Source organism: Populus nigra, chromosome 17 (assembly GCF_951802175.1).
Source record: "Populus nigra chromosome 17, ddPopNigr1.1, whole genome shotgun sequence".
Lineage (NCBI taxonomy): Eukaryota > Viridiplantae > Streptophyta > Magnoliopsida > Malpighiales > Salicaceae > Populus > Populus nigra.
Genome location: NC_084868.1, coordinates 1,136,685 through 1,205,926, shown reverse-complemented (window position 1 = coordinate 1,205,926; position 69,242 = coordinate 1,136,685). Strand labels below are relative to the sequence as shown.

Sequence of the window (69,242 nt, the reverse complement as noted above, 5' to 3'; positions counted from 1 at the left end):
AAAAGGTGGAGAGTAGGGTCAATCGTCATGTCATAAGTTAAATATTATTGACAGAATTACTTACGGATAACTCTGTCGGTAAAAATATCATGTCATCGTATGATTTGTCTTTTTTAATCTCACTGTAATACCCTTCGTAATTCCCTTAGTATATATCAAGAAATTGTTTCCATCGGCATATTTACAACATACTTAACCGTTGTGTTAATTTCATCGATAATATTGTCTGTAAAAGTTATATGTCATTGTACTGATTTGTTTTTTTTTTCATTCCTTATTTTTCCATTACAATTCTTTCGGTATATACCGAGAGAATTTTTTTGTCAGTGTTTACTGATGGATACAAAGATAAAAAATTCTATCGGTAAAGATCATCGCAATAAACCAACAAAAAAATTCTGCTAGTGTTTCCATTTGTAATTGATAATTTTCCAGTAGTGAAATTTATATATCTTTCTTGCTTTTTTTTACCAAGTTATCTTTATATTCTTGACTCAAAACCTGGTTATTAATCTGCACTTGAGCTAACATCGTGTTTAATCTTTCTCTTTATTTTGTGAGTTGTAGGCGTGCCTATAAACATCATTCTAAGCATGGGTCTATTGCTCACCAATGAGTATTATGGGATGTGATGGAAGAATATAACTTGAAGAGATCAATGTAGGGCTTATTAAGAACTACAACATTTCAAGTTCTTAACGTTTTGTTGATAAAATAAAATAAAATAATAAACGAGTTTCTTCATAGAACACTCGACATAACTCAAACACCACATCTAAAACATGTGTCACAACAGTGACATTACTGATTGTAACACCTCATTCCACAACCAGTTTTTTTTTTTACTGTTAAATGTCACAATTACATTGATAATTACACCCCATTCTCTTCTATAAATAACCCTCGTCTTGCCTCATAGGGTTAAACTAACAATATGATACCAATATAAACTTGAGAGTTTTCCTTTAACAAGCCTATCTCACATTAATAATCCCTCAATCCATACTTCATCATCCAACTAGTTGTGCCTAGTACTACCTGTCTAAGTGCTCTTTGCTGAATATTGCTTGCATTCCTTTCTTAACATCCCTCTCAACAATTTAGTTGTTACTGATTTTTTTTATGTATAAATCATTTACTTAAGAATAAAAAATAATGTTACTAATATTGCTAATAAAAGATTGCAATTAATGATATTAATTTTTTGAATCTATTATGATGTTGAATGGAGGAATATAAAGACCAATTTTACTACTCAAAAGCCTAGGAGCTAGCCGCTAAGCAAGCTTAGCTTCAACCAAAATTAGATTACTCGTTTGAATTCTATAAGTTCATCCAATACCCTACTGCATAGGATGACCTTCAAAGCGTGCACATGCTATTTTGAGGTCAAAACCAATCTCTAAGATCTACTTCGAAGCCACTGTGAGGTGTTTTGTGAGGTGTTTTGCAATTTTAGTTTTTACTGGATCGTTTACATGAGACATGCCTCAAGCAGAAAAACCTAATACTCAAGTTATTAATTTGATTGAATTCAATAACATTAGGTAGTTTAAGAATTTTATTTAAATTAGAGGTAATAATAATAGATGAGCCATCATAAAAAAAAATATCTGGAAATAATCAACAAAAAAAAAGCCATCAATATTATACCTAGAAAAAAAAAAGAAAAAATCGTTGAAAACTCACTGTCACTGCATTGTGGACATCACCCATAAAAAAAATAGCTTGTTGAGATGGTTCAAACCCGACTACAACATTTTGGACGATGACATAAGAAGAAGTCATTGCTAGAGCAACATCCCAAAAAAGCAAATTGAACAAAACAAAATGAAGTGAGCATCCGCTTATATTTAATAAATCAATTCTATTTAATTCAAGAATAAAATTTATTTGAAAAACTAAATTTAACAAACAATGAAAAATAAAAGACCTGAGGTAACCTAATTAAATAAAAAAAATGATAAAACCATGGTCATAGAAGGAATGGAAAAAAAAAAACAAAGTTCAATATCTTATTAAATAAATATTAAAGGATGAAATTGAAAAAATATCAATTTAAAAAAATGATTAAAAAAACCTAAGCAATCTTAGGAAAACCTCATAAAGCCGTGTTAATTTTCAAAGCTTACAACCCGTGAAGTCTTAAACACGTGCTTAACCAAAAAGTTTAAATTCAAACCAATTAAACGCTGAAGAATTAAATCGAGTAAAAAAGATATTAGTTTTGAAAATTTTACAAAGAAAAAAAAAACAATTAAAATAATGAGGTTGAAGTATATTAGGAATAAGATTTATGGAGGGTGAAATTGCAAAAAAATACAACTCCAAAAATTATCTTAGATTACAAAAAATAACAATTAAAAGAATAGAGACTAAATTTGACAAAGTAAAAAATTGAATAAGGATGAAATCAAAACAAAAATATAATTCAATGAGTTCTTTTAAAAAAATCATAGCCAAAAGAACAGGCTAAATAAAAAAGAAACAAAAGTTTAGGGGCTAACTTGAAAAATCAGGTGGTAGGGCGCAAAGACCGAGGAATAGAGAGGAACGGAAAAAAAAATGATCATCATTGACAAACCAGAGTTCTTATTAGTGTATGGGCCACATATCCATGGAAGAGATACCGAAATGAAGCTGAAGCAACCCTTGAATGGCCTTTTTTGTTGTTGGAATCAATTGCACGCGCTATTCATAGATGATGGAGCGACTAACATGCTAACTCGTTCTCAACATACATCAACCTTTTTTTTATTATTTCTTTTGATTTCTTAAAAGAGCACAATGCCCTTACCCCACCTCAAAAACAACAAAAAAACTACTTACAAAATAAGTAAAATACTCTTTGACCCTAGGCTTTAAAAAATAAGCTCAAAAGGTAAGTTGGTCTTTAACTATACTTATAAAAATGAAATTACAAAAGAAGCCCCTAGTATTAGTTAAGTTTTTTCCTAACTCTAAGGGTTGTATAATAATTTAATTGTACACAATAAAATAAAAAGATAGAAATATCCCTTCATAGCAAACAAACAAATTCTCTCTTCTAAAAGCATCAATGTAATTTATTTGTGCAAAAAACAAAGAGAAAATTTTTTGTCTTGTCCTGAACAATTTTAAAATTCCAAAATGCTCTCATTAAAAAGACTATTCTACCCCTAATTATTAGCCTATACTCTTTGTTTTGTAAGGGTGAGATGGTAAATTCATTGTTATCGTTCATAATGAACTGTGTCTAGGTAAACAGTGAATTCACAATCCTCTTTAGTTTTTTTTTTCATCCATTTTATTTATTATCACACATTGATTATAGTAATTATATGTCTTATACTGCAGGTCAAATTATTTTTTTTTTTATGTTAAAAAAAGTTTAACATGTTTTGTAGGAGAAAAAAGTTGATTATGATAAATTAAAAACATAATGCATATTGAATGATATTTAAAAAAAAAAATTGAAATGATAACATACTGGACAACATTTAAAAAAAAACACTAAGAGTACAACATACTAAATCAATTTGAGTCAATCCAAACTAATATGTTAAACTCACGATTTGGATTATAAGACCATGATAAACTCATAAAAATAAACTGAAATAAATTATGAAACATAATTCTCAATCAACCTAATATGGATAGAATAAATTGAAAAACAAATATGAAATTAAAAAAAAATAAAAATGAACAAAGTAAACCCTGGTTTACTTAGCAAACTCGTAACCTAGATCATACACCTCACTGGTTTAATAACTTTTGATTTTTGAATTTGTTTTCCAATTATATGACAACATGCATTTCTCTCCTTTCAATTCAAATAATAATATTTTTTTTTAAAAAAAAACCAAGATTACATCGGGAAAGGTTCCACTCTCAATAACAAGTTAATTAGGTCATCTGAATTATAATATTAATAAAAAAATTAATAAACCATGAATTGTAATAAAATACAGCTTTTGAGAAAAATCATAAATACAAGTTTGTGTAGAATTAAAATTCATATAACTTGAAAAACATCTTAATTTAGTAAGATGCATAATCTAGCTTTAATCTTATAAACATAATGGAACACATGAATAGAAAAGCATACTTAGTATTAAAATTCAGTTTTCCATGGAATTCCAAGCACTTCACCTTCTAGTAAATTTTTTAGAAACGAATTTGCCTCAAGATTTAAGACAAATACATCATTTTCAAGTTAATTATGACACATGAATGAATGGCATGTTCTGTGGCGAGCAGCCATGTAGGAATATGCTCACGATAGAAACAAGTCTAGATGACCTTCTGGCAAGGATAAGTCCACTCATTGCGATTTAAACGGTCCATTTCTTCTTGGTTAGGGCATTCAGTATGTTCCCTTTTTAAGGAATATTTCATTGGTCGATAAACAAACTGTAATTCATGTGATATTAATTTTTTTTTTCTCATAAAAAGTTTTAAGTTCGAACCTCTCATTGGAAAAAAAAAAAAACCTGAAGCCTTTCTGGCCAATTATCAATTATACAAAGTAGCACAGAAAATCGAATCTTGATACAACAGGCTGGAGTATTTGATTGAAATTCTTCTTTATGCATGTATCCAACACATTACTTCTCGTGTATCTATAAATAAAGAAAATGAAATGTTATTTGCATTGTAAACACTTCCATATTCTTCCAACGAGTCACTGTTCCAATTTAAATGGAAGATCATGGTAGGACAAACAGGATCTCTGAACTGAATGTGACTTAAGGTTTGGTTTTATGTCCACATCCAACTAAAGGGGTGGGGTCGGGGTTGAGAGACTGAAGTAGGGCATGCATTGACAATTCATTATGGAACAAGATGCCTGTGATGAGCTCAGATATCTTGCCAAGCCAGTTATGATATTCGTTGTCCATGGACCATTGGGAGTTCAAATAATGAATATGCAGTCATAAATGGATCCATGGGAGCCATAACTTGACCATGCTACCTACTGATGCTCAATTTAAGTATAAATTTGAAGAAAACTAATCAAAGGAATAGAATTTTATTCTTAATATGTTAGAATCGTAATTAATTACATGTGCAGAATACAAATTTTAAATATAGAGAGAATACTAACAATCTTACTCCTACAATCTTGCCATGTCAATTCTTATCCTTATCATATCTATAATCATGTTATCCACAACACCTAATTTACATAACAAATAGCAATAATATCACAATAATTTATCTTTCCTATAGTACTCCCCTTATTAAGGGGATTAATTGATCCAAGCTTAAGGGGATTAATTGATCCAAGCTTAGACAACAAACGATGGAAGTGAGTAGAGGAAAAGTCCTTGGTGAACACATTAGCGAGTTGATCATGGTTGCAAGTGTAATGTGTTTTGATAATTTAGGGTTGAACTTGTTGATGAATAAAATGACAATCAATCTCAATGTATTTTTTTTTATGAAAAACGAGATTAACAACAAAATGCATGGCAGCTTGGTTATCACAAAACAAAGTTGATGTTACTCACTTTTAACCCCATAAAAAAGTCAACAAAAAAAAATCCAAAATACAAGAGGATATATATGAAGAAAGCTTAGAAGATTGTCCAAGTTGGTGGTGAAAGACCAAAATGACAAGTGGAAAAGTTGGATGACCACCATGTATAAAATTAGCAAAATTAACAACCTAATTCTGATTGACAAATGACTTATTTAGTGAAAATATTTTTAGAGAAAGTAATAAATTTAAAAAAGAAAGAACCAAAAGGCAACAACCATTGTTTGAGCTTAGAAGTTATAAAACATTCATTTATCCTAGTAGATGATGTCCATGAGACACATCTCTAGCTTGTTCTTTCATGTTTTATGGTGTTTTTGAACATTTGTTGCATTATATGGCTATTAGATTTGAATTTGATTAATACACATAATTTTTTTTTCTTTGTCTGATCTTGATTAGAGTTATCTATTAGTGTTGTTAGATGTTTAGAATATGCTTGAATGTTTAGATTAAATGGAATATGGTGATTTGGAAATCTAGCAGTAGGATTATTATTTTTTTCTGGTTTGTTAGTGTGTTTTTTGTTCATGGGCATGGTTTAGGTTCCAAGTATTTAAAGAGTCAGTTTTGAATCGAAATTTGATGTTTTGGTTGGCTATTTTAAGTTAGTAGTTTTGAGATTTGGAACCCCTTGTATGATTTTGATATTTTAATGTTATTTGTTAGTTGTTTTTATTCAAACATGTTTGGTTATGGTTGTGTAACTTGCTAAAATAAAGAAAGCATGTTTTAGAAGTAAAAAATGCTAGTTTTGGAGGCTTGATAGTGTGTTGAGTTTTTGGGTTGTTGGGCAATGTTCTTCTTATTCTTGGAAATAACATTGTCTTAATTCCATGATTTGAACCAATTTTGGTCCAATTCTTTACATAGAATCCTTTAAACAACTTTATTAGTCAATAATCTATGATTTTTTTGCATCAATAACATGTTTACAGTGGGTTTTAATTCCAAGGTTTCATTTTTGAACCAAAACTTATTCTGATAAAATCATAGTTTTTGAGTGATATTTGAAGTATATGAATGCTAGATTATTGATCCTTACACAATTTCAAACATATCTGTGTCCTTAGTTTTTCCATATCTGGTCTGATTTGATATCTATGTTGCTAGGTTCATGTTGAATGTTATTTGGTGTTCTCCATGTTCTTTGTTTTTCTAGGTTTGATCCATTTTGATAAAAAGTTTTTAAGTTTTTGTGTTTTTTTAAAGTTTGATTTCGTTTTGGATTCTAGGTTAGGTTTTGGTTTGTTTTCGGGTTGAACCAAAAGTTTCGGGTCAACCCGGTAGGGTCAGAATTGGGCCAAAGGTTAAGACCCTGTTTAGATGACAATGTTTTTGTTAAAGGTTTTCCTTGGCTTAAGGGTGTGTTTGGAAAACACCACCTAAGCCTATTTTAATAGTTTTGGCTTTAGAGAAAAATAGGTTTTTTTCAAATATAATTTTTTTAAAAAAAATTATGCTTTTTGCATATAACCTAATCCTTATAAAAAAGAGAGAATAAAAATTTAAGCATTGTTTTAAAAATTGTTTCATATTTTTTGCATTTTTTTGTGGAATTTACAACAAATTTGTAAAATTCCTTCAGGATTTGACCAATATTTCAATAATCCTAAGTTTTTTTTTCCTTCTCTAAAAATTAATGGTCAATATTCTATTATAAATTTTGGGCCTACATGTAGGCTGATATTTAAATATTAGAAGTTAACTAGGAAATTCTCAAAAAAAATTTAATATTCACCAATTTTAATTGAAAGTATTTCTTACCACAATATACAAGTTATGGAAAACATTTTTACCTTTCAAGATAGGTGAACCCTATCAGGATACCTACATGGATTCTTCTTATAAGAATTTATATGGGTATATGAGCCCATATTAAATTCGAAATGTTAGTTTTGTTCATGAGCATAAAACTTTGTTCTAAGTCATTGACGTACCACCGACTAGGAACTCATCAACACTTTTAAACCACATCCATACCACACAATGCATCTTACCTTATGTAAGGTGCGCTAGGGGTGTTAATACATTTTCTAACCACAACCAGTCCCCTATCTTGAAATTTTTAATAAGATCAGTCCACTCTGGTCTCTTAGTGACCCTAAACCAAACAATTAGTGACGATTCCTTGACCTCGATATCCCGCTACGCTGCGCGCGCACTTGCAACAAGAGTCATAGGAACACTACTTGAAAATCCCAGCTTAGAAAGAAGAACTTTAAGCTAAATTAATTCACAAGCAACTAATGTCATTACACGATATTCAACTTTAACATTATAACATTTTTTTTGCTATGTCAGGAGACAACATTACCACCAACAAACATACAATAACCAATGGTTGACTTGTGATCAATAGAATTTGTAACTTAATCTAAATAATTGTATCTAGTTATTTCAATGTGAAAATTATTAGGCATGACAATTCCATATTCAAAAGAACCTTTGAGATAACACAGGATTCGCTTGACAATACTCAAATGAAAAACAATAAGTGCATGCATGAATTGACTAACAAGATTAATTGCATAAGTTATGTTAAGCCATTTAATAGTAAGGTAAATAAGTTTACACACAAAATGTTGGTAGTGATTGATAGACCGGAGAGGCTCATTGGTTGTTTTAAGCTTCAATTTACTATCAAATGGAGTAGGGGCAGGCTTAGCATCCATCATCTCAACATCTTTAAGTAAGTCAAAAACATACTTATGTTAGTTAAGGAATAACCCTTTATAAGAAACCATCATTTCAATTAAAAAAAAATACTTCAAGTGGTCGGGATTTTTAATAGGAAATCAGTGTTGCAAAGTGGACTTGAGATGAGAAATGGAATCAATATTATTTCTTGTAATAATAAGATCATCAACATAGATAAGAACCACCAATGTGTCATTGGGTCAAGATAAACGAACAAAGATGAGTCGACATTACTCCTTTTAAAATCAATTTCTTCAAGAACAACACTTAACTTATAAATTGATTTGTGAAGCTGACACACTAAGATAGGATCTAAGCTTTGAGGATGATTAGGGGGTAATTTCATGTAGACCTCTTCCTCAAGATTCTTATGCAATAAGGCATTTTTTATATCCATTTGAGACATTAACCACTCATTGTTCACAACAATTGATAATAGAACACAAACACTGTTCAGTTTAGCAACAAGAGCAAATGTTTCCTTGTAGTTTACTCAAAAAGTCTAAGTAAATCCCTAAAGCATAAGATGCAGCTTGTGTTTGTTAGTAGATCCATCTGAATTAAACTTTGTTTTATATACCTACTGACTGCCGACAACTTGTTTTCCTTTGGGAAGTTTGCAATATTCTAGGTTTGATTCTAAGCAAGAGCTAGAAGCCCATCATTTATAACATGTTTTTGTACATCTTGAGAATTAGCTTCCTGAAAATTTCATGGCCCATAAACACTAGGAATAACATTATAAGCATATGAGAGGTGACAATATATAAAGGAAGTAAAGATAAGATGGTTGGTTGTATAAACACTAGGAATAATAGTAAGAAAAACATCTTAATTGAAGGAGCACGATTACCAACTGGATTCCTACAAGGTTGTGGTAGAGGAATAACATGAGCATCAGATTCAGAATGTCCATAAAAAATATTATGCTCATAATAAGCTATAATAGGACTGACAACCCTTGAGCTAGAAAATAGGTTTGTAGTTGATGTAGAAATATTGCTACTAGAAGTATTGCTGACATCAGATTTAGTATGTCCATAACTACCATCAGCAATAATAAGACAAAAGGTCCCTTTACCAGTAGATATATCTGCAGTTGAAGAAGGGACATTGCTAGCAGTAGGAGGTAAAACTGAGGGAGAAGCTACGTCTATAGGAGCTAAACATGGTAGAGGAAAGAAATCTTTGAAGGATGCTTACTGACTTAAGTTATCATAGTATAGAGTGGCTTCTTCAAACCAAACATCTCTTGATACAAAAGATTTTCTAGAATAAGGATGATAACATATATATCCTTTCTTGACTAATGAATATCCTAAGAAAATATACTTAACAACCTTTAGATGAAGCTTATAATACTTTAAAGTTTATATATGCACAAAATAAGTGCAACTAAATACTTTTAAATGAGATAAGTCAAGTGATTATCTCTGTAAAACATCAAGAGGGGATTAAAAAAGCAACATTTGGTTTGGTAGCCGATTAATAATATATACAACAAATAACACCTCTTGAGACCAAAAGGACCTAGGAACATGCATTTGTATCATCAAGGCTCGAGTTTTCTCCAATAGATCTCTATTTCGGTATTCAGCTACCCTATTTTGTTAAAGTGTACCAACACAAATAGACTGATGCAAGATGCCATGAGAAGTTAGATATTGTGTCATTTTTTTTAGACATGTATTCAGTACCATTGTTAGATCGAAGGATTTCATTTTTCATAGAAAATTGATTCATGACCAGCATATGAAAGTTTTTTAAAACTTCCACAACCTCACTCTTGATTTTTAAAAGATATAGTTAAGTAACACGAGAGAAATCATCAATGAAAGTAACAAAATACTTAAAACCATTAAATGATTCAATAGTAGTCCCCAAACATTAGAATGTACAAGTTTAAACATCTCATTAGCTCTAAAAAAAGAAGACATAAATGGTAGTCTAGTAAATTTAGATAAATGGCATAAATCACAAGTGATGATTTTTGTATCCAAATTAGGCATTAATTTGGTGAGAACAATTTTAGAGGGATTTGCTAAATATTGATGCCATAAAACTTGATCTTGACAAAAAAAAGAAAAAAACATAAACTTTAATAAACTTATTTCTTCGAGGATTGCTTGAAAAATAATAAAGTCATTGAAAAAAAAAACCTTCTCCAATCATCTTCTTGGTGATGAGGTCCTGAAAAATAACCCGGTGTGAATCAAATATAACTAGACAACTTAAAGTCTGAGTGAGTTTTCCAATGGAGAGCAATTGGAAAGGAAAATAAAGAACATATAGAACCTAAGATTCTACATCTTCAGAAAGCAATTTAATCTTTATTTTACTCTTAACAAAAACATGTTTTATATTTGCAATAGATACATGAGTTGGAATAGAAATGTTTTTCAAAATTATATAAACTGGTCACTTTGTTTGTTATATGATTAGTGGCACCCAAATCACCGACAAAAACTATACTCAATACTAGCAACCAAAGTAGTTTTAAATGCAGTTAAAACTCATTTTATATTTTTTAATGATAGATGAGTAGAGTTTTTCAAGAAACAAACAATCTTACTAAAAAGAGTTGTGGAATCATAATTTCCAGAAATTGACAAAACATGATTACCCTTCTTTGAAGACATGCAACAAAATCATTAAAAAAAGACAGTTAGATTGGTAGAAAAATTTACCACATCACTAAGAGAAGAATCAATGGAGTGAGCAGCAACATAAACTCTATGTTCATAGCCTTTTTAAAGTCCCTTCTTTTTTTCAAACTTAGGTTTCAGCTCCGGATGAAGGATCTAGCATCGCCCAATTGAATGACCAAGATTATGACAGTGCCGACACTTCAAATCTTATCATTTCCCTCTATAAGTCTTATCATTCCTCGTTTATCTATTAACAACATAAGCATAGGTCTCTAACAGAGTGGGTTTTTCTCTAGATTCATGACTTTCTTGCTTGTTTCTTCTCTTTGAATTGTAGCACATACACTTGCAAAAGATGGAAGATCAGGATTCATAAGAAATCGACTGTGGAGATCTTTATAATCTGGATCAAGGCTAGATAAAAGCTGGAATATCTTGTCTTCCTCCTCTTATTTCCTTAATACTACAACATCAACACTATAAGGGTGATATAATGCGAGTTCACTCCACATACCCTTTAGTATTCCAAGCAATTACACATAAGCTTTGTTATCTTGCTGAAGGTTAGTAAGATCTTTTTTATTTAAGAAACATGATTTGTATTATTCTAATTTCCATACATTTCTTTCACAGCCTCCTAGAGATCAAATAAAGATTCTGAATGGCTAATTATTCGCATTATCAAGCTTCATAGGTTTATGAGGAAGGATCAACAGGTTTAATATAGCCATTAACATAGCCAAGTTTGGACCTTCTACCAAGACCAATTGTCACAACCCTTAACCAAAGAAGATAGTTAAGTTCATTCAACAATATAGAGCCCAGATGCTAATTAGAATTTGGTTCTCCTTCTAAAATGTTAGAAGGTTTGTTTCCAGCATCAACACCATTAGATTTAGAAGTTACTTCCATAAGAATCTTAAACAAAAAATAGAACAATAAGAACATACTCTAATACCATGAAGATCTTATTCTATTACTGTCATAATTAATTACATGTACATAATACAAGTTTTAAATAGAAAGGACACTAAAAATCTTACTCCTACAATCTTGGCATATCAATTCGTATTCTTATCATTTCTACAATCATATGAATCCACAATAACTAATTTACATAACAAATAGCAATAATATGGGCAAAAATTTAGCTTTTCTTCAATACAATTATTATAGTGAACTAGAATATTAATGCATATCACTAATAACATATAAGGTTTTCTTTTCTTTTTATTATAGATGGAGATTGACCTAGAAGTTCTACTTTCTTAATCTCTCTTAAATCTCATTAATTAAGTGCAGGCATATTATGCATAAATAGTTATTGTTGCTAGAGAAATTATTACGCATGATCTTGGATCAAATAACTAGACTGAGTTTAATAACTTTAGTATAAAGTTTTTAAAATGATTTTTTTTCTTCTAAATCTCTTGTTGAAAATCCAAACTTAATTATCTAATTCAAACTTCTAGATGATTCAATACTTTTTAAGTGGGATAAACAAGATGAGTGAGACATAATGTTTATTTTCACCTTTTTTTTTTTTTATGTAGACGAGAGACGGTGATACATTTATCTCTCTAAATTTATCAATACATAAAAAGTTGAATCATTTAAAATTGCTTAGCATGTGAGCACTTCACATTGGACTCCTAATCAGTATGGGATCTAAAGCTAATGAATTGATAATATCTATTAATAAATTTGTTTAACTATTGTAGCTTTCTTGCCTTGGAGACCAAATAAAGTATAAACTTAAGATTAGAACATTTGAATAAACAATAGTGACATGCCATTTTGAAATGCACTTCGAACTATTGTTCAGGTGCCACCAACAAAATAATGGGATTAATCTTTTTAGTTCTCTTGAATTAAGAATTGCAAGCCATAGCTAGGGCATAGAAGTAAATCTATTTTGCGTTAGTGATGCTGTGGTCCAATGCTATTCATGATGGTTGTGACAAGCTGTGCTTCGAGGTAAATTGCTTTGCAAACTCACTAGGTCCCACATCCAACTAAGCCTTTTCATTTCTTGCCTCACAACCACCTTGGAACACACATTCATTTACCTCCTGTTATAAATTAGTGGACACCGCGTACTGAAAATTGCAGATAGGTGTCCCAAATTCACCATTTTAAGAAAACTCCACTCCACCTCTCCCACCCCCTTTCTTTCTCACTCATTTTCTTATGTGAGAGAGGAGGTAGCTAGGCTGAGTTTCTAGCTAGAGCTATATCAGCGATATCAAGTGAAGAGAAGGTGTGTGTGAGCAAGATGGAGAAGCAGGGCACGTGCATTACTAACTCATGCACACAGAGTGAGAGAGACATTTCTTGCTGGAGTTATGACTCTTACCTACTATAGATTTTGTTGGCTTCAGCGAGTTAGTTCTTCATGTGCCTGTCTTCCCCATCATGATCACTACCACACCTATATTATTAGCTCATCTGGGCACTTCATATAGGATCGAGAGAATCTCCTCTTCAGGGACTGAATTCATGCATGCAGGTGAGTCATATTTAAACCCATGTTAGGTAATTAGCATAATTCTTGTTCTGTATTTTTTGTGGAGAGAAGTTATGGCTCCATAGGCATTGCATACCTAACCATTTCTCCTTTTGTTCTCTTATGGTCAAAATACTATGCGTAAAAAGCACTCCTCATATCATATGTTAAACGAAGATACACATACAAACAAAAAGAAAATATGTGTGTATAATTAAATATAATATTTGTGAAGATCAAGAAAAACAATTCTTTGAATGTGAGAATAAAGATCAAGAAAAGATCTATCCTCTACGTCTTGTTTTATTGGATATATTGTCATATTGCGAGTTCAAAGTCAGTGAGCGATATATTTCTTCAAAATCGTCATGGTGGATAAAGATAAGCTTTGACTCAATTATTAGTATCATGATCAGAGTCGATTCAAGCTTATTATGATGCCGACAGTTTGATTTCCATATCCAGCTGTGAAGTTTGAGCTAACCATCGACAGAGGTAACTCTATAATCATGATTGATGTTATTTCACAACCAAAAAATAAAATAAAATAAAATAAAAAATAGATCACAAAAGTATCTGGCACTATCAGCAATTAAGTTAATCCCAGGTTTTAAAAGTTATAATTTGTTCCTAATCTATTCTTCTCAATTTTTTTTCTAGCAACTTTTATTCTCTCTATCTTCTCACTTTGCTAGCTCAGTAATCTTGATCCATGTTATTTGCAAAGGAAAAAAAAAAAGCAGTAGGACCAATTAATGGGCCTATATTAGTCCCATGATTGCAAAAATGTCTTTACAAGCCCTTATTGTCAAATTTTCTCCCGAATTTCATGATGATATTTGATCTTTGAATGCTATCTTGTTGCGAAACCAACATTTGGGAAACCTAAAAACGAGAAATAATAAACACGATATTGTAGAAGCAAAAATGTCTTTATAAGGCATGCCATCCACTATTATTGCTAAATTTTGTATTGAAAATTTATTTTTTTCGTATAATTATAGTGATTTAGAGCTAGCAGACAACTTGATGTCATAGACAATAGTTTTTGCTTAAGAATAAGTTAATAATATTGTTTTGATATTAAAAAAAATTATTTTTTTTCCATGTTTAGAAGAATAATTAGGGTTTTCTTAATCCATTAGTTATATGACAGAACAGCCTATCCTTGACTAACAAAACCATTGAATTTGAGGTTTTCTTTTCCAAAGGCTCCACACATTTTTCGTTCGGTCTAATCATTGAATTGACACATTTATTATCTGTTTTTGTTCTATATCACACACGTAAACGCTGAGAGGCTTCGTACCTCTCTTTTGTAAATTTTGGAAGAAAAAAAAAAAGTCAAGAAAAAAGGCTCGTTGAATTTGAGCCCGAGGTGGTGAAGGAAAGAAAAACGAGTTAATTACTAGCAAGTTCAACCTAAACTTCCAATGTATTATTGTTTACGAACAGTAGAACCAATCAATGAGCCTTCTTAGTCCCATAATTTGAGTGTTTATGATTATAATTATAATTATAATTATAATTTTTTGTTTCTTATGAAATAACATCTCATTTATTTCTCTCCTTCTGTCAGATTAATCCGGCAAGGAAAACATTTATAATAATTATCTTTCATTGGATTCTATAATTGAACGTAAAAATCATAAATCAATCAATTAAGTAGATTTTTTCTTCACGTGCATTTCTCATGATGATTCAAAATCTAATATGAAGGTTTTTTTTAATACTAGAGAATGATTATATGTTAATGTTAATATATTTTTTTTTTTTTAGAATTCATGTAATTGATAGTTGGTGATAAAAAACCTATACCTGTAAAACAATTTTTTTTTTGTAGAATTTAGGGATCCTTCAATAATAAAATTAGTAATTTTTAATAAGAAATTGCAATAAATGAGAGAATGATTTTTTTTAATTCCAAGAACAAAAATATTTGTTCTTAATTATGTATAATAAATACTTTGAAAATAAACGTATAAATACTTAGAGAATAGAAAAAAAATATGAATTATTTACGTAGATGGTTTAGAAAGTATATATATAGCCATGTTACTTGAATAGAGGTGTTGGAATATTATTTCCTTCACATAAATATCTTTTACACAGAATTAATGAGGGATATATATCTTTTACACAATATTAATGTTGATGGAAATACAGTAAGATATTAGAAGAATTTTATGTATCTAAAAATGTAGAGAGATTATCATTTTTTACTTTTAATATTTTATGTTAAAAAACATTAAAAAAAAAAACAAATCTTCATGACCCAAGATGGGGCTTAAAAAAATTATCAACACCATATGTATTTGGAGCTGGAAAAATTCCAAGCTCAATGGTGTTGTGTCTAATATTTCTCTAGACCCACATACACTTGAGCTCAACATATAATTGAACTCAAGAATGATAGGTCTGACACCTTGTCAAATCCACATGTAATTGAGCTCAGCATGTAGCTGAATTCAAATGTGTTAAGTCTGGTATTTTATCAAACTCACATATAATTGGGCTTAACATGTAACTGAACCAAAAATGTTTAGTCTAGTATTTTGTCAAACCCATATATATTTGGGCTCAACACATAGTTAAAGTTAAAAATATTGGATTTGGCACCTTACTAGACCCACATGTTATTAGAATCAATTTGTAGTTGAACCCAATGATATTGGGTTTGGCACCTCATCAAACTCATATAAGGAATTGAGCTCAGCGTGTAGTTAAATTCAATAATATTGAGTCTGACATCTCACCAGACTCATATGAACTTGGTCTCAACATGTGACTAAACTTAAAGATATTAGAATTGAAAGTAAATTAAATCTATGTTATCTAAGCTTGATATTCTGCTAAGTCCTATCTCTAGCTTTTTTAATCATGGATTTTTAAATAAATATATATAATGCATGATACATCAACTTTAAATTGATGCATGTGGAATTTGATAATAATATTGTTCTGATATTTTTTTTTAAATATTGTTTTAATGCTTGGAAGGATTAGTGTTGTCTTATTCCATTATTTATATGAACACAATTGTATAACGATAAAAACAAATCATCCTTGATTAATAAAATAATTAAATTCGAGGCTTTTGTTCCAAATACTTAACATATTTACCCTTCAGTCTACATGTATTATTATCTGTTTTTATTCTATATCATATATACAAAAATGGTGATAGGGTTCGTACCTCTTCTGTAATCCAAACAAAATAATAAAAAAAAGAGTCAAGAAAAAGGGCTTGTTGAATTAGAACCCAAAGTGGTGAAGAAAAAAAAAAGATGTTAATTAGAAGAAAAACCAACCTCAAGTTCCAAAATATTATTATTTATCCATCTCATGAATAATTTTCAATAATAAAAACTTTGAGTTATTTATAACTTGACCTTTGTAATTTAGCAAAAATAATTAAAGTAGTCTATAAGAACAGAAAAAAATTCATTTAGTTTAATTTTATCCATGCATTGAATTTTTTAATTATTTTTTATTTTTTTATTTTAATAAATAGAAAAGGTAAAAAAAAATAGATTGGATGGAAAGTTGATGAGAAAAGAAAGCTTTTTTCAAAAACATACATTTAAATTAAGCATGGTTAAATGATTATTTAATTATTGTTGATACTACAAGGAGTAATTAGTTTTTTTATAAACTATAAGGACTAAATTGTATTTAACACTAAAAATTTAGGGTAAATTTTAGTATGCTTTAGATGGTGTCTCAAATTCATCTCGAAAGTTTGGTTTGTATAATTCAATCTCCTTGGTTGTGATAATAAGTAGTTTCAGCTTCCCTCAATTTATTTTGTTCATTTCTGTTTGTAGTAACAAGGGATCATAAATTTTAATTTTAATTTTATTCTTAAAATTTATAAAATATCTCATTATCATCTAAAAAATATTATAAACTAAAGAAATAATTGAATTAAGATAAAAAAATCAATAAAAAAGTTGTTTTTTCAGAAAAACAAAATTGATATCTAAAACTTGAGTTAGTTGTTTCTCAAGTAATCTCCATACCCTATCAAATTCAATTTTCATCCACCGATAACAATATCATCCCTTTTTCATAATTTGTCAATACTAAATGTTAAATGAAAATAAAGATTTAAATGAGTCTATGTCTGTTTTGTTTTGTTTTCTTTCAGAATATTTTGAGTTATATCGAGATATTTCATCATAAATCCTAGAAGAAAAAATAAAATTTACACATATTTTCTAGTATAAAATTGAGGCATTCCTATGAGGAGAAATTAAAATTTACCGTAAAATTTATTCCACGGAATTTCAATGGTATGCATGCCCCCTCCTCAAAGATTTCGAGTTTTTTCTTTTCTAGAAAATATGAAGTGGGCCGGGGTCTTGTCTTCCATGATGCTTTCTGTTGAGACTTCATATACAGAAAAGTTGAGAAACAGTACACAATATGAATAATGGGAAAAAAGGTGGTGTTTCTTCTCCACCGATCGAGTCTTGGCGGAAATCATGTGATAGCAGATATATATATACAAGCAAGTAGTCTGGCAACTAAAAGACGTGAGATCTCTTGCTGATCGTCAGTTTTCTTCTTTATCTCTGCTCCTTTCCATTAACAGGTAGTGGGTGTCTATCAATGTTGCTCTCAGTCTTCACCAATACAACCGATTAGAGATGAGTGGAGCAAAACCATCGAGGCATGAGTTCCCAAGAAAAGTGATGTCTTATTATCATGGATATATAGCATTTTGGCCACCATCCAGGGGACAGTACAAGATAGCAATGGCCACCGCAGATATTGCCTCTAATCCATCCAATTTAGCTCTTTTGTTTTCCCCTCTCAACCACGTTTGAATGACAGTGAAATGCCATTCACAGCATCTTGCCTTCTTATCAAATACCTTTCGTTTACCCGAGTTTTTAGAGTGATCGAGATTGCAAGCAACCTTAGAAAATGATGGCTTTTACATGTAAATCTTTCATTTTCTTCAAGTTGCTCAAGTTATCTTTTTTCCCTCCTTGTTAATGATGGTTTTTATATCTAAAGCAACTCTTTCATTTTATTTTTTGCTGCATATATTACCGTTTTATATTATTTAGAAAGAAAGCATGGCTTCCATACACGGTAGCATTATCATGCATAAAAAATTAATATGTTCTCTCGGATCGGATTTGAAATGGATCTAATATGAGTTTACTCAGTTTTTACTCACAACGGCTAGAAAATTTGTGAAGCGTGTATCCCACTAATGACAGGCTTCAAGCTTTGTAGGCCTGGCTTGACCTTGGTGAAAACGGAAAAAATTGACAATTATGTAATCATAGCAAGAGCACTTGCTCAACGTGGATCAGAATAAAGAAATTAACATAAGCTTTTTTAAGTATATTCTAGCATTTACATGGATATGTATCCGGTGGCTGGATGAACTTCCATTAAGAGATTACAGAGTGCTAGGGTGGATTCGATCTCTTGGATGGATATATCACCATCATTGAAGGTAGCATTGGTTGCAGTGGAAATAGTTATTAACTAGATTTTTTACTTAGCTACTTCAGGTTGTATCAATTTCTTTTTTTAAAAAAAATATTCAGTTTTGTTAGCATGTTTTTAAAAAGAAAAAAAATTAAATTAGGTAAAAATTGATCCAATAAAACATGATTAACTTAACGAATCCAAAGACAATATGAATAACTGAAAAAAAAAAACATAGTTTAACTAAAAATATTTCAAGACAACATATTTATAAAAAAAATATTGAAACAACATATTAAATTGACCCAAATCAATTCAGGTTAACATTTAAAATCCACAAACTGGGTTAAGAAACCGTAATAACCTCATAGAAAGTAAATCAAAAAACATATTGAATGTCAATTCTCAATCAACCCGATATTCAAAAATAAAATTAAAAAAAAAACCTCGAGTCAATCTGAGTTAATCCGTCAAACCTTGATCATGTGATTAGGATAAATGAATAGAAAATGAATCAAAACAAATCATAAAATTTAATTCTCAATCAATCCAATATCAAAAAATAAAATTAAAAAAATTCAATTAAAAAAATAAAGTGAAGATCTGAGTCAACATAATTTAACATGTCAAGCCCTTAACTTGAATCATGAAATTGTAATAATATCATTGAAAGCAAATCGATTACGAAACTTAATTTTCAATCAACCTAAATGATGAATGATAAAATTAAAAAAAAAACCCAAAAAAACTAAAATCCACCTAGTTATCTTACAAAATTCATGATTCAGGTAATGAGATTAAGATAACCTCAAAAAAACAAACCAAAATAAATTATAAAATTTAATCCCAATAAATATAAAAATAAAATAAAATAAAATAAAATAAATATATATATTACTCCACTAAACAGTACTTTATTAATAGAGGAATAGAGATTTCCCCTACTCAATTAGTTCTCATTAATAATAATAATAACATTATTATTATTATTATTATTATTATTATTATGATGTTTAAAATCTCATTCTTATGTACTCTCATTTCTTGATCAAACACCACTCAACAAGAACAAAAAAATAATAATTCATTCTCGTTTCCAGTATTCTTTCATTATCACCAAGCGACACCTCAATACATAAAGGACGCTAATTTGCTAACTTTACATATTCTTAAGAATCATCATTTCTTAAATCAAATACTCATATTTGTAAAGTAAAATGTAGTTATAAAGCAATTATAACATGCTCATATTACTTTTTATAGTGTTTGTAATAACCATATACAATTAAAAAAATTCTAAAAAGGAAATTTATTATCTCTCTAGTAAAATCTAGACCTGAAGTAAAAGTTGGGTGTGTAACTGTGTGTGTGTGTATATATATATTTGGGTGGGAGAACCCATCATCCAATCTACTTCGAGCCCTCACAATCCCAGTCAAATCGGACATAAACTTGATCACCTTTAAAAAAAAAAAAAAAGGAGTGATCCAGCTGTAATGCTAAACAAGAGCATTGCCCACCTTCTACTCCAATAAAAAAAAGAAAGAAAGAAAAAAGTTGATAGAAACACCATTTGTGCTGTGTTGCATCTTTCAGAAATAGACATCAAGCTTTCGCCCGTTGACAGGGAAGTCTTTATAACGCCTAAAGTCCATTTCAAGAAAGGCAATCCAGAATGGACACATAATGCTCATAGGCAGTCCAACGATTTCACCAAGAAAGTAGAAAGTGAATCAACTACTTTTATTTTCAGTTTCCTTTTTAATTTATTCATGGTGGTGGCTTACATGTACTTCTCCCACCGGAAATGAAAGCTACTGAACTGCTAAACTATTCTTTGCCAAATACATAAATGGAGTTTAACTTGAGACCCTCTTTCTTTGTGGATCAATGCTTCTCTACCAACTCGTGAGGGAAGTCTTTCTTGCTTGAAATTTATAGCCTGCGCCACAGAAGATTTTGATGGCATGAGTGGAAAAAACAGGGGGCGATAGGGAAGTCTTTCTTCTTCTTCTTTTTTATTATTTAAAAAGTCTTAAATTGAATAAATAATTTCTAGTTTTTGTAGAGTAAATAATTTTAATAAATTTGGTTAACTATATGTAACCAAAGACATTATTGTGATGTTGTTGTAATAAAACACATTAATTTGTATGGTGATGAATTGATGTATTGTGTTACTGATAAAATCACTTAAATTAAAATTACCGTTTGAGGATATAACTTAAATTAAACAATTTATTTAATAAATTAAACATTTTCTTTAAAAAATTAATGAATTACTTAAAAAAAAAAATTTTCTTTGGAAAACATACAAATATCATAAAAAAGCAGAAGCAAAAAAAAAAAACAATAATCAAAATATTACTTCGTGTTTTTAGTAAATAGAACTACTAAGTAATTTAATCAAGATGAGATCAATACAAAATTAGAGTTTCTGATATAATGGCAAAATTGTAATTATAAAGTGTCATTATATATACTGTATAGATATAACATGCATGTGTTTCGGATCGGGTATGGTTTATAAAATATATATTTCTGGATTTTATCCAAATACTAACCAAAACCAATTTTTTCCCAAAAAAAAAAATACCTACCTCGTACCATTGCCATCTCTAACTACACTACTATAATTCGAAACACAGCAAATGGCTTACTATGAGATTGGAGTGTACTGGTAAAGCTAACACGAAACATGATAATTTTGTTGTTGACAGTATTTCAGGTGCCAGATTAATAGAGTGTCCTTGATCAGTGTTCATATACTACAATGCAACTCTACAAGCTTGGAAAGAAATAAAGCAAATTTCGTTTCATTTAGACTCTTCCCTGCATCTATGGCAGACTTGCAAGAGATTTGTGAACAATAAACAGTTGGTGGTGAGGACAGAGTCTGACCCCAGTTGCTTAATATGTTCTTCTATCTTGGAGATCCTCTAATCAAATTCTATTGCGATGACAGTTCAAGAGTTTTGGCCACTTTCAGAAAGAAGGAAAAGCAGCCGTTGTAGGGTTATAGACTCGTTTAACTTCATAATATTTGATGAAGAAAGTACATGAGGAGTGGACACTTAGTGAAATAAGAAATCAACAAACCTAACTCATCTACATAGTCTATAATCCAAATCAAAATTCAGTCAATGAAAACCAAGAGTTTGGCATGCATTCACTATCCAGATTCAGCAAGTAAATTTAATAATAACAAATACCTTATAAACCTAAACCATAAAAGACTTAGATTTGATCATGCAAAATACCCCAATGAAGAATATTGCAGGCACTGGGTGCTGGTTTACCAATTACTCTAGCAAATCATTCGCTGGCCTGCCGTTGGAAACAATGACATGTAAAGAAATGAGAGGACAACAAAAGCACCCATCCATAATTGTGTCATTTCACCACCATTAATCAAATCCTAGCGTTAATTCCATGGAAAAGAGGATTAGAAAGACCCATTTCAAAAGAAACAGCATTTTTGGTTTCTAGGATGAAGTCATACCTTGGTCTGATCAACCTTGTAGATCGGAAAAGATTCCACTTTTAAGGCTACAATTTCTATTGTAAACAAGTGTTGATGAAGCGTGGCTTTGCACGAATTCTGGAGCTAAAAAAGTTGTACAGGTAAAAGAAGCTGATCCAACCAAAAACTGTTGATCCAAACCAGTTGGAACTATTCCAATTTTTAGTATCATGACATGATACAAATAACAAAAAGTCATGTACGAGTTACCACCAACAGCTCTCTGCTAAGCTTCTGAGCAACTCAACTCAAGCATTTTGTTGGAGTTATATATTCTATCTATTAAAGTTCTTGTCTACAATAATTCACCTTAAAGACAAAATGTACACGGTGGTAAATTTGAGACACTGCAAGAGATAAATCAAAAGAAATCAACGAACACATTGTAAGAACAGACCATAGGGTTGAATTTGAAAATTAATAATCAACATTAGTGAAAAAATAGAAAACAAAACACAAAGTATAGAAGCAAGTTGTTGCTTGTTTTAAAGTAGTTGGCCAATCAATGCCAGTGACTCAAGTACTTAGGTTCCATGCAGAACAGTGAAGTTATCGAGAAAAAAAGGCAAAACAGACTTGGCCAGAACACGCCACAATAGTATGAACATACCCATCTTATGCAATGAACACATAAATTGAGAGAATACCTGGAGTTGGATGTTGTTCCTTTAATATTTAGTGCATTTCTTGTAATTTGTAAAACCAGGTAAGGGCCAGGAAAGCATACTGGGTAGGCATGATTTCGTGTTCAGAACAGACTAGTTGCATGTGCCCCCACTGAAGGATACAATCAAATAATGGCCTCGTTGGTGCTCAAAATACACATGCATCCATCCACGACAGCAACTTAGCTTCTGAATAGAAAAATTGAAGTTGCAACTTGATGCTTCATCCATACCATGTCAATTGTATTTTTAAATTGTTTGAGAATTCATAATTTGCTAGCTAATTAAAAGTTAATAACATCACAGCACACCACTGAGGCAACATTTACTGAAAATTCAACAAACACAAACTCTATTCTTGGATCCACCACCCAAGAAGATAAACTCTCCTTAGCCTCAAAATTTTATTCATGGGTTCATCACTGACTTCAACCATTTCTGGGGGATACAATAGTAAAAGAGGGTTAATCACTCAACATTAACTGAGTTTGAATTGTGTCTACCAAACTAAACAATGTAGTCTCTATAAAACCAAGTTCGATTCCAGAGTTAAGGAGAAGCGCTTTCCAATCTCTAACACCAGGAGACATTCTTACTAACCATTTTCTCAAGTAATTCAAGTGTTTTACAACTGAGGTCTCTATGGCATAAACCACAAATTATCTCATAAAATGTGAAACTCTGAGTGCATAAACCCTTATCCAAGCTTAATTTTATCTTATTTCATCTGATTCACAACATGCAAAGCATCCAAACCCATTTTTCCTTTCACTAAAAACCTAATAACATTACTATAATCCACCATTCTAGGACAAAATCCTAACTTTCTCAATTCCTCTAAAAAACCCATAACCTCGAATTTGGTTGCTTCTTTCTGTTCACAAAGACATGACAATAACATAAAAGATATTTCTGCGTTTACAACAAACCCACCATTCACCATACAACTCAAGATCTCAATAGCAAAACCCAACTTTCTAATCCTACAGAGAGCAGCAATAAATACCTGAAAAGTCGATTCTTCCATTCGAGTATTCATAACTTGACTCTTCAACAAAATTTCAGGCACCAAGTTTAGACCTTTACTGCTTCTACAAACAACTGGCATCTAATCTTAGGAATTCTACAGAACAACTCAATTGCTTCTTGGTTTTTATCAGCAATTCCATAAAATTCTATAAGATAAGCAAAAATAGATTCAGGTGGTTCAAAGTTTTCAACTTTTTCAAGATGGTCAAGAACTGAAGGAATGTGATGGAATTGAAAGGTTTAAAAAAGGTTTTGAGAATAAAGTCATAGACTTTAGGGGTTGGTTCAACATTATAGATGCTAAAGGAGTAATTAAGAGAATAAAGAAGATGGGATTTACCGGGTTTTTCTAGTAGTGGTGGTTTTGTAGCTGACTGTTTAAGAGATTGCATGGCTTCTCGTTGGTTGAAAACTCTTTGCCATCTTGCCTTGTAAGGTGTGAATGGTCATTTCCTGTGTTTTCTTAGGAAGAAACCAGTACTCTTTTTAGTTTTTAGAAGTGTATCTAACCATTCTTGTTGGGATTCTGAAAGAAGATCATCAGTTTGGGAGATGTAGTTACAGATTTTCTGTTTATGGTATGGTATGGTAACTTCATCTTTGTTTTTAAGTACTTCAGTTCAGTCAGATTCAAGGCTGCTTTCTCGTCGGAAAAACCATTCTACAGCCAGGTAAAAGAAGGCAATGGGCCATGACACATTGCCCTGTTCATTTCCACAAAAAGGTCTGTTGGTGGTTAAATCTATATTTTATTTTAATTATATTTTTAAAAAATTTGATTAATTAATATATATTATAATTTTACATTAATCTCATTAAAAATATTTTCTTTAAACTTTAATTATAAAAATATATGATTAAATGACCCAGTTTATCTGCTGCTGTGAATTAACAGTAGACCCAATATATATGATTAATGTTTAGGTACTGTAGTGGTTTTTTTATTAAATATTTTTTATTTTAAAATGTATTAAAATAATATTTATTTTTATTTTTAAAAAATTATTTTTAATATCAATATATTAAAATGATTTAAAAAGATTAAAAAAATTTAAAATTTAATAAAACGTTATTTAGAACGTAGTTGTTATTAGAATTGTATTTTAACTTTGATATAAGGACTAAAGATAATAATCGTTATGGGGTCCTAATTTCGATTTGGGCTTAGGAATTTTTATCTTTTATGATATTTTGGTATGGTTTGAAATTTAAACTTTCTTCATCTTATTTTATCTAAAATCAAACAATTCAATTTAGACCAAAAACATTCATCCCGACCAAAAAGCAAGCCAAACTCATTAAGCATTAGGGTAACCTAATAAAAAACAAATCAAAAAAATTTATAAAATTTAATCCTCAATCAAACACAATATTAAATGATAAAGTTGAGAAAAATATCAATTAAGAAAATTAAATCAATTGGGTTAACTCGTCAAACCCATGAACTGGGGTCCTGAGATGTGGACAACTCAATAAAAAGCAAACTCAATGTTGAAAGACTCGTGACTCAAGTTATAAAACTGAGATAATTTCTTACAAACAAAAAATAACCTGATTTAGCTAAGGTTAAAATGTAAAAACTCGCAACTCTAATCATAAGACCAAGATATTACCATAGAAAACAAATCAAAATAAATTATGAAGTTTAATTTTCAATTGACCCAATGTTTAATGATAATATTGAAAAAAAAATCAATTAAAAAAACACAAAAAACAACTTGAGTCAACTCGAGTTAACCTATTAAGCATTATTCATGGATCATGAAGTTGAAATAATCTAATAGAAAAAAACAAAACAAATCATGAAATATAATTCTTAATCAACTTAAAATTAAAAAATAAAAAATAAAAACCTGAATGAATTGAATTAACTTAACTTACAATTTGTGTCATGAAAATAAGATAATATAATAAAAAATAAATTTAATATTAAAAAATGAATTAAAAAAAGGCATTTATTAAATTTTTTTTTAAAAAAACAAAGTATTATTTCAATAAAAAAAGTGCTTTGAGTAGAGTGGGACAGTAAAATCTCCTCTCGTTTGGGTTTTTTTTATTAATATTTAAAAAATATTTAGTAACTTCTTTAAATAATAATTTATTTTTGTAGGAAACACACACAATGAACCCCCCAAAATTATGTATAATTATCACCATGTTTTTCTTCACTATTTTATTCCAAGTTTGCTTCTTTTTTTCTTACATATTGGTCCCCCATCCTAAAATTCTGGTTCCCCTCACTATCATCCTCTCTCTTGATCAAAGTTTTGGCCTAGCTGCTGTGGTCAGCCGTGTGACTTGTTCCGTCCCCGTTCCGGGTTCGATCCTCTATGTGCACGCCTGTCACCTCCGCGGTGCCTAACCTGCTCCTGGGCTTGCAGGATATCCAGTGAGCCGTGGGGAATAGTCGTGGTGCGCGCAAGCTGACCCGGACACCCCACGTAAATCAAAAAAAAAAAAAAAAGTTTTGGTACGCATTACCAGTTTAATTTGATTGCCACAAGCTATATTTGAAAAGTACTCAATTTTTGAAAATTAGAAACAGTCTCAATGCGTATCGCTCATGTATCTTGTCAATTTACTATTCAAGTTTCTTGCAATTATTCTTTAAAAAAAAAGTCTATTGTAAATTTTGATGATTTTATAATTTTTTAAAATATTTTTTCAAAAACATGTATAAAAATAATATTTTTATTCTAAAAAAATTATTTTTAACATCAAAACAATCTAAAAATATAAAAATAAAAAAAATTTAAATAAAAAAAATTAAATTTTCATGAAGAAACGCATTTCCTGACTACCCAAATATCTACGAGTGGCTTGTCTTTTGACAAAAAGACGTAGCTTTATTCTATGTCATTCCATCTATCTTCGTTCCTCGTTTTTTTGTTTTGAAAATAACAAATTGTTTTTGTCTTCATCCATTAGTTGAATAACTAATTCCATCACCCACGTGATGTGGTGCTTTTTTTTTCCATAAAAAATATATAAAAAAATTAAGATTTAAAAGTGTTAAGTTTTTCTGTAAAACTATACCCAAGAGTTTTAAATTTGATTGTAACGCCTGACCTAAAAGTAATATTTATAATATTAATAATAACATTAAACTTGCATGACTCTAGTTTAAGTAAGTCTAGCTGCAACACTGGACTCAAGAATATTGGATGTGGGTCTGGCTATAAGGTCGTGTTATAAAAGTGTGATAATTAAATAGATTAATTAAAAAGAAGAAACAAAGAAAAAAACTAATGAAGAAAAAGAAAAAAAATATGAATTAATTAGGTTAACCCTTCAAATCAGGTTAACCTGTAAAACCTGGGATTCACGTCATGAAAGTTTAATAACTAAATAGAAAAAAAATTAACAGGTTTACCCAGAATTAACTGGGTTAACCCATTAAACCAAGTTAACTCATCAAACCCAAGATACGTGTCATGAAAGTATGATAATTAAATAAAAAGAAATTTAATATTAACAAACTAAACTAAACAAAAAAAATTAATTAAAAAGAAAAAAAATTCGGATTAACTCGTCAAACCAGGTTAACCCATCAAACTCGTGATCCGTATTATGAAAATCTGATAACTAAATAAAAAAATTTAATATTAACAAACTAAATCCAATAAAAAAATTATTAAAAAAACAAAAAAAATTAAAAACAAAAAAAAAGTTATATAATATAATATAATATAATAATTATAATAATATAATATATTAATAAGTGAAAGACGTGGGAAACTACAGTAATTTCCCACACATCTTTTAGAATATTACTCAATTTACAAAAGTAAGAGAGAAATCATTCAAGTCATATTCATAAGCTACTTTCTATCTTCCTCGTACAACTTTATTAGAGGATCCTCTCGCGGACAACTTTTTTTTTATAAATTGTTTTATATCTATCTATTACAAAACATTATCCAATAGCTATGACATGAACATTTACTCAGTCGATTTCCTCATTTCCAATTAGAATTGTTTTCAAGATCTATATATTGAAAAGTGAAGCTCAAAGTTTGGAGAGGAGCTTAAGAGTTACAATCATATTGTTTCGAATATTGTTATAAAATTGAGCTTGGTTAAGGCTAGAATTATGAGTTAAATAAGTTAATTTCAAATATTTGTAATTTCATAGATTATTCAAAATAAAAAATAATAATCAAACTGACAGGAACCAAATATGAAAGGAAAAAAAAATTAAAGAGGCTGATCTAAAAGTTTAAAAGGTCTAGCATGTAATTCAAGGAGAATAGAGAGAGAATAAAAAAAATGGTGATTAACACTAAATCAGGAGAGTGTTAGGCACACGCATCGCCCCATCATGAAGGGGTTGTCGAGACCTTTCAAATGTAACCACAACAAACGGTGTTTGATGACCTAACAATCTCGCACACACTGCATGAATGACGCAAGGGTCGCCCACTCGATTGTGCGTGCTACTCACGCACCAACAAGTTTTTTAATAATATTTATTATATGATAAAATACAATAATGCCCTTGAGTAACTTTCACATTAGCAATAAAATCAGTATAAAATGACAAAAAACCTTTGTGAAAGAGTTATATTGATTTTGTCTTTACGGTTTACTATTTAAAAAAAATAAAAAGACCATAATGCTCTTAATTGAAAGACATTTTATTTTTTTTATTCTAGGATTAAATTAGTAATTTCTCTATACAAAGATAAAATAAAATTACTAACCCAACCTTGCACAAATTGTTAAAGACAATTACATCATGGTGAAAATATTATCTTGCCTCCAATGTCTAATTTAAAGGTTTTTTGGATTATGGGTAATTTTATTAAATCACTATTGTAATGAATAGTGATCTGGGATATAGAAAAACCTCTTTCTTTTTTAGTATTTTCTTAGAATTTAATTTATTGATATGTGTATGCTTGAAACCTCTTATGAAGTGTGTTTGGTATTATAATGCAAGATATTTTTCAATTGAAAATACATAAAAATATTTTTTATATATATATTTGATATCATCACATCAAAATCATCTAAAAAAAATCTTAAAAACATTAATTTAATGTTTTTTCAAGCAAAAAAATAATTTGTATAGTAAGTTATAATGCAATAACAAACATTTTCTTCTAACCTTTATGTTTTTTATTTATAAAAAAAATACATAATATCAAGAAAAGAAAAAATATTGTTGAAATCTTATACTTAGATGACCGACATTTAGACTTAAAATAAATAAAATACTAAATGAAGAAAATAAAACAAATCAATTAAAGAATCAAGTGAAAAGAAAATCAATACAATAAATATAATTTAACAGACATATCTGGTTAATTATAATTTAAAAAAAAAAAAATTGATAGACTTCAAGGTATTCTCATGTGACCACAAAGGTACCTCGTAGAAAGAGTAGTTTGGACATTACAAAAAAACCTAATTCAAGGTAAAAGTGTCTTAGCTAATTTCATAGGTATTAAACCCAATTAGAAGCTGACTCAGCAAAGAAGTCAGGTCCCAAATCATACATGTTGATTCAGATCAACTTGAGAAAATAGAAAAAAAATGTATAGGAGTATAGATTATATAAAAAAAATGAGATATGAAATATAATTTAATTATCCTATATTAAAAAGTTAAAAAACAATCTATATAAATATAAATTATATATAGTTATCTCCCATGACATTGAAAAATTAAGAAGAAAGGTTTCTACAGCTCCCCCAAAAATTCAAACATTTTTATGGTTAGCTGTGCAAAATAGATTATGTAGAAGATCCTTTCTTTTTAGCCTACGATTACTTCCAGTTGATCAATCTTGTAGTCCTTTTTGTGCGGATGATTTAGAGACTTCGGACCATTTGTTACTTCAATGCAAGTTTGCTTGGAATTTTTGGTTAAAATTCATTTCTTGGTTGGGGTATCTCTTGGTGTGTCCCGAAGACTTTCAATGAGCTACTTTTCCAAAGACATACAATGGCTAAGTGCAAATTTAAAAGGAAAACGTGGAATCTTCTCTCTTTTGGTGTTGCTGGGACTAATTTGATTTTCAAGGAAATTCAACTAGACTGGAAAGCGTAGTATTTTAAAACCCGACTCGGCTTTGCAGGTTGACCCGGGATCTGGCTGATCCGGGGTTGAAATGGATCGAATTGATGAAAAGACCTGTTAGGAAATTGGCCCGTCAAAACCTGGTCAACTTGGTGGATCGATCTGGGACCCGGTTAACCCGGCTAAACCCAGCTGAGACCGGCTGCTGTTTGTGTTATATATGTTCAACGACGTCGTTTTTAGCTTTAGCTTTTTCTTAAGCCTTGTTAATTTTTGGCAAGCCTTCTGCCTCTCTCCCCCTCTCTCTCTCTCTCTCGCACTCTCTCACTTAGGCAGCCAAGACTGCAAAAATGGGAAGAAACAGTTTCTCAATCTTAACAATTCTATCTGTTACACTCCTTTCCATTCTCTCCCTCTCTTTCTCCACATATTCCCCAACAGATCGTTGCCTGTTAGTCCTCCTCAACGACTTGTCACTCAAATCTTCCCACTCAATCTTTTTCAATTCTCTCAAATCTCGTGGTTTCGATCTTGATTTCAAGCTTGCTGATGACCCAAAACTCACCCTTCAACGTTATGGCCAATACTTAATGATGACTTAATTCTCTTTTTTCCTTCAATCGAAAGTAAGTTGTTGAATCCAAACAAATTGTTGTTTGTTGTTATCAAGTTGTGATTTTTATGATTCAGTTTTCATTTTGAGAAAATAGGTTTTGTTATGATTTTGTTTTTTTGATTTTCTTGGAATAATTTGTAATTTGGGATTTTTTTTAGGATTTGGTGGTGCATTGGATTTAGCTCTAGCTACTGAATGTGGGGTTGATTTTGATGAGGTTGGTGTAGAATTTATGATGCATTGAATGTTTTTATAAGAGTCTACCATTGACGATTTGGTTTGAAAAAAAAAGAAAGCAGGTCCAGGCTTGAAAGCTCGCTGGAATGAGTTTATATAAAGCAGAGAATAGAATTATTTTGTTTATCGAGTTTACGTTATATTGTTGGATCCATTGCCTTGTTATTGATCAATGATCATAAAATTTATTTTTTTTGGGTTAACCCGGGTTGGCCCGGGTTAACCCATCTGACCCGTGACCCGGTCATTATACCGGGTCAACCATCATGTCAGGTTTTAAAACCATAGGAAAGCGTGTTTTACTTTAACATTGCATTGATTGTCTACCTGTTTGAAAAAAACTATGACTCAAACTTTAGCTACACATGTAATGACCTTACCAGAAGTTGAGACGATATCCAGAGGTGGACGAACAACATTAGTAAGTGGATAGGAGGCATACAGATTGATAATATTTAGATTCTTAGTGACGGACTATTTAACAATTACTTGAGTATTTTTTATGTTTTTTTTTCCCAACTTTTACTTTGTTTTTAGCAATCTCCAGGTTCTGTAACAAATAACTTCTTATTGTTCTACTTTGGTCATCCTCTAAATGACTATTTTAATATATTCCTTGATTATCGTAAAAACAGAATTTATATGTGTGTAGAATATAAAAAAAATATGAGCGATGAAGATTAGGATATTCCACGTTAAAAGATAAGAAGCTACACTCATGTAGATGTATAATATATAAATAGTTATTTCACATCGAAAAATTAAAAAACAATCTATATAAATATAAACTATAAAAATAAATGTAAAGTTCAGTATTTATAAATTAATTTTATATTTTTTAAATTTATTAAAATATTAAAAAAAATTCACTTTTATCTAGGTTTTGGGTTGACTTGACGAGTTATTCAGGTTTGATCAGACCAATTGTACCAATTGTATTTTTAAGTTTTTTATGGTTTAAGACCAAGCCAAGGTCTTGGATCATTTGAGATTTGTATTAACCTATCAGAAATTTCATAACTATATTTAATTTGATGCTTTAATTTTAACAAAAGAATTGATTTAAGACTAAGGATGCATTTAGCATTAGAATAAAAATCTAAAAAAAGAAAACGTTAAAGAGATAATATTTAAAGAAGTTTTAAGGTTGTAAAAAGTCTTAAGAATTAAATTGTTGAAGATGTTTGGTAATAGTTAAGAAAACTATGGATTATAATGAGAACCCACTTCGTAATTTAGATTTATAAATAATACTAATGAGTCTCTCATTTTAAAATGGATAAATTAAAAATTAAGAATATAATAATAAATGATGAAAGATGGGCCCATGCATAGATAAATAATAATAAAAAGTGAGATCCCTATTGCATTTAAAAAAGTGAGATCACTTTAAAATTATTTTTTTTGTATTTGAATATTTAACTTTTTTTTTTAACACAACTCAAAAATAAATGATCAAGTCTAATAAAGGTATTAAGATTAAGCTTATCTAGCATTTTCCCGTAAACTATATTATAAAACATTTTTGTTATAGAGAAAATATATAAAACTTTTAATGCATTGTATAACCAGCAATTTCAATAAATTTATAGCATTGAAATGGTAAATTGTAACATTTATGATACACTGACTAAAACAATAAATTAAGTTAAGGAGTTTATCATTTTCTATCAAAATTAACACTAAATTAATACAAAAATCACAGCAAGACCCAATTTGGATAAGAAGAAAAAAGGGATATACTCATCAATACTTAGAAAACTTTTTTGTATATTTAGGACGGAACAGCACCTGTTACCAGCTGTGATACAAATAGATTTTGCTGTCAATCCCTCACTATAAGACCTTGTCCACCACATTTATATATAGGCATCCATAATTATCTCCTAATTTACAAACACTACAAATATAAAAAACCACACGATTCACCATACTGCTTATACCATCTTGTTTGAGTGCATGATCATGGCTACCGGGCAACATCCCGAGCCAGATCCAGGGGAAATGGCAGCTAATGCCACACTTGAGAGCCCAGTGATGGTTATAGGGCAAGAGTTCGTGACACAGCACCCCGTAGACCTAGAAATGATGCAGAAAACACTTGGTCTTGGAATGAATGATTGTAAGGTTACTGATGAAGATGGAAATCTCATTTTCCAAGTCAAAAGCAAGATCGCAACAGTTCGTGATATACGATATTTGCAAGACGCAGATGGTAACATTCTTGTTTCTCTTAAACATAAGGTAGGCTTGTCTGTTCTCTCGATCGGTTCTGTTATTTGATTTTTAGATTGTTTGTTGTTTATGGGTGCTTTATATATATAGGATGTGGGGTTTTCTCGTTCAATATTCTTTGTTTCCATTAATGTTGTTGATAATTTCATTTACTATCCATATTAGGGGATTAATTATGCATTTCGTCTTATATTTCTAGCTAATGACTGCACATGGGAGGTGGGAGGTTTTCAGAGGAGAAAGCATAGAGCAGAAAGATTTACTTTTCTCAGTCAAGCAGTCATCACTATTCCAGTTAGTCTCGAGCAAGTTACATGTATTCCTACCTTCTAACACGACTGAAAGCGTTCCTGATTTTAGGATCGAAGGAGCTTTTATCGATAGTTCATGCACTATATATCTTGGAAATTCCAACACCATTGTTGCACAAGTAAGCTCGAAACCAATTTTGATTTTGGAGCACTTAAGTGCTTAATTTAACAATATTCTTGAAATGCTTTTCCCCCCCTCTCTTGTCAGAATGAGATAGGAAGATGTATTCGAACATAGTTCTAATGTGTTGCTTATTAAATGCAGATGCATCAGCAACACAATCTTAAATCCACGATAAGGTGGAAAGACGATTTTCAAGTAACGGTGTGCCCAAATGTTGATTATGCTTTTATAATAGTTCTTGTGGTAATTCTTGATGCGACCGAGGATAATGATGACAAAATTTAAATTCAAATTTCAATTTACATCAATGTTCTTATACAGGATGATGATAAGATGTTTTGTTATTGCTCTAGAAACAATGATCTATATGATTTTTTTTATTATTATATGTTTTTTAGGCGTGTCTTTCAATATTCTCGATTTAACTGATAATTTAAAATAAATTTTTTGATATATAGAGCTATTTTTTTTAAAAAATCTTAATCATTATAAACCAATTTCTATATTACAAGAGAGTGGGTAAGAGAGAAAAAAAGTAAAATAAAATATTCTTATTCCCAGATGGAAGTGATAAAATCACTTTTAATTGATTCCAAAATAATATTTCAATATATATATATATACATAAAACATCAAAATAGTTGTTTTTAAGTTCTAAACTATAAAAATTAGAAGTATATATTGTTTATTTTTATTATTTTCAATTTAAGCAAGATAAGTTTTTTTTTCTATTTAAAGAAATTATATCTAGTAAACGTATTTAATTAATTTTTCACTGAGAAATATATCATGAATAAATAAAAATGCTAGAGATGGAAAAGGAGTTCATACAAACTTTGAGTTCCTGTCCGTACTTTCAAAACACAACCAATTAAGTATTTTTGTTAATACTTGTTAGTAAAACTTTGGCTTGGTTTTTTAAGTATATGTTTTGCATAAATAGATGTGGACTTTAGTCGGACACATCATTAATTTTTTTTAAAAAAACGTTTATCTATAGAATAAATTTCAGTATTGATTAGCATGTTAATTAAAGTGCTTTGAAGAAAGCTTCGTTTGTAACTTGACTAAAATTATATTTGTTAACCATTACGTTATTTCTTTCATATTTTATTAGAATTTGAACTAAGTATAAAATCTAATATTTCCAAGTTAGTGAAAAATTAATGAAAATTATGTGCATTTAATATTTTTATTAAATTTAAATTTTCCAATGAACATATTTCAAAATATGTTAAAAAAGGGAAAAAGGCATGCTACATTTTCTTACAACGTAATCCACGTCAACTTCAAATAAATATGAGATTAAATTAGAAATATATATTGGGATTGAATTTATTTTAATTAAATAAATTATAGGTGAATAAGAAATTAATCTAAAAAAATCCTTGGTTTTTCTAGATTTAATTCTTAATTTATAATAGTTAATTAAAGATTGATAATGGTGAGAATTAATTCTTATTTAAGAGAAAAATCAAACCATAAAACGGAGAAGAAAAACACTAAAAATAAGGTGAGAAATAGAGTGTAAAATATGAAAAATTCAAGTTAAAAATTCTTCCTTCATCCCCCTTATAGTGAATTTTAAAAGTTAAAAAGTTCAAGAAACTCATTATCGGTATTATAGGAAGCTTTAGATAAAAAGTATGAAGTTAAAGATATTGGTATGATGAAACTCATAGCTGATAAATTTCTAGATTGTTGTGAAAGGTAAAAGAATTGCCAAAAATATCAATGACAAGTGCTTTATTTGCAACAAGATTGGGCATGTAACCAAATATGGTATAAACAAGGATAAACAAGGAATCCTTATAAAAAGAATTGCTCAAGCCAATATCACTGAGGTTGATCACCTCACTAATAAAGTTTCAAAAATTAACTTATCTTGTGTTGTTTCCAAAGCCAACCTCACTAACAATCTTGATTAGTGATGGGTTGACACTAGTTCTACAAGATATGTATGTGGTGAGAAGAAAATGTTCTCCACTTACAAAAAAAGTGGACGGAGAAAACATATACATGAGAAACTCATCAACCTCTAAGATACTAAGTGTTGGATAGGTTATATAGAAGATGATCTCTGGAAAGCTTCTCACCCTCAACAATGTATTGCATATTGCTGATATTAGGAAGATTTTAATGCATGGCTCATTGTTATGCAAAAATGATTTTAAGATGGCTTTTTAAAGTGATAAATTTATACTCTTTAAGAGTAATATGTTTGTAGAAAAGCAGTATATGTGGATCTTTAAAAGAAAGATGAAAGTTGATTGGACTATTGATAAATATAAAGTTAGACTTGTTGTTAAAGATTTTAGAAAACAAGCAGGTATGAATTATTTCGACACATTTTCACTTGTGTCAAAAATAACTTTCATACGAATGTTAATAGTCATTTCAACTATTAATAAGCTTGAAATACATCAAATGAATGTAAAAATAGCTTTTTAAAATGATGACCGGGAAGGTTTACATAGAATATAAGCCATGAGGTTTGTCGTCAATGAATAAGAAAAGAAAGTATGTAAGCTTGTTAAATTATTATATGATTTGAATCAAGCACTTATACAATGTCAAGAAACGTTTGATAATGTTATGTTGTCAAATGAATTCAAAATCAATGAAGTAGATAAATGCATTTATCTGAGAAACATAGATAAAAATTATATCATTGTATGTTTATATGTGGATGATATGCTAATTTTAGACAACAATGATTACATGATTAAGTCTACTAGAAAAATATTAACTAAGAAGCTTGACATAAAAGACTTAAGTGTTGCAAATATCATATTAAGAATAAAAACTTCTAAGAAATATAATGGATTTATATTGTCTCAATTTTATTATGTTGAGAAAATTCTCAAAAAATTCTTTAAAGATGACAATAGCACTGTAAATATACTAATTGATATAAATATATATCTGTTCAAAAATAGAGATAAGGGAATAAATCAATTGAAATATTCTCGAATAATTAAAAATCAAATTTATGTTATGAATTATATAATGCTTGATATCACTTGCTCAATTAATAAATTGAGTAGATTTAATTTTTTTTATCCTTATTTTTTAAGGTTTATTTTGTTCACATTTCAGTTTTTAAATTTTTTTAAAAAGAAGGTCGCCAAGAAATGAGGGATGAGAGACGAAGTGGATCAATTACCTATAATTCCACCACCTAAATAGCTGTTACTGGTTTCTTGGTTTCCATTTACCAAGATGAGTTCCATTATAGTGTTCTTGACCTTTATCTTGGTAGAAAAATGTTGGTCAAGCCTCTAGAATGTTTCTTGGTTTTTTTCTTCTTTTTTAGAAGATTGAAGGCTACTTTGAAGTTATTAATGGATTGATTGAAGTTGTTAGGATGTTTTTTAGGTTTTGTTTTGTAAGAAAATGACTGAAAATCAGGTTTTGTTTGTGCTAGATGGGTCAAAGGTTGCCACAAGGCTTCACATGATACATGTCTTATTGAATTCAATCGGGTCCTCAATTAAGGTTATGAATTTTTTCTTATTTCTTGTTTCTAGAAAACACATTAACAATGCATGGACATTCTATTTTTTATTAATTTTTTTTTTATGTTGGCCCACGTGAACCAACTTTCTAGTTAAGAAAAACTAAAAGAGTGTAAATTCATCGTTTACCTTCTCTCATAGCATTAAAATAGTAAAATAATGAATTCATCTTTTATTTCCAACATTAATTTTATAAAGAATTAAGTTTATGCCAATATATGTTGAAGTGGAGAGTGGATTATCGAGACATATCATCAAACCAACACAGAATACAGCCATGCCAATATATCCTTGTGGGTCTCTATTTGTCTGCTTACAAAGTTGTCTCTTCATAATAATAATAATAATAATAAGAAAAAAATATCATTAATTTCAAAATAATTAAGTTATTAATTATTGGGTTTTGCATCTTGAAAATATTCCAAACAAAATTGAAGTTCATCGAAAGATCATTTATTTCAAATTTATATACTAATTTTTGAGTTTGATTAGAATTCAAAATATATCCTATAAATGATTATAAAACTTAACAAACACAATATATTTTACACTTTATTTCATCCACAACATACATTTTACATTAGAAAAAAGCCATAAGACATACATATATTGTATTTATTTGGACATTTCTCTCGTAATAAAATAAAAGCTGTATTTAATCTTCGCCACTGCGATCTGCATTGATCTCATCGAGAATCACCACAAGAGCTGTTATAAAGGCATAATCAACATTAGGATACACAGTCACCCCAAAACTGTCTGTATCCAAAATAGTACTTGCGAGAGAATGTTTTCTATGCATCTGCAGTTACATGATAAAAACAATATTAGTATGAGCTCTTATGAAGATAAATTTCTTGATTAAAATAGGATATATTAACCAATTAGAAGCCTTTCAATTTGCAATAAATAAAGGGTTGAGCAACAAGTTCCAAATTAACCAAAATATAAAACTCGAATATTATAAGTGCGGGTGTGAATAAAACAAATTCTCAAACAATATTATTGTTCTTATTAATCGTTTAACTATGTTATGAAAGTATGAAATTTTTTTTTTGAATTCGAGGAAACCCCACCCCCCGGAAAGCGTACTTTGTGGGCTCAGATGAGTGAGTAAAACCCCGGTTGTCCCAAGCTCTTACAAGAGGTGCACGCCCTGACTCGAACTCGAGACCTGCTGTGCAGATCTCAAGCTCTTTTATGAAAGTATGAAAAGGTAAATTGAAAAACATAAAATAGTATATCTAATATGAAAATATTTTAAAAAACTTGGATGGTGCACTATTTTAAAACTTCACTCGTTAGGTTAATTCTTGGAGCTTAGGTTTCAATAAAAATAAAAAAATAATTAATCTAGTGTAATTTTTTCAAAAACCAAGTAAAACCCGCGACCATGTCGCTTCAAGTAAAACTCGGTCAAAACTTGTTGATCTTTTTTCTTTTTAGTTTTTTTTAAAATAACATCATTTTTTTAAGAAAAAAATAAAAGAATTTAATTGACCTAGAGATCTATGACTTGTCCCAAGTGAGTTTAAAAACTATAACATCATAAAATAAATAAAAGAACAATAATTAAAATTAAAAGTTTATTACATGCTAACCACTACATTTAATGTTTCTTAGCAATGGTCTTTTGATACTATTTAAAGCTATAATTATTGAATTAAAAAAAATATTTCTCCTTTAAAAGTTAAGGATCACTAAGACTCAAAACACTATTTATTATATATTATAAGTATAAAATTACCCTTGATAAAAAAAAAACATTGAATTAAGCATTAGGGGTTATGTAGTCTTTTCACAATGACACAATTGTCTTTTATAAATTTTATGAAGTTAGACAAGTCATTTCTATTTTGTGTATATTAAAATTACTAATTTAACTCTATAATAAAAAAAATATAATGCCTATTATTAAGGGGCTTTTTATCTTTTTAATTTTTTTAAAATAGTATAATTATTTTAATGTCCTTAATAACAAAATCAGCATATCTCTCTTATAAGGATGTTTTTTGTTTTTTGGTTATTTCATATTAGTTTTATTATAAATTCCAATGCTATTAAAGGGCATTATTGTCATTTACATTAATTAAATGTAATTAAAAACATTTGTTAGCACATGTGAACAACCCTACCTTGTTTGGGCAATGTGCATGGGGTTGTCTGGCCACCAAACACTGTATTCTGGAGTGGCGTTTAAAATGTCTTAACGTTCTCGATGTATTTTTTCTTTTTCTCTCTCCCTACTTTGAATTTCACATCTGTGATTTATTTTCTCTTCACATTTGGTCCTTGTCTTTTTAATTACTATCTTTTTTTATTTATTTTAAATAGGCCATGGAATTACAAATGTTTTTTTTTCATTTCACCCTCATTTTATTTTATTTTTTATCTTTCAAATTTGTTCCTTATTCTTTTATTACAATTTTTATTTTATTTTTAATAAGCTATAAAATTACAGGTTTTCCCAATTTCATCCTATTATTTTTTTTCTTTCAAATTTGATCCTTATTCTTTTGATTCCTATTTAATTTGATTAGGATCATGTTTTAGGTTTTTTTTTTACAATTTAATTCTCCATTGGTTTCTTTTCTATTAAATTTGATTCCTATTATTTTTATTGCTATATTTTTTTCTTTGTTAAGTTTTTTAAATTGATAATTATTTCACGATTTCATCCTTCAAAATTAAATTGATTGGAGATTAAACTTCTTAATTGAACCCGAATCAAGGATTTCATGGATTGTAAGTTTTAGATATTAAATAAGGTTTAAAAGGTTTGCTCATGCTAGCTTGGTTTGTTTGTTTCTTTTTTTAAAATATAATGTTTTTTATTTTTATTTTAAAACTATTTTTTTAAAATTTTACTTTATTATTTTTTATGGTATGCCTTCTATGAGATTAGTTTTAGGTCATTACCAAAGTTACTAATTTAAAAGGTTAACGTGAGTTAATTTTTCTTTTTCTAGATTCTTTTTTCAAATCAATTTATTTCAATTTCATCCTTTAATATTTAATTTATTTGAAATTTACTTTCTACCCCTTTTTTGTTTCCTTTACTTTCAGTGAGTTATCTTGATCCTAATCAAATGATCGCGGGATTTTGAGGTTAGCCCGAGTTAACTTATATATTTTTTTTTATTGCTATGAGGTTAGTCTCGAGTTCACAACTAGAGTCACCAGTTTCAAAGATTAACATGAATTAATGTTTTTTTTATCGTTCAATATTTGATTTATTAAAAATTATTTTTTGTAATTTTTTCCCTTTCATTTATATTAGGTTCCTATCATTTTTTGGGTTGTTTTTTTTCTAAACAATTATACTTCATGGTTTTTTTCCTATGAAATTTAATCCTTATTTTTTTTTATTGCTATGTTTTTTTTTGGCAAGTTTTTAAAATTGATGTATTTTTCATGATTTCATCATTCAAAATTAAATTGATTAGAAATTAAGCTCTTCTTGATTGAACTCGGTTAAAGGATGTCACAATTTTCATGATTGTGATTTTATGGGTTAACTTAGGTTGTCTCATTTTTTTTTTTCATTGTTTTGTTAAATTACTTTATTTATTTTCATTCTTCACTATTAAGTTATTTGATAATTGAGTTTAATGATTTTATTTAATTTGTTTTGAACATGGTCACCCTAATATCACCACTAGATTAGAGATTTTGTAACTTGATCTGGATGGGCTCCGAATAGTATTTTTCCAACCTTTTTCAATTTTTTTTTTAATTTTCATCTTTCATTATTTTTTATAATGGATATTGAACTTCATCTTTTTTCTTTTAGAATTATCATGTTCTCATTTAATTTATTAAGAATTAATTTTTATTTTTATTTTTTTATTTTTTCTATGAAATTATATCATCTCATATAAATCTCATCTCATATGAATGTTCATAAAATTTACAAGTTATTCTAGTTTAACTAAGAAATTTTTGTTGTTTCTTAATTTTTTTTTAATTTTACTTTTAGCATTGGCTTGTTTCATCATCCAAGTTGGCTTAAAACTATTTTTATTAACTTTTTTCATTATTATTTTTTCGTTTGTTTATTTATTATTGTTATATTTTTTTAATTAAATTATTAATTTAACCAATAACTCGTATCTTGAATTTCTTTTCTTGTCATTATATTTTTTTTATATTGAATTTGTTTTTGTTCCACCAGCCACAAATCTAGTTAAATAATAATTACCTATTAAATAGTTGTTGACTTATATAGGACTCAAAACTGAATGAGAGCGTCAAACTTACTTGTGCAAGCATGGTATTGGAATCTCCAAGAAGTACAGAGCAGGAACTCTCGCTGTAGCCTCCTTTCACCTTGAAATCAGGGACCTCTCCTTTGTTATTACCCAAGAATACGTCTAACTCAGTCTTGAATTGGAACAGCTTTGCTTTCTTGGCTGTGAAAAGCAAGTCTTTCTCCTCCTTGCTTTCTCCTCTAAAAGCTTCCCACCTTCGATGCATGGTCATTATCTGGAGAAAAGGATAACACGCAGCAAGCCATATCATTGAAGAAGAAGAAAACAAATGAAATGATCAATTAAGCATACCTTCTGCCTGAGATTGACAAGGATGTTACCAGCTTCATCTTTCAGAAAACGACGATCATGCAAGCTTAAGAGTTTACTCTTGACTTGGAAGATGAGGGTGCCATTAATGTCAGACACCTTAAAATCATTTTCTCCAAGACTCCATAGCTTTGTGGAGATGGCGAGTTCAACAGGGTACTGTGCCAGGTACTGTGGCCCTATTACCACCACTGGACGCTCCACTGGCGGGTATGTTCTCATAGCAGGAACGGGGTTGCTTGGTGCTTGCCCAGTAGCCATAATCACAAAAACACAATATTACTTGAAGAATTAAACAGAGAAAAATAGCTAAATTTCTATATTATGCAGGTCTTGCTGGTTTTAGAAGTAGTCTTTGAGGGGAACGCTGGATGTCTTTTATAGTGCCAATTAACAGGTGGCATGTCATGTCTTTAAATAAATAAAAAGGGCAGTCTTTCTTTCAAAATTACAACGGTGAGAAAGGCATCTTCTTTTAGCAGTGGAGCTGGCAGGGACGGTTTTTTGAGTTTTTTTTTCGTTGTGAACAAATGATGGCACCTGGGACAGTTTGTTTTTTTCATCCCTATTTTGTGGTTTCTTACAATTTCAATCCTTAAATATTTCTTCATTTCTATTTCATCCTTTAATGCTCCATATTGTCTTTTTAAATTTATTTAATAGGGGGGTTTTTTCTCTTTAAATTTATGTGCTTCGCCTCTCATATCCAGTTTTCTGGGAACTACAATTACATCCCACAAAATATTAAAAAGAAAGGACCAATATTACCGTGTGAAACAATGAAATGATGAATTTAGATTTTATTTGACACGGAGATAAGGTAATCCCAAAAGCCAATGTATCGTCGCCATGTCTGCAACCTTATCTCTACAAAAAAAAGAAGACAGTAAAGAGGGGGGAGAGTCATGGATTGAAAGGACGTGCATTAGTGCAAGGTGCATTAGCGAATATGGTGTGGAGTAGACATGGTCACATTGGGTTTTCTGGGTGGAGCATTTCATGATCCTTCTCTTCTTGCTTTTCGATTTTTTCTTTTTCATTTATTTTTTATTTTGGAAAAATGAATTGTGCTTTTCAATTTAGGTGTAGGGAAATCATACCTGCTCTTGAAATTCACTGGTAAAAGATTCCATCCCGTTCATGAACTCACCATCGGTGTTGAATTCGGAGCTCGCATGGTCACCATCCATGGCGTATGTACTTTCCTCTTGTTTTCTTTTTTCTTTTTTCATTCCCATACTCTCATTTTTTTCATTCCATCAGAGGAAGCGTTAGAAGCCAAATATGGTTAAAACAGGGAGGGCCCTTTTGCAAAGAAAAGCCTCACATGATTTGCAATGCAGCTGGTAGCTATCATTTCTTGGTAATGTCCATGGATGCTTTTTGTGCAAAACGTGGCCTTTGAAAAAACAACGGTCGTGAGGTATGCGTCAGAGGACAGTCATCGTGATTAATTGAAATTTACAATAAGAATCAACTATGAAATTTAAAATATACCTGAAAAAAACTTAAAAAAGAAAATTTATTAAAATGATTGTATTTTTATATATTTTTTAATACCAGTATTTTAAGATTATTGAAAAAATATAAAAGGTTGGGAATATCCCTTAGAAAGTCATTTCCTATAATAGTATGAGGTTTGAAAATCATGTGCCGATTTGAGATCCTACCGGAGAAAAGAAGGCTTTATGACAATGAGTAGGGCTTGGAAACCTTCAGAGTGGTTGTATTAGAGTGTGTGTGTGGGAGGGGGGTATTTGTCATCTTTATAAATGGAATGAGAGCCCCCCACTAAAAATGATCAATGGAGTGTGAAACCTCACCAACATTGTGATAGCAGCTTGCGAGCTCCTTATTAGAGAATTATTAGTTTTAGAGAGTGGCCTCCCGGCGATGGTATGGGGCATGAAACCTCACACCCCACTAGAGAGTGATCCGAGATTATCCCTGGAAATTGTATGAGGCCTGGAAGTCTCACTAAAGAGTCATGTTAGTTTTAACTGCACTAGAGAGGTGGGAGGTCTGAGATTAATCCCTAGAGATTTCATGAGGCTCGAGATCCCTACTGGAGAGTCATACCAGTCCAAGATTACACTAGAAAGGTGGGAGATTCGAGATAAATCTCTTGTGAGGCTTAGGAGTCCCACTGGAGAGTCATGTCAGTTCAAGACTACAGTGTTAGTCCAAAATACTCTTTTGAAGGTCATTTTTCCTAGACTCCTCTAGGTAGTGCAAATTTCTATGGGCGTTAGGAGCGACCAATGGTGATGGTGCTGAGCTCAAGTGTGCTACTATAGGTGTCAAGACTTTTTGAAGTGGCAAGGTCTGATTTTGCTCCAGGGTTGCAAACATGACTTAAGTAAGGACTTTTACCTGGTTGATGAGTTACTGGAAGGTTCAATTGGGCAAGAGTGCCTGTAGTAACGGGTAGATCACGTCCCGATCCATGTGTGTCATGGTTACATGCCATATAATGACGTGGTAATGTCAAAAACAAGATTTGAAAAAAAAAACTCTAACGACTTTTTGATCAGTTTTCCAAAGACAATGTCAATGATGATGTTCTAAGAAATCCTTTTTAAACTAGTTTAATAAGAATTATAAACATAAATCCTTTTAGACTAGGAAATGTTTTCCAAACTTAATTAGGAGTCCTTCTTTTATCTCCACAATCTCCCTTTTAAACTCATGTTCTTAAACACTTAGCTTAAAAAATGAGGGATTCTCTTTTAAATAAGATATTCTTAAGTGCAAACATCAAGTAAATGTTTGTGCTTCACAAACAACTCTAATTTGAGAGCCTTAATGAATTTATCATTAACATGTTGTTTACTTTTACAATGGATGATCTCAATCATTCCATTCTTGTCAAATCACTTGAGGAAGTGAAACTTAGAAAGAATAAAAGGCTTTGGTGATTTCTTTATATTCATTATTCTTTTTCTTATTTAATTTCTTGAATATTTATTATTTATTGATTTGATTATCTATCTTCTTTTGATATCAATCTCAATGTCGTTCAAGAATAGAAAGATAAAGAGATGGAACAACCTTCTTTCTATATCAATCTCATTGTTATTCTTGTTGGTTTCACTTTCGAAGCCTATGCCGCCTCCCCCTAAAAAAATTGAAATTCAATAAGTATTCATTTTGCTCTCATACTTTTATGATGTTTATTTGGTATGTTTGTTTTGTTTTAATAAGGAAAATATAGGGAAGCTCGAGATTGATTTTTATATAGATTGTAAGAGTGTGTTTTTAGTGTTTATATTAAAAATAAAATTAAAAAAATAAAATAAATATTATTTTAATATATTTTTAAACGAAAAGTACTTTGAAAAAAAATCTTGTCATAGTCTCAAACATTGTCTTACTTTGTTACGATCCATTTTGTCACATCCGGACATCATAGCGACCGATTAAAAATCATCTCGATTGAAAAAGAAACAGATATGTGGCATCTTGTTTTTTTAAGGGAAAAGATCTTGTTCAAGGAGTCGCCACCTAGTATTATGGTCACTGAGAACCCTAACTGGTCAATAGAGATTCTATGGTACGAAATTGGTTACGTAAAAGAAAAGATGTTATCACCCCTTAAGCGTCTTACCTAAGGCAGGCTGCATTGCTGGTTTTGTCTAAAATTGCTAAGAATTTGTTCTTTTTTTTCCTTTTTTTTATTCTTCCTTTCATGTTCCTGACTCTGGCATTAGTGAACAATTCCTACGAATATTTCCAACTTTGACATTAGTAAATATCACACAAATCCAAAAAATATGATACTCCTAACTCTGGCGTCAGTGAATATTTTTGCAAAAAATGAATTTGAAGAAGAAATTTTTATGTCATTTTTTTCTTGTTTATCCTTTATTATTATTTGCCCTTTTTAGATGGAAGTAAAAAAAAATATTGCACTACATATTTGTATTTAACAGTAATAGTCCACAGATTGAGCACATCTACAAAAATACAAACACAAAGAAAAAAATAAAACAAAGTGCGAGAGGCCTACAAATAAATCAATGAAGACCCCAAATATTTTTGAATTTTTCTGCTATTGAAAAGGGATTCGTTTGGTCAAATATCAAATTAGAATTGGCATAAAAATTATGGCTAAGGCATAAGGGTGTGTTTTGCCAAACACACCCCTAGCAAACACAATTTGGGTTGGCTAGGCCTAAAGCCCAGACCCGGCCCACTCTTTTTTTTTTTCTTTTTGGGCTGGATCTAGCCTAGCCATGCATGAAAAGTCCACGCATGCATGCAATAGTAACCAGTTAATTATTTTAGCAAGGAAGGATGGAAACTTACCTAGGCGTGAGACTGCTTGAGGTGAAGTCGAGGGAGACTGGGCTAAAAAAAAGGGTTGAGGGGGGCGGTGGCTAGTATAGGGTTCACCGCCCTCTTTTTTTTATGTTTCTCTCTTTTAGGGTTTCTGGTAATGACCTTCTCTTGGGGTCTCTTCTTTTAGGGTTTCTCTCTAATCATCCTCCTTCTTTCTGCATACACTAAGATTAGTATTTATAGTGTAAGAGTCCCATTGTTTGCGAGAAGTAAAGTCTCAATCAAACTCATTCTCTTTTTTTGAAGTTTGAATTAGAATCGAATTTCAAAGTAGACAACTATCATTATCTTGAAGGTAAGGATATAATGACAAAATCACATTGTAGTCCCTAGTTTCCGTACAAGTTGACAAAGCACCTTTTTTTTGAATTTTACATTTTAATCCATGTAAAAATTAAATTAAAAACCAATGGGTCAAAATTAGGTTACAACACATTTTACCTAATTATGCTATGTTTGAACTTTTTTTTTTATTAGTTATAAGGAAAGATGGATTTCATTTCCCTTGTAATTTTTTCGAAAAGTTGTGATTTGTGCTTCCTAGATGGCAGCGATAGCATATGTTGATGCAGTTTAACCTGGTTTTGTTCATGCGTCCGAGAACCCTAAGCTTTCAAATGCACTGAGTGCAAAAGGAATTGTATATCTTGCCCCCCAACTACATAAATGGTAGCGTTGTGGGATAAGATTGGCTCATCTTTGATTGCTTAAGCAGCAAATGTTCCTGCCCTATTTTGAAGTGGATCTCATTGAATTATCTTTCTTAAGGCATTCTATAATTTTTGTTTTTAACATCTTTTAATGTCTAAAATACTAAAATTTTGTCTTTCAAGTGATATATACAAGGAAGCATGTTTACATACTGCATGTAACAGAGCAAACAATTGCTGCTAGTTGTAGCTTGTTGATTACCCTGCAATGGCAATGGTGCTTGGTTGGTGGTGGTAAGGGCCTAAGAAAGATGTGTTTCATTCATGACTATGTTGCAATATTTGCTTTGAGATTCACTATGGGCAATGGTGTCTTGGTTGGTGGTGGTAAAAGCTTTTCTAATTTTTTTTTATTTGAGGGTAAATTAATTATTTTATTGTTCTTAAAAGTAAAAAGACACTTGTACCCTTGACAATTCTTTAATGACTAGTCAACCAATGGAAATAATTGTATTAGCTCCCAAAGCAGATCTTTACTTTTTAGTGACAACCACTAGTTATAATAGATTGTTTGACAGTGTGGTTGCGGTTACTTTTCAAATAGCTTTTCGTGTCAAAATACCTGCCAATGATTTTTTTTATTTTTAAAAAATCATTTTTAACATCAGCACATCAAAATGATTTGAAAAAACTAAAAACATATTAATTTGTAGTTAATAAAAAAATAAAAAATTTTCAAATTTTATCACAAGCGCTTTTGAAACGCAGAAACAAACAGGCTCTAAATTGTTCATCCTTCGACGTCAGGTGCCATACCAAGAGGAAAAATATGCAATGTCGCTTATGAAAGGGTAGGTATGTTTAATGGGAGGCATTTCAAGCACCACATTTTTCTTTAAAGAGCCAAATCATAATGTTACTATAGCAATGAATGGTTTTTTTATGTTTGAGGCACGCTTTAATTAATGTTAGTTATTTTGAAACTAAATAGGTCAGTTGCCTTGTTTGAAACTATAGAGATTGGCTGCTATATAGAAAAACCCATCTCCTTGGTCAGGTCAACATGGAAAGGGGTATCTTAATAATTAATTAACACCATATTGCAACGGGAAGCTGTCCACTGCAACTGGAAGCGGATCAGACACGGTTTGCAATTTACTGTCATTATCTTTCTTTATCCATGTGGTGAAACGGACAAGGGATCAGATGAGACACGGTTCACCGTTTTGAAATGCAAAAGTTGCTCCAAGTTGCCTTATTTACGAATAAAACAGTGTTGCCATTGTTGATTTGCTTCTTGAAATGATTTGCAGTTGACTGTTTTAGCAAAAAAGCGAAAGTAATTTAACTTATAAAAGTTGATAAAGGTAGTTAAAAGCATAAACTCGTACCAATAATTGTTGGGGGCAAAAGGTCACAAGTGGATATATATTGTTATATTTTATATTCACAGCTCACATTATGAAATGCAAAAGATGCTCCAAGTTGCATCATTTACGAATAAATTAAATTGTGTTGCCATTGTTGATTTGTTTCTTGAAATGATGTACAGTTGACTGTATTTTTTTTATTTGAAGACACGACATGTGCAATACAGGCTAATGGGCACTATAAAATGCATACAGCATTCCTCTCAAAGACTACTTCTATAACCACCATCAAGACCTGCATAATATAGAAATTTAGCTATTTCTCTTTCTGTTTATTTCTTCGAGTAAGTAATATTTGGTTTCTGTGATTATGGCTACTGGGCAAGCACCAGGCAACCCCATTCCAGCCGTGAGAACATACCCGCCGGTGGAGCATCCAGTGGTAGTAATAGGGCCACAGTACCTGGCACAGTACCCTGTTGAACTCGCCGTCTCTACAAAGCTATGGACTCTTGGAGAGAATGATTTTAAGGTGTCTGACATTAATGGCACCCTCATCTTCCAGGTCAAGAGTAAACTCTTAACCCTACATGATCGTCGTTTTCTGAAAGATGCAGCCGGTAACACCCTTGTCAATCTCAGGCAGAAGGTATGTTTAATTGCTCTTTGTCATTTGCTTTCTTCTTTTTCAATCTAACCATCACAACAATGATAAATTCTTAATTTGGTTGCCTTTTACACGAGACTAGAATGATTCATTTAATATAAACATCGAGGATTATTATTATTTTTTAAATGTAATTTAACAGGTAAGGACCACGCATAAAATAACAATGATGAAAGTTGAATACAGTCAAATAAGTCTATTATCATTACTGTCCATATATCAATGAGATGGCTTACGGCGTGTTTACCATTTTCTCCAGATAAGGACCATGCATCGGAGGTGGGAAGCTTTTAGAGGAGAAAGCAAGGAGGAGAAAGATTTGCTTTTCACAGCCAAGAAATCAAAGCTGTTCCAATTCAAAACTGAGTTAGACGTATTCTTGGCTAACAACAAAGGAGAGGTCCCTGATTTCAAGGTCAAAGGAGGGTACGGCGAGAGTTCCTGCTCTATACTTCTTGGAGATTCCAATGCCATGCTTGCACAAGTAAGTTCAAAGCTCTCATTCATTTTACAGTCCTATCTTTGCAGGTGTTCATACTAATATTTTTTAATCTTGAATAAATGCAGATGCATAGATTACACTCTCTCACGACAATGATCTTGGATACAGATAGTTTTGGAGTGACTGTTTATCCTAATGTTGATTATGCCTTCATAGTAGCTCTTGTGGTGATTCTCGATGAGATCAATGCGGACCGTAGTGGCGAAGATTAAATACAGCTTTTGTTTTATTTCACGAGACGTTTTCAAGTTGTATTGCTTTTTTATTGTAAGAATAAATACAATGCATTCTTTATTGCTTTTTCCTAATGTAAAATGTATGCTTTGTGGATGACATAAAGCGTAAAATATATAATGTTTGTTAAGCTTTATAATCATTTATTTAATGTGTTTTGAATTCTGATCAAACCCGAAAACAAATAACACATAATTTGTATAAATTTGTTTGTAGCGCTTGCAAAAGTTGGTGCTTGATTCGGTAAAAAGAATGCAATTTTGTTGTTAAAGAAATATTGAAATTAACTTCTTTATTTTTATAAAAAACAGCCTATATATAAACACATGAGGTGAAGATTTTAAAAATTTGATCCTGAAAGTTTCTTTATTTTTGTATCTTTTGTCCCTTTAGCTTTAGAACTTTAATTTTTTATCCAAAACTTCATTTTGTTCATCTTTTAAAATTCTATGTTTGAGAGATAAGAGAGAATATCACCAAAAAAGATTATGACACTTTTTTTTATAACATTAGCACTTATTTTATAGCTCTTCACGATTTTTTTCCTCTTAAATTTTATTTGGTGGCTTTCCAGCACAAGTTTATTTTTATTATTATATGATTAAAAAAATAAATTCTAAAAAAATAGAGTTATTAAACTCATCTAAGTTCAAAAATCTAATTATAAATTTTACTGTTTAACCTATATTGACTCAGGTCGATTCAAAATATTGTTATCCCAATATTTTTTAAAAAAATAAAATTAAACCAATGTTATCTTGAAAAAATATTTTTTCAATCAAACTAGATTTTTACCAAGTTGTATTTGGGTTCATTAAATTGATAGGGTCATATGGAACCAACTTTAACCTGTTTTGATGTTATACCCGGCTAGAAATCATTTATTTCCAATGACAATGGAATGAAATTCATGAGAATTTATCACCATCGATTCCTTTAATACTTGGAACGCACCCTAATTGCATAACCATGGATCAAACCAAAACCACATAAATTCAAAATAACCAAACTATTGTAAATTCATTTGTTCAAACTCAACGGAATCATAACATGACAACAAGATCCATGAATCAAATAATTAAAGCAAATTCATACAGTGACAAAATATCCTCTTCCACAAACCTTTAAACCAACATGTGTACGCCAAGCTATATCTCAATCTCAGCGGCGTAATGTTATATCAAATGAGCTCACTACCATCCTTTTTTTTTTTTTGAAGCATAGAACTTGGGACTTGGTTCCGCCACCTTCAAATTGTACCCATGTAGTTAGGTTGTAGATGGGTGTTTAAAGTGAAGAGAAAATCTAATGGTTATATGGATAGATTGAAATATTGTCTTGTTGCAAAGGGGTATAATCAATGCCCCGGACTTGACGATAAAGAAACATTCAATGCAATAGTTAAACTTGCGAACATTAGATCAGTTTTAACTATTGTTGTCATGAATGGATGAGAGTTAAGGCAAATAGATGTTAACAATGCTTTTCTACATAGGAATTTAACTAAACTATTTTTATGATGGATTCCATGCCCTGAGTATCATGGAATCAGTGTGAAAAGTTGGCAAAAAAATCATTTTTGCTCTCGTTTTTTTCTTCTTCTTCGTCAGCCTCCCTTTCCACCTCTTTTTCTCCACCTCCGGTGACACCACCACCTTTGGTCACCATACACAATCTTCCATGAACCACCAGGAACCCTTCTAGCAACCCTCTGTCTCCGGCCAAACAAGGTTGCTTTGTTTTTTTTTCACTTCAAAACCCTCTATTTGTGATTTTCTCGTATGTTTTTCTATCAATTTGTAAAATATCAGATTGTATATTTACACTATAAGATACAGATTCAATATTAAAAAACCTAGTTTTCTCCGAAATGCTTCTTAAAAAAATTTGAAGATTAAAAAAAATCTCAAGAGTTTTTAAATCAATTTTATTTTTCAAAATAATAAGAAATATTTTGTTTTCATGCATACGGTCAAATCCTAAAAAAATTTTAAGCATATATATTTTTTTTAAAAAAAACATATTTCTCATGTTTTGAAATGCAAAAATGGATACCGTAACTAATTTATGATTATCCCTTAGAGTTTGACCAAAATATAAAAAATCATTCATCAATCATTTTGTTCATTTTATATTTAGAGTGTTAGGGTTTAGCTGTAGACTTAATATTCAGGGGTGTAAAACCACACAATATAGTACACCCTTAGGTATTAAGGATACAAAGTGAAAAATAAATGCTGCTAAAATTTAGACTTTTGAATAGTTAGAATTTAACCTGACAAACTAGAGACTTTCTCACAAAGAAAGATATGCCTTAAATCTTAGATATGACCAACAAATATAAATTTAATTTAGAATAACAATCAAATAATAATGTGGGGTGATGTAGAGTGTCATTTGATGTCTCCCCACGACACCTTACATATAACAAAGGCTATAGTTTATTTTAACAATCACAACAACATGCAAATCTCCTCAAATATTCTTAATGTGAGTGCATCCTTAGGCTTTTTATGTTAAGAGCCTAAATCACCCTTCAACGATGCATTAATAAGCAACATGTGTGGCACGAAAATTGATTACCATCAAGCATAAATTCTATAAAAGACAAATTAAGATCTGCAACTTCAGTATTACTGCAATAATAAAATATTGATGGTGTTTCAAAATTTCATATACTAAAAAATAAGGTTATTTATTGTTTACATAGTGGTTAATCATATAAAAGAAGTCAAGAATTTGTAACAATATAGATTTCCCCTCATCTTATCTCTTGTAAATCTTCTATCCTCATGTATTCGAATTTATAATAAACAATATCTTGTACAAACCTTATAAATAGGAGTTCTACATATAAAATAAGAAAAACAATTTAAGGAGAGCATTTTTTAGAGTTGTATATCATACCACGAGGGTGCTTATTTAAGCCCATAGATGGCTTTTCTTAATATACGCACATTATTAGGCTTAAACATGTCTTTAGAACAAAGAATAGACTATGGTTAATCTTCCTTCTATTTCTCGTTGTTTTTTTTTTTCCTTCTATTTTTCCACTTTCAGCCTTCTTCTAGTCTTCTGTTTTCTTTTGTGCTTCTGCTCTCCCTTTTCTTTTTTGTCACTCTCTGTTTTCCTTTCCTCACCCTCTGTTTTCTTTCTCCTCCCTCTGTTTTTCTTCCTCTCTCTCTGTTTCCTTCTTTCCCAAAAGGAGTTTACAAAAACTATAAAAGTTTTGGAACAACCCCTAACGGCAAAAGAGGAAGCCTTTTTTCGGGTTGTCAGAGGCAAAGAACAAGGCAGCGACTACCCGTCGGTTTGTACTTCATTTTTGCAAGCAAGATCTGCAGGTATAAGCCAACTTCTTCTTCTTTGTTATATTCAAACTAGGCATCTGTTGATTGTTCTGTTCCAAACCTGTTTCTCCTTTTGCTCTGAATATTCGGTTTTTGTGTGGACAAAGGTTATATGCTCGCCTGCTAATCTTTCATGGCTTTGAGTTTAGCTTATTGTTTATGTTAAAAGCGTGTTTCTTTCCTCATTCCCCTACCATGAGAAACCATGAGGTTCAAAGACCCTCACCATTTTTTTTCTTTATTCAGGTACCTCCCTGGTTTTAAGATTCTGTATAGGAGGAGCTGTGCTCCTAAATGTAGTTTGTCTAGAGGATAAAGAAAACACAAAGAAAGTTCCTTTTTACTTGAAGTAACGTTGGCATGTTCTGGGGAGGGTCACGTTTTTTTCTTCCCTTTCTGTCCGCTGGAGAAAGGATAGCCGACCATGATGTTGTTCTTGGTTTTTAGTCTGTGATATACATGATATAAAGGCGTGCTCCCCAGCGTTTTCTTTCTGTTTGCATGAAACGAGTAAGGCAGGTCCCAACTTAGGGAAAAAGGGTAGGGTTGTGAGGCACGGACATAGGATTTTAAGTTCAAAATTTAGGTTTCAGAACTTTGGCTTCCTACGGCATACGGATTTGCTTTTCCAGTTATAGAATTTTGAGATAGATTTCTTAAACACAAATTATTTTCTTGAAATTTTACAATATGTTTGTAAATTTCAAAGGGTTTTGGTCAATATTAAAAAAATATAAAAATCTTATTTTTCAATAATTTATTCTTATTTACTATTAATATTGGATAAAGAAATCTTAAATAGTTAATATCCAAAATATTATTAAGAATAGTTTGTTATTATTCACTATTAATATTTGGATAAAAAAACCCCAAGAGATTAAAATCCAAAATATTTTTCTAGGAATAACAGGTCATTATCTCTTGATAAATAAGAGCAGAGAACCCTATGAAAGATAAATGTCTAAAATATTATTAAGAGTAATACAACCTGTTCATTTTTAACATAAGCAAACCATCAAAAACAAAATAAAACAAATACTTAGTAATTTAAGACAAAATCAACAATGCAGTTTACCTTGGGTAGGATGTTTAAGGAGTGATAATATCTTTTCTTTCACGTAATCAATCATTTCCCCTTTAAGAACAAGATGTCAGATCTATGTTCTTTCTCCATGAATTTTTAAAGGTCATCGCAATGTTGAGTGTGACAAGTTTGCTGCTAAAGGCTAGTCGGGTTACCCATCTTGGGGCGACACTGCGGTGGTTGTAAGGACAATATATGGGTGAGACCTACTCTAGGGTGTAGTTTAATGTCAGGCTATCATGTTGGTATATGGTTTGTCCAATTTAGTTAAGAGATGAAGTATTAAATGTCCTTGAAAAATTGTTACCCAGACAACGTTTTTGGGTGAAAAGGTTAGGGATGATTGTCGCACCCGACATCACGGCGGCCCTAAAATAAATTCTCGATTGTGGAAAAAAAAACAGATTTCTGGCATCTTGTTCTTTTAGGGGAAAATGTCTTGTTTAAGGAGTCGCCACCTAGTATTATGGTCACTAGGAATCCTAACTAGTCAACAAAGATTCTATGGTTCGGGACTGGTTACGTAAAAGGAAAGATATTATCACTCCTTAAACATTCTGCCTGAGTCAGACTGCATTGCTGATTTTGTCTTAAATTGCTAAACATTTATTCGCTTATGCTATGATGATTTGTTTATAATATTCCTGACTCTGGCGTCAGTGAATATTTGATCGCGAATAATTCCAACTCTGGCGTTGGTAAAAATTCCACCACAAATAATTCCAACTCTGGCGTTGGTAAAAATTCGTAGCTACCAAAAAAACAATATATTTTCTTTTCTTTCCCTTTTTTATTCCTGATTCTGATATCAGTGAATAAATTGACAAAAATATATTTTTTCTAAGACATGCAAAATTTTTATTCCTACACTTTCTATTTTTTTTATTTTTTTTTATTTTTTGGGGCTGGGCCCAGCTCAGCCCACATGGGCTGGGCTAGGCCCAGCCTGCCCGGCCACTGGCCCAAACCAGTGGCCCGGCAGAGTTAATTAAACTGCACACGTGAAGCAATTTCACGCGTGCAGCAACTGTGCGAAGGTAATTAAATTACCTTCGCACAGTTCTTACATTTGCACAATTCAAAACAAGAATGAAGAGAGAATGAGAACGGCTTACCTGCTTCTGGAGGTTGCGAGGAGGCTTGTAGCACGGTGATTTCGTTCTCGTCTGTGTACGCCTGCCCCTTCTGTTTTCCTTTTGTTTCGGTGATGATGAAGGTCACGGCTTGCTGCTTGGGTTCTTCCTTTTTCTGATTTGCAGGGGGGAATTGAGGAGACGGTGATGTTAATGTTGGTTTTTCTGGGTTTCTTTGTTTGCGTTTTCTCTGTTTTTTTTCTGTGTATTTTCTCTCTCTCTGTTTTGCTGGGTTTCTTCCCTCTGTCTTGCTCTGTTTTTCTCCTCTGTTTTCTGTTGTTTTCTCTGGGTTCTGCTTGCCTTTTTCCCCTGTTCTCGGTCCCTTTTTTTTTCGTTCTCAGTCGCTCTCTATCCAGCCTCTGGCCTTTTTTTTTTGTTCCCCCCCGTTCGTTCGTCTCCTCTGTTTCCTTTTGAAGAAACCAGAGGCTCCACATGTCCACTCCTTTTCTTTTTCTTCTGTTTTTTTTTTGTTTCTCCCCCTTCCTCTGTTTTTCTTTCCTGCCGTCCGTGGCTTTTTCTTTCCCTCTCTCGTGGCTCTTTTTCTTTAGCCTCCTCTGTTTCTTTGAGAAGAAACAGAGGAACGAAAGTCTGCTCGTGGCTCTCTTATCGTCTCTGTATCATGTCTGTTCGGAGGGGAAAAGGGGGTGGCGCAACCGGAGACGAGGTCGGCGCTCCTGTGTTGGCTGGCCAATGCGCCTCACTGTTTTTGTCTCTCCAGTCTTCTCCCTCTCGGTTCCCCTAGTTTTTGTGGTTTTTTTCGAGTCTGGGTTTTAGCTTCCCCACTCCCCTGTCTACTGGGTTTTTCTTCTCTCTTTTTGTTCAGTTCCCTTCCCCAGTTTTTTTCTTTTTCTCCTCCTGGTTCTTCGGTGCTGCTCGGTTTATATAGGGCTGGCGGGTTGATAACGGGCGGTAGGCCAACGGTCGGCCACCATCAAGGTGCTCATAACTGAAGCCAACGGACGACGATTACTGCTGCAACGTACCTCCCTCCATTACTGCAGAAACGGTCACTGGTTTAAAGGAGAAGAAGATGAACAGCGTCCCTTTCAAAACGACGCCGTTTGGAGATAAATGGTGGTATTTTACGTTTTGACCCCTGCAATTTCAAAAGTCTCGTAATTAAGCCCCTGGTTTAAACTGTAATTGGCCCTGCATTTCGGCGACTTTTACAAGTTAGTCCTTGGACTTTAATTTAGCAATTTTGACCCCCAATTAACCCCAAACTTTGCTATTTATTCAATTAAGTCCCTGATTTCATTAATTTAATTAAATTCAAGTCCAATTAAATCTCAAAACTTATCAATTATCCAATTAAATCCTTGATTGGATTAATTAAATTAAATCCAAGCTTAATTAATTCTCAAAACTTATCAATTCTCCAATTAAAACCCTTGATTGGATTAATTAAATTAATTTCAAGCTTAATTAAGTCTCAAAACTTATCAATTCTCCAATTAAACCCTTAATTGGATTAATTAAATTAATTCCAAGCTTAATTAGATTAATTTCAAAGTTTAATTAAACCCCAAAACTTCCAATCATTTTGCTCTTAACCCAAATTTTAATTCATTCTTCATTTACTTGTTTCTTCCAATATTATTATTTTTTCATCATTCATTTTTTTTTAGTAAATAAAATAATAATAATAATTAAAATAAAATGGTCAAAAATTGGGTTATGACAATGATGAATAATAACAAGACAACGCGTCTTCTGGTTCCTTTTTTTATTGTTAAAAAACAACGTCGTTTTGGTCCTTAAATTAAAGATTTTGGACACAGTTTAATTTTGTCATTCGACGTTTAATTTCTTTTAATTTCACTCCTAATTGACCATAAACTTTTGATTTAATGCAATTTTAAGCATGTTAAATGACAATATCATCCCCGACTTTCAACACCTTTTTCATATTAGTCCTTGGTCTTGGATTTAAGAAATTTGACCCTTAATTGACCATTAAACTTTTAATTTTCTTCTATTTACCTCCTGATTTTAATCAATTAAATCCTCATAGTTCGATGCATTTTTTAAAATGGTCATTGGTTGTTAATTTCTTATATTTAACCCTTAATTGACCCCCAAAAAAACTTTCATTTTCTTGTGATTTTACCCCTGATTTAAACCAATTTATTTTGTAAAAATTAAGTTTGGTCTCCTAAAATTTCAATCTTCTCGATTAAGCCCAAATTGGGCTCCCAAATTTAAGTTTTCACCAATTAAACCCATAATAAAATTAATTTGACTCATTTGCAGTATAATTAAGTCTCAGCACCTAATTAAATCCTTCAATTGGACCCAAAATTAGTTCTTACATATAATTAAACTTTAATTTGACCCATGATTAAATCAAATTGACCTATTAAAAATCTAATTATGTTCTTAGGCTAAATTTTTATGTATATTCGTCCAATAATAATTTAATTTGACCTTGAATCTACATTGTCTTTTCAATTGTGAGTAAAATAGGGTACAATTAGGCTTTTAATTTCATTTAAAATTGCAGTTTGATTTTCCTACATTTGAAATCCTTCCTCAATTAGTTTTTTCCATGTCGTCGGTCTCTTTATTGTTATTGTTTTATTGTTTTATTTTTAATTTGAAAAGAAAAAAATAAATTTTAAAAATAACCTAAAAATAGATTATGACATAAGATATCATTTATTATCTTAAAACAAAAAAATATGGAGACACAGAGAATGATATAGAATATAAAATTTAGTCGGAGTTGTACTTGGAAATGGTATATAAGACAAGTTGAATATTTTTATATTTTATTTGGTTGATGAATGATAAAGTAAGATAAAATACGAAAAGAGCTTGTTATACTATCACTATCAAACTTAAATGTTTGGAACAATAAATAAAAATCATTATTTTCACTTTAGTTTATAATAAGTATTAATTTTTTTATCTAACTTAAAATGGTAATATCTCCACTCATCAAAATCATGTTAATTTGTTTTTGTAATATTTGTAGGAAAGATAATCATTTCAAAAAAAAATAAAATTAGTATAGTTAAATTATGTTTTACTCAATCATTAAACAAATATTAATTGTTAAATATTTCTCAACTTTGAAGTGGTTCAATCAAGTGTCAATATATTTATTTCTCAAAAAAAAATGTTTAAGAAATATTAGACAAGTTCAATGTGAATAATTGTAATTCAATGAGTGTATTAATTGAGTTTGGTTTGAAACTAAATAGAAATCATGAAAGAAGAAGGTTAAAGACACCCTTTACAAGAAAATTATAGGGAGTTAATTTGATGTATCTAACAATAAAAAGGCTAGATATAATGCATCAATAAGTCTTGTTAATAGATACATGAATAATCCGACAGGAATTCATCTTTTGATGGCTAAAAAGACATTTCAATACTTAAAAGGTATTATAAGTATGGATCATTTTACATGAAAGAGAAAAGTCTGATATGATTGGTTTTACTGACAATTATTATGCTGCTTGGTTTAGGAGTTATTTCATGGTTAAGTAATATGGTTGAAAAAAATTATTAAAGAACTTTAGGTGAAGAGACAAGAGCCTACAATAATTTATTTGTGATAATTAATCAATAATTAAACTCTAAAATAAATATAGTTCTACATAGCAAATGAGTGCATATTGATGTAAAGTTTTACTAGAATTGATAAAGAATGGAATGATTGCAATCATCAGAACAAGTTGCTGATATATTCATGGAGACTCTCAAATTGAAGTTGTTTGTGAAACACATAGGATTACTTGGTATTTGAACTTAAGAAGACCTTGTTTGAAGGAGAGTCTTTAATTTACTAATATGAGTATTTAAGAAAATCAATTTAAGTTTGGTGATCAGTTTAATATAAGAGGATGAACAGTGTCACTATAGTATTTTTAGATTTTCTTTTAGTTCATAATGTTAATTTGTAAAATTGATCTTTAATTCTTGTCTTAATTTTCTATGATACATTATTTATACAAGAGCAAGCAAATTAAAACAGAATCCAACACATCAAATCAAACTAATATAACTTATAAAGATGAATTGAAATGAAATAACATTAAATGGTTGAAGTGTAAGAATTTTTATTTTAAAAAAACAAAACAGGGATCTAATAAAAAAAGGAGTGCAAAAACTAGAGTGAATTGTTGAAAAAAAAAAAACAGACCATGTTTGTTTCTGCGGCTAGGCCATGTTTTTTTAAAAAATTTAAATTTATTTTTACTTTAAATTATTTTTATATTATTTTAATGTATTAATATTAAAAATAAATTTAAAAAATAAAAAAAATTGTTCTCTCATCGAACAACCAAGAAAAAGTTGTTCTTATTAGTTGACAGAAACTATCCTCTCCCCTACATGACAGCATAGCAAGAAACCTACCAGAGATTCCATCTCAAAATCAAAATATCTGCAGCTATATATCAAGTTTTCTCCATCATGACAGCATAGCTAGAAACCTACCAGAGATTCCATAAAATATCTGCAGCCATATATCAAGTTTTCTCCATCATGACAGCATAGCTAGAAACCTACCAGAGATTCCATCTCAAAAATCAAAATATCTGCAGCTATATAAAAAGTTGTTCTTATTAGTTGACAGAAACTATCATCTCCCCTACATGACAGCATAGCTAGAAACCTACCAGAGATTCCATCTCAAAATCAAAATATCTGCAGCTATATATCAAGCTTTCTTCATCTCTATATCCCAAGACAGATGTTTCCCTGGGTATACTACGAGTATTCATGCGAAGTTGTTGGAATGGCTTGGATTATGCTGAAAGTGGACTATTCAAGGCTGTTCTGGTTATTATTTGGTGTCTTTTCGTATCAGAATCTAGGAAGGCCTCCGATCATCTAGCAACTAGCTAACCTCTTGCAATCCCCACTTCCTTAACCATTATATTCTGTAGTGTGTGTTTAGTAATAAGAACTATTGCGTGCTATATTTACAGCAAATAAACTACTATAACAAATCAGCTTGAAAAAGAATCAACTGGGGTCTTGTTTTTAGGGCAATTCATTGATTTCTGAACCATGTATAAGACTCGAGTTGAAGCATGTGTTGATGGAGCTAAGGCACAGCTTGGATATGTTGAGACCCTTCGATCTGGTGGGTATGGACGTGCAAGTCAATTTCTTGCTTAATTTTCTTTCTTAGATTATTGTTTTCAGAAAAAACAATAGTGAAAATGAAATCCTCATGTCTCTCTTATTTTAAAATAAAAAAGAAAATTGTACTAAAAATAGATTTATTTTTAAAATATAATTAATTCCTCGAATACACGCCATAAGATTTTTCCCGATCCACCCAAAGACCCCCCCCCCCCCTCGCTGCCAAAAAAACAAAGATGTCTGTGTACACGCAAAAATGAACTTCAAAAGAAAGATAGGGCCTTTTTTTGTTTTATTTAAGGACATGAAATAGGGCTAATTGACACTACAAAATACGTACATCATTCCTCCCAAAGACTACTTCTATAACCATCATCAAGACTTGCATAATATAGAAATTTCGCTATCTTTCTATCTGTTTATTTCTTCGAGTAATATTTTGTTTCTGTGATTATGGCTACTGGGCAAGCACCATTCAACCCCGTTCCTGCTATGAGAACATACCCGCCAGTGGAGCATCCAGTGGTGGTAATAGGGCCACAGTACCTGGCACAGTACCCTGTTGAACTCGCCGTCAACAGTGATTTTAAGGTGTCTGACATTAATGGCACCCTCATCTTCCAGGTCAAAAGTAAACTATTAAGCCTCCATGATCGTCGTTTTCTGAAAGATGCAGCCGGTAACACCCTTGTCAATCTCAGGCAGAAGGTATGTTTAATTGCTCTCTGTCATTTGTTCTCTTCTTTTTCAATCTAACCATCACAACAACGATAACAGTCAATCCGATTTAAATTTCTTACCGCGTGTTTAATTTATCATTTTCTCCAGATAAGCACCATGCATGACAGGTGGGAGGTTTTTAGAGGAGAAAGCAAGGAGGAGAATGACTTGCTTTTCACAGCCAAGAAATCAAAGCTGTTCCAATTCAAGACTGAGTTAGACGTATTCTTGGGTAACAACAAAGGAGAGGTCCCTGATTTCAAGGTCAAAGAAGGCTACAACGAGAGTTCCTGCTCTATACTTCTTGGAGATTGCAATACCATGCTTGCACAAGTAAGATTAACAAAACTTATTTATGAAATATGACAATATGTAATAAATTTAACCAACATCATCTTCTCATACAGAACAATATGCAGGGTGGAGCTAGGATTATTTACTGGGAGTTAAAATTAATAGAATAAGATATCAATTTTTTTTTTAATTTATTTTACATGAATTAATAATAAAAAATTACAAATATAATGATTTTTATATAAAGTAAAAAGTTTTGAACAATACTAAATTAAATCAAAACCTTCATACTATATCCATCATTTTAATATAGTTATATGTCCGTGGCTGAGGCTGTCGTAGAAATACCCCAGATGTCATTACATCATTTACATTAAAACCGATTATTGTTTTAATCAAGAAATTTGTCCTCATAATTAATATCTCATGCCAGTATTTCTCTTATTATGTAAACGCAGGTGCATGGAAGACACATTCTCGCGATCATGCCTAATGTTGATTATGCCTTCATAGTGGCTCTTGTGGTGGTGATTCTCGACAGGATCAATGCGAATGATGTGGCCATTATCGGCATTAACGGCGTTAACGGTGTTATCGATGGATTTGCTTCGTCAGTGTAAAGAACACACTCCATTGGTAAAAGTCACCGACAGAAACTGTTTATCGGCATTTAGATCGTCTGTAATTTCTGTTTTTATTGCTAATTCTGTCAGTAAAAAAAAATAAACACCGACGCTCGTATAGATGGAAAAAACGTGTCAAAAAAAATTCCACTAGAAATATACAAACGGAATAATTCAGTCTGTATTTCCAGCGGTCACTCACTGAAGGAAAAGTTTTGTCGGTGAATGTGGCATAGGCAGTAAATACTTAGCAACTCTCTGTAAAATACCGATGGTCTTTAGCTGTTGATGTAGACGTCGATGATAGTGGCATATGCAGTAAATATTTTTCAACTCTTTGTAAAATATCAATTATGCAAATAAAATTGTATGAAACATTAAAAATATAAAAATAAAGTTAAATCATATTAATCCAAATATTCATTACAAATTTAATGTGTTTTTTTTTAAATAAACTAGAACAATGGCAGAGTTAGAGAAGGAGGAGGAGGAGGAGGAGGAGGAGGCTGGTTGTTTTTGGGATCAAACGGCCAAAAAAAAGGCATACATGTATCACCCATCTGTGATCTAATGTCCATGATCATTTGGCGTAGTTGTTCATAATCCGTCGAAAGTCGTTCTATTGTTGTTTCAATGCCATGAACTCCTCAGACTGGTTGCTTGATACTTATTGGAAACTCCCAATGGTTGAGACACTATGGGCCGCCCACAAGTTCTCAGTCGTAGAGTTGGAGAGCCCATACACCCGATTTTTATCGGGTCCACCAGATGATCCTACTTCGATCCATAAATCTGGATTGAAATCCGGATGGGTCGAAGGATCATCCTCGTATCTCTCCCTTAATCGGTTATTATAGATCTCCTGAAAATTAAAAAAGAAATCATCTTATTCAATTCAAGAAAATAATATCTTACGAAATAAAATGGTTGAACGAACATATCATGAAATGTTGAGCGCAGTTGTCCTCGAACTGTTGCACCTCCTTTTGGTGGTTTTTACTTCGCACATGCGTCTCTCTAAACACCTCTATTAGGCTCGGCTCACGTTCAAGAGACGTAGCCTATAAGAAAAAAAATGTTTCAAGTTAAATGTATTAATAAGTAACAACAAATTAATTAACGATATATTTCATTTAAATTAATCTTACCATCTGCTTTGCATATGCACTGTACGAAACAGAGTCGCAGGTATGCGTGGTCACCGACCATGAATTTGCATGTTCTGGTTGTCAGCACGGGACTGTAAGCATCGTGTGAACGACTCAGACATCACGTGCTCAATATATTGCAACCATATATCCCCCGGGATGTGTGGTGGTCCCTCCAAATCACCACGTCATTTCAGCCTTGTAGACCGTTATCTCTCGCATATTTTTTAGTTTTTTTTGTGTCATACCAAAAATCACGCAATTTACTTCTATAGTGACAAATTAAATTTTAAAATAAAAAATTATATTGTTTTCGATGTTACCTATATGCCGCGTGATTCACCTATACCCTCCTCACAACATTGTCATGTGCGATATCCCACTCAAAATTGTGTTGTGTATAAGTAATTTATTTAAAATAAAAATAGTATGAGATATAAAATTATAAAAATAATTTATTAAAGGTAAGCTGGAAATTAAAAGTTAACACCTACCTGTAATCTTCAAAACCATGCATCGATATAAGGTCTCCAATCAGGATGTTTGGAAAGCTGACTCTATTGAGACAATGGAATCTCCATCAACGATTTAAACGCCGATGTTATTACTCGGGTGATCTCAATGTTTGTGAACCTAAAAATAAATAAAAATAATAAAATATTAATTAGTTGTTCATAAATTATGTTATAAGTATAAAAAAAAACTAAAACTAAAACAAACTTACATTGAAAGGTTGTCCTTCCCATATGTCTGGTACTTGCGAGTGAATTGACCACTCTGTGAAGGCACACCGCCTTTGCACTATGAAGCTGCGCAGGAAGAGGCAGCCCTGCGAGTGGACGCAGGTGCCTCTTCTTGATCGCCACTTAAGGATAAGTCACTATAGTATTTTTAGATTTTCTTTTAGTTCATAGTGTTAATTTGTAAAATTGATCTTTAATTCTTGTCTTAATTTTCTATGATACATTAGTTATACAAGAGCATGCAAATTAAAACAGAATCCAACACATTAAATCAAACTAATATAGCTTATAAAGATGAATTGAAATGAAATGAAATTAAATGGTTGCAGTGTAAGAAAATAAAAAAAAAACAAAACAAAACAGGAATATAACAAAACAAGGAGTGAAAAAACTAATATTACCTTCCCCCTCCCTCGCTGCCAAAAAGACAATGTCTTTGTTTACACGCAAAATTGAACTTTGGAAGAAGGACAGGGCGTTTTTTTGTTTTTTTATAACTTATGTACAATAAATTAAAAAATATTGTATCTTATTATATTAATTTTGCCCCCCTAACAACTGCCCTCTAGCCAACTAACTAGTAAACTACTACAACAAATCAGCTTGAAAACGAATCAACTGGGGTCTTGTGTTTAGGGCAATTCATTGATTTCTGAACATGTATAAGACTCGAGTTGGAGCATGTGTTGATGGAGCTAAGGCACAGCTTGGATATGTTGAGACCGACCCTTCTGGTCGCTATGGACGGGAAGTCAATTTCTTGCTTAATTTTCTTTCTGAGATTATTGTTTTCAGAAAAAACAATAGTGAAAATGAAATCCTCATGTGTCTCTTATTTTAAAATGAAAAAGAAATTTGTACTAAAACTATTTTAAAAATAGATTTAAGACTCCGGCGCTCTATTTTTCAAATATAATTAATTCCTCGAATATATGCCATAAGATTTTTCCCGGACCACCCAAAGACTCCGCCTCCCCTCTCCCTCTCTGCCAAAAAATCAAAGACGTCTTTGTTTACGCGCTCTATTTTTCAAATATAATTAATTTACGCGCAAAAATAAACTTTTTTAAACCCAACCTGGTGATTGACCCGATATAATGATCGGATCACGGGTCAGTTGGATTGACCTGGTTCAACCCGGGTCAACCCAAAAAAATATATATCTAAGCATACATTGCTGAGGCGTGAATCAAATTGACTCTTTAACTCTTTCACACAAAAACCCAACCAATCAAAAAAAATAATCTTCTTGACCTGTTGGCACCATTTAGCAAGGACATCGAGTGTTGAGTGTGAACCAATTACTTCAAAAGACTAGTCTTCTTGTCTTCTTGTCAGAATCAGATTGTTGGGTGCATTTGGATTTGTCCACCAATTCTTTCGAAGAAAGAAATGAATCCTCCGCAGCTCGACTCACGAGAATTGAGAATTCCACATTTTGTTGCCCTAACTTAGCCATTCCAGGTCTTCAAGAGTTCGGGCTTTATTTCTTCTTCTGGTTTGTTACTGGATCTGCGTATTACAATTACTGTTATGAAGGCATAATAGAAGAAGCAAGGGTTTTTGGAGACAGAAACAGAAGAATAGGTTTTGTTTTCTTTTACTTTAGTGTTCTGTGTTATTTTTTAGGTTTTGGAAGGAGAGAGAGATGGGAACTTACGGCTTGCGTGCGGCTTAAACTGATCTGCAACTAATCTGCAACTGATATGGCTGCTGTGAACTTTGAAGAGAGACAGGGATTAGGTTTTCTGCTAAAGCCAAAAACGACGTTGTTTAGCTTATATACGTATATAAAATAGACAGCCGGGTCTCACCCGGGTTTGACCAGGTGGACCGAGTCCCGGGTCGACCGGGTTTTTGCCTCCACCCGGACCGGTTCCAGGCCCAGGTCGGCCGGGTCCCGGGTCAACCCGCCGGGCCGGTCCGGGTTTTAAAACACTGCTTTCAAAGGACAGGGCCTTTTTTTGTTTTATTTAAGGACATGATATAAGGCTAATTAGATTGCATGCTTGTGTGCTGCTGCGGGTTTATAAAATAAATATATTTGATAGTATTATAATTTTGAATAAATATTAAAAAAATAAAATCAACAAAAATAATTTTTTAAAAAATCATAATAAAAAAGAAAACACAAAAAAAGAAAAAAAATTATGTAGGGAAACACTCTAGCAATCCATAGTGTTTTGTGAGGAAAGCTACAGTGCTTACCCCGTATAATTTAACTTTATTTGTAATTACTTGTAATTGTAATTCTCAACCAGCTCAATATAAAAAAACATAAAATCGAAAAAGATAATTTTAGAAAAAAAGACATAAAGAAATGAAAAAAAAAATCATGTGAGGAAAACATTGTAGCAATCCATAGTAATTTACGAGGAAAGTTACAGTGCTTTCCCCATATATTGTAACTGTAATTTTCAACTAGCTTAATATTAAAAAATAAAATCGACAAAAATAATTTTGTAAAAAATCATTAAAAAAAACAAAAAAAAACTCATGTAGAGGAACACTGTAGTAATCCACAATATTTTAAAGAAAAACATTACAAAGCCAAATTCTCAACCAACTCCATATTAAAAAAATAAAATTGACAAATACAATTTTGAAAAAAATCATAAAAAAACAGAAAAAACCATATGGGAAACACTATAACAATCCATGGTGTTTTATGAGAAAATTTACAGTTGTAATTCTCAACTAACTCAATATTAAAAAAATAAAATCGACAAATAATTTTGAAAAAAATCATAAAAAAAAATATAGGAAAATACTGTAACAATTCACAGTGTTTTAAAGAAAAAAATTATAAAACTAAATTCTTAACCAGTTCAATACTAAAAAAAAAATCGACAAAGATAATTTTGTGAAAAAAAAAAAAAAAAATTGGGGGAAAAACCAAAAAATACAAAACCAAAAACGAAAAAATAAAATCGATGGACAATTTTGAAAAAAAATCATAACAAAAAAATTATGTAGGGAAACACTGTAGCAATTTATAGTATTTTAAAGAAAAAAATTATAAAGTTAAATTCTTAATAAATTCAATATTAAAAAATAAAGTTAACAAAGATAATTTTGTGGAAAAAAAAGGGGGGAATATCATAAAAAAAAAATGAATGTACTGTAACAATGTGGGGAAAGCATGCTTTCCCTGTACGTTTTAGAGTATTACTTAATTGGCACTATAAAATACGTACATCATTCCTCCCAAAGACTACTTCTATAACCATCATCAAGACTTGCATAATATAGAAATTTAGCTATTTTTCTTTCCTTTTATTTCTTCGAGTAATATTTTGTTTCTGTGATTATGGCTACTGGGCAAGCACCATTCAACCCCGTTCCAGCTATGAGAACATACCCGCCAGTGGAGCATCCAGTGGTGGTAATAGGGCCACAGTACCTGGCACAGTACCCTGTTGAACTCGCCGTCAACAGTGATTTTAAGGTGTCTGACATTAATGGCACCCTCATCTTCCAGGTCAAAAGTAAACTATTAAGCCTCCATGATCGTCGTTTTCTGAAAGATGCAGCCGGTAACACCCTTGTCAATCTCAGGCAGAAGGTATGTTTAATTGCTCTCTGTCATTTGTTCTCTTCTTTTTCAATCTAACCATCACAACAACGATAAAAGTCAATCCAATATCAATTTCTTACCGCGTGTTTAATTTGTCATTTTCTCCAGATAAGGACCATGCATGGGAGGTGGGAGGCTTTTAGAGGAGAAAGCAAGGAGGAGAAAGACTTGCTTTTCACAGCCAAGAAATCAAAGCTGTTCCAATCCAAGACTGAGTTAGACGTATTCTTGGATAATAACAAAGGAGAGGTCCCTGATTTCAAGGTCAAAGAAGGCTACAGCAAGAGTTCCTGCTCTATACTTCTTGGAGATTTCAATACCATGCTTGCACAGGTAACATTAACAAAACTTATTTCTGAAATATATCAATATTGAATAAATTTAACCAACATCATCCTCTCATATAGAACTATATGTCTGTGGCTGAGGCTGTCGTAGAAATACCCCAGATTTCATTACATCATTTACATTAAAACCGATTATTGTTATAATCAACAAAGTTGTCTTCATAATGTCTCATGCCAGTATATTTCTTATTATGTGAACGCAGGTGCATGGAAGACACACTCTCGCGATTATGCCTAATGTTGATTATGCCTTCATAGTGGCTCTTGTGGTGGTGATTCTCAACGGGAACAATGCGGATGATCATGGGGACGCGGCCATTAATGACCTTAACGTTATTAACGGTGTTATCGATGGATTTGCTTCGTCGGCGTAAAAAACACACTCCATGGGTAAAAGTCACCAACAGAAACTATTTGTCGGCATTTAGATAGTTGGTAATTTTGCTTTTCATCGCTAATTCTATCTGTAAAAAAAAGTAAACACCGATAATTATATAGACAAAAAAAGCATGTAAAGAAAAAATTTCCACTAAAAATATACAAACAGAATAATCCAGTCTATATTTCCAACAATAACTCACTGACATAAAAGTTTCATCAGTGAATATGGTATAAGCAGTAAATATTTTACAACTCTCTATAAAATACCGATAGTTTTTGGCTGTTGGTGTAGATGTCGATGATAATAGTATATGCAGTAAATATTTTTCAATTTTTATAAAATATTATTTATGCAAATAAAATTGTATAAATTATATAGCAATTAACTATCTCATATAGAACTCTATGTCTGTGGCTGAGGCTGAGGCTGTCGTAGAAATACCCCACATTTCATTACATCATTTACATTAAAACCGATTATTGTTTTAATCAAGAAAGTTGTCTTCATAATTAATATCTCATGCCAGTATTTCTCTTATTATGTGAACGCAGGTGCATGCAAGACACTCTCTCGCGATGATGCCTAATGTTGATTATGCCTTCATAGTGGCTCTTGTGGTGGCGATTCTCGACTACATCAATGCGTATGCGAGAGGAAAAGATTATGCGGACGCGGTCACTACAATTTGTGGTACTTTTATCAACTGAAATGTTCCGTCGGTGTAAGATGCACACTCTGTCGTCAAATATACTGATAATAATTCCATCTATATTTCCTGCAGTAACTCATCAATAAAAAAGTTAGTTATGTTGGTCAACGTGACACAGACAGTAAATATTTTGCAACTCTTTATAAAATATTAGCAGTCTTTGACCATCAGTGTAGATGTTGGTGATAATGGCATATACAGTAAATATATTTTAACTCTCTATAAAATACCGACGTACTACATACATCTGGAAATTCATTGGTTGTGATTTTAAAAAAATTCAAAAATTATTTAGAATAAATAATATAAAATTATATAAATTAATAGAAAAAAAACCAATTATGCAAATAAAATTGTATAAAACATTAAAAATATAAAAATAAAGTTAAATAATATTCATCCAAATATTCATTGCAAATTTAATGTGTTTCCAAAAAAAAAAATTAAACTAGAACAATGGCGGAGCTGGAGGAGGAGATTGGTTGTTCTCGGGACCAAACAGCCAAAAAAGAGGCGCACATGTATCCCTCATCTGTGATCTAATGTCCATGATCATTTGGCAGAGTTGTTCATAATCCGT

General features: G+C 31.2%; 5 protein-coding genes and 4 long non-coding RNA genes across 10 annotated transcripts in view; 7 read left to right on the top strand and 2 right to left on the bottom strand.

Moving 5' to 3' along the window:
* The first annotated feature begins 12,882 nt into the window (after nt 1-12,882).
* On the top strand, nt 12,883-18,416 carry LOC133677432 (uncharacterized). Its single transcript, XR_009835782.1, has 2 exons — nt 12,883-13,378; nt 17,973-18,416. It is a non-coding gene; the product is annotated as an uncharacterized LOC133677432 (long non-coding RNA).
* Nucleotides 18,417-20,548: 2,132 nt separating this feature from the next.
* LOC133677433 (uncharacterized) lies at nt 20,549-24,737 on the bottom strand. Of its 2 annotated transcripts, none has more exons than XR_009835784.1 (2): nt 22,039-24,737; nt 20,549-20,768 (listed from the first exon to the last, which is right to left on the bottom strand). It is a non-coding gene; the product is annotated as an uncharacterized LOC133677433 (long non-coding RNA). The 2 variants fall into 2 exon arrangements; XR_009835783.1 differs by having other exon boundaries at nt 22,087-24,737.
* A 5,831-nt stretch (nt 24,738-30,568) lies between these two features.
* Nucleotides 30,569-31,113, top strand: LOC133676473 (uncharacterized). The gene is made up of 2 exons (XR_009835614.1): nt 30,569-30,693; nt 30,842-31,113. It is a non-coding gene; the product is annotated as an uncharacterized LOC133676473 (long non-coding RNA).
* A 1,445-nt stretch (nt 31,114-32,558) lies between these two features.
* On the top strand, nt 32,559-33,983 carry LOC133676429 (protein LURP-one-related 10-like). Its single transcript, XM_062098073.1, has 3 exons — nt 32,559-33,164; nt 33,355-33,585; nt 33,732-33,983. Exons 1-3 carry the CDS (start codon nt 32,880-32,882, stop codon nt 33,873-33,875), a joined length of 660 nt encoding a protein of 219 aa, XP_061954057.1. The 5' UTR covers nt 32,559-32,879; the 3' UTR covers nt 33,876-33,983.
* A 3,651-nt stretch (nt 33,984-37,634) lies between these two features.
* LOC133676755 (protein LURP-one-related 15-like) lies at nt 37,635-41,949 on the bottom strand. Its single transcript, XM_062098489.1, has 3 exons — nt 41,671-41,949; nt 41,369-41,593; nt 37,635-37,910 (listed from the first exon to the last, which is right to left on the bottom strand). Exons 1-3 carry the CDS (start codon nt 41,947-41,949, stop codon nt 37,764-37,766), a joined length of 651 nt encoding a protein of 216 aa, XP_061954473.1. The 3' UTR covers nt 37,635-37,763.
* A 580-nt stretch (nt 41,950-42,529) lies between these two features.
* LOC133676756 (uncharacterized) lies at nt 42,530-43,061 on the top strand. The gene is made up of 2 exons (XR_009835657.1): nt 42,530-42,881; nt 42,952-43,061. It is a non-coding gene; the product is annotated as an uncharacterized LOC133676756 (long non-coding RNA).
* Nucleotides 43,062-48,284: 5,223 nt separating this feature from the next.
* Nucleotides 48,285-49,625, top strand: LOC133677614 (protein LURP-one-related 15-like). The gene is made up of 3 exons (XM_062099717.1): nt 48,285-48,698; nt 48,976-49,200; nt 49,284-49,625. Exons 1-3 carry the CDS (start codon nt 48,420-48,422, stop codon nt 49,428-49,430), a joined length of 651 nt encoding a protein of 216 aa, XP_061955701.1. The 5' UTR covers nt 48,285-48,419; the 3' UTR covers nt 49,431-49,625.
* A 10,008-nt stretch (nt 49,626-59,633) lies between these two features.
* LOC133676483 (protein LURP-one-related 15-like) lies at nt 59,634-62,063 on the top strand. The gene is made up of 3 exons (XM_062098154.1): nt 59,634-60,827; nt 60,948-61,172; nt 61,592-62,063. Exons 1-3 carry the CDS (start codon nt 60,573-60,575, stop codon nt 61,751-61,753), a joined length of 642 nt encoding a protein of 213 aa, XP_061954138.1. The 5' UTR covers nt 59,634-60,572; the 3' UTR covers nt 61,754-62,063.
* A 4,763-nt stretch (nt 62,064-66,826) lies between these two features.
* The window catches only part of LOC133677499 (protein LURP-one-related 15-like), a 9,799-nt gene continuing 7,383 nt past the window's right edge, over nt 66,827-69,242 (top strand). The window contains exons 1-4 of the mRNA XM_062099584.1: nt 66,827-67,212; nt 67,333-67,557; nt 67,775-67,915; nt 68,505-68,627. Of these exons, the coding sequence (XP_061955568.1) occupies nt 66,958-67,212; nt 67,333-67,557; nt 67,775-67,915; nt 68,505-68,627 (744 nt within the window). The 5' untranslated portion in view covers nt 66,827-66,957. The remainder of the gene's footprint in view (nt 67,213-67,332; nt 67,558-67,774; nt 67,916-68,504; nt 68,628-69,242) is intronic.

Bases quoted from the DNA above. Each gene is read 5' to 3' on its own strand.
- LOC133676429 (XM_062098073.1), top strand. From the start codon at position 32,880: ATGATCATGGCTACCGGGCAACATCCCGAGCCAGATCCAGGGGAAATG. The intron at 33,165-33,354 runs GTAGGCTTGTCT...TTATATTTCTAG, and splicing joins TTGTTTCTCTTAAACATAAG to CTAATGACTGCACATGGGAG. The intron at 33,586-33,731 runs GTAAGCTCGAAA...TATTAAATGCAG, and splicing joins CCAACACCATTGTTGCACAA to ATGCATCAGCAACACAATCT.
- LOC133676483 (XM_062098154.1), top strand. From the start codon at position 60,573: ATGGCTACTGGGCAAGCACCATTCAACCCCGTTCCTGCTATGAGAACA. The intron at 60,828-60,947 runs GTATGTTTAATT...CATTTTCTCCAG, and splicing joins TTGTCAATCTCAGGCAGAAG to ATAAGCACCATGCATGACAG. The intron at 61,173-61,591 runs GTAAGATTAACA...ATGTAAACGCAG, and splicing joins GCAATACCATGCTTGCACAA to GTGCATGGAAGACACATTCT.
- LOC133676755 (XM_062098489.1), bottom strand. From the start codon at position 41,949: ATGGCTACTGGGCAAGCACCAAGCAACCCCGTTCCTGCTATGAGAACA. The intron at 41,594-41,670 runs GTATGCTTAATT...CCTTTTCTCCAG, and splicing joins TTGTCAATCTCAGGCAGAAG to ATAATGACCATGCATCGAAG. The intron at 37,911-41,368 runs GTAAGTTTGACG...ATGTAACTGCAG, and splicing joins CCAATACCATGCTTGCACAA to ATGCATAGAAAACATTCTCT.
- LOC133677614 (XM_062099717.1), top strand. From the start codon at position 48,420: ATGGCTACTGGGCAAGCACCAGGCAACCCCATTCCAGCCGTGAGAACA. The intron at 48,699-48,975 runs GTATGTTTAATT...CATTTTCTCCAG, and splicing joins TTGTCAATCTCAGGCAGAAG to ATAAGGACCATGCATCGGAG. The intron at 49,201-49,283 runs GTAAGTTCAAAG...GAATAAATGCAG, and splicing joins CCAATGCCATGCTTGCACAA to ATGCATAGATTACACTCTCT.